At 49.7% G+C, this 72,089-nt stretch overlaps 2 protein-coding genes and 1 long non-coding RNA gene across 8 annotated transcripts in view; 1 reads left to right on the top strand and 2 right to left on the bottom strand.

Moving 5' to 3' along the window:
* Positions 1–2,384, bottom strand: part of prrc2b (proline-rich coiled-coil 2B) — a 78,165-nt gene extending 75,781 nt beyond the window's left edge. For 4 of the 5 annotated variants that reach the window (XM_080212346.1, XM_080212349.1, XM_080212348.1 and 1 more), the window contains exon 1: positions 2,200–2,384. The gene's annotated coding sequence lies outside the window, so the exon portion shown is untranslated. The remainder of the gene's footprint in view (positions 1–2,199) is intronic. The other variant, XM_080212347.1, reaches the window with a different exon arrangement.
* A 25,420-nt stretch (positions 2,385–27,804) lies between these two features.
* Positions 27,805–57,948, bottom strand: LOC145358185 (inactive phospholipid phosphatase 7-like). Its single transcript, XM_080211960.1, has 2 exons — positions 57,459–57,948; positions 27,805–28,213 (listed from the first exon to the last, which is right to left on the bottom strand). The coding sequence occupies exons 1-2, from the start codon at positions 57,880–57,882 to the stop codon at positions 27,843–27,845; spliced, it is 795 nt and encodes a 264-aa protein (XP_080068086.1). The 5' UTR covers positions 57,883–57,948; the 3' UTR covers positions 27,805–27,842.
* Positions 57,611–71,680, top strand: LOC145358186 (uncharacterized). Of its 2 annotated transcripts, none has more exons than XR_013889453.1 (3): positions 57,611–57,713; positions 69,275–69,381; positions 71,349–71,680. It is a non-coding gene; the product is annotated as an uncharacterized LOC145358186 (long non-coding RNA). The 2 variants fall into 2 exon arrangements; XR_013889454.1 differs by having other exon boundaries at positions 69,275–69,388.
* Positions 71,681–72,089: the final 409 nt, after the last annotated feature.

Genomic DNA, 72,089 nt, shown 5'->3' with positions numbered 1-72,089 from the left:
TGCCTGGCATGGGGGGGTTGTCAGTGCCCTGGGCAACAGTGCCCGGTGCCTAGGGAGGGCGGAAGGGGGGGGGGTTCAGTGTCACGAGGGGGGGGAGAGGGAGGGTCACTGTCGGGAAGGGGGGGGTCGGTCTCGGGAAGGGGGGGGTCGGTCTCGGGAAGGGGGGGGTCGGTCTCGGGAAGGGGGGGGTCGGTCTCGGGAAGGGGGGGGGTCGGTCTCGGGAAGGGGGGGTCGGTCTCGGGAAGGGGGGGTCGGTCTCGGGAAGGGGGGGTCGGTCTCGGGAAGGGGGGTCGGTCTCGGGAAGGGGGGGTCGGTCTCGGGAAGGGGGGGTCGGTCTCGGGAAGGGGGGGTCGGTCTCGGGAAGGGGGGGTCGGTCTCGGGAAGGGGGGGGTCGGTCTCGGGAAGGGGGGGGTCGGTCTCGGGAAGGGGGGGGTCGGTCTCGGGAACGGGGGGGTCGGTCTCGGGAAGGGGGGGTCGGTCTCGGGAAGGGGGGGTCGGTCTCGGGAAGGGGGGGGTCGGTCTCGGGAAGGGGGGGTCGGTCTCGGGAAGGGGGGGGTCGGTCTCGGGAAGGGGGGGGTCGGTCTCGGGAATGGGGGGGGTCGGTCTCGGGAAGGGGGGGGTCGGTCTCGGGAAGGGGGGGGTCGGTCTCGGGAAGGGGGGGGTCGGTCTCGGGAAGGGGGGGGTCGGTCTCGGGAAGGGGGGGTCGGTCTCGGGAAGGGAGGGGTCGGTGTCGGGACGGGGAGGGGTCGGCGTCGGGACCGGGGGGGGGTCGGCATCGGGACGGGGGGGGGGTCGGCGTCGGGACGGGGGGGGGGTCGGTGTCGGGACGGGGGGTGGTCGGGACGGGGGGGTCGGTGTCGGGAAGGGGGGGGTCGGTGTCGGGAAGGGGGGGGTCGGTGTCGGGAAGGGGGGGGTCGGTGTCGGGAGAAGGAAATCAAAGTCTGGGCTAGGAGGGAGAATCAGTGACAGGGGGTCAGTGTCTAGGCGGGGGGGGGTGGTTCAGCGGCTAGAGGGGGAGCAGTGCCCGGCATTCGGGGGGGGCAGTGCCCAGCGTCCGGGGGGGGGGCAGTGCCCGGCGTCCGGGGGGGGGGCAGTGCCCGGCGTCCGGGGGGGGGGCAGTGCCCGGCGTCCGGGGGGGGCAGTGCCCGGCGTCCGGGGGGGGCAGTGCCCGGCGTCCGGGGGGGCAGTGCCCGGCGTCCGGGGGGGCAGTGCCCGGCGTCCGGGGGGGCAGTGCACGGCGTCCGGGGGGGCAGTGCACGGCGTCCGGGGGGGCAGTGCCCGGCGTCCGGGGGGGGCAGTGCCCAGCGTCCGGGGGGGCAGTGCCCAGCGTCCGGGGGGGCAGTGCCCAGCGTCCGGGGGGGGGCAGTGCCCAGCGTCCGGGGGGGGGCAGTGCCCGGCGTCCGGGGGGGGGCAGTGCCCGGCGTCCGGGGGGGGGCAGTGCCCAGCGTCCGGGGGGGGGCAGTGCCCAGCGTCCGGGGGGGGCAGTGCCCAGCGTCCGGGGGGGGGCAGTGCCCAGCGTCCGGGGGGGGCAGTGCCCAGCGTCCGGGGGGGGCAGTGCCCAGCGTCCGGGGGGGGCAGTGCCCAGCGTCCGGGGGGGGCAGTGCCCAGCGTCCGGGGGGGGCAGTGCCCAGCGTCCGGGGGGGCAGTGCCCAGCGTCCGGGGGGGGCAGTGCCCAGCGTCCGGGGGGGGCAGTGCCCAGCGTCCGGGGGGGGGGCAGTGCCCAGCGTCCGGGGGGCAGTGCCCAGCGTCCGGGGGGGCAGTGCCCGGCGTCCGGGGGGGCAGTGCCCGGCGTCCGGGGGAGCAGTGCCCGGCGTCCGGGGGGGGCAGTGCCCGGCGTCCGGGGGGGGGGCAGTGCCCAGTGTCCGGGGGGGGCAGTGCCCAGTGTCCGGGGGGGGCAGTGCCCAGTGTCCGGGGGGGCAGTGCCCAGTGTCCGGGGGGGGCAGTGCCCAGTGTCCGGGGGGGGCAGTGCCCAGTGTCGGGAGTGGGGTTGCGTGGGGCAGTGTCCAGTAAGTGGGGGGGGGGGGGGGTCAGTGTCCGGAGGGACTGGCGGCCGGGCCCACCTTCGCTCTGCCGGTTTTCCCGGTCGGGTTTTCCCGAGTTTTTTCTCTCCGGGAATTGGGAGAGAAGATGGCGGCCGGATGCCGCCGGGAACAAAGCGGTCGAAAGCCCCGGGATTTGAACTAAGAAAAGACCTTTTACCTCAGAAATACCGACCTCGGCTTCTTCCCGGGGTTTAAACCGACACAATCCACACAACAGACAGGAACCGACACCGATCCGGTGGCCGATGGAAGCGGATAGAGGAGAATCCGCGGCCTAGGCGGCAGGATTGAGCTAAAAACCGACTCCGGCCTCGCAAAGGGGCCGCAAAAACTGCAGCCACAGCGCCGGCGCTTCACCTGGCGGCCGGAGGCGGAACTGCAACAACAGCGCCGGCGCTTCACCCGGCGGCCGGAGGCGGAACTACAGCCACAGCGCCAGCGCTTCATCCGGCGGCCGGAGGCGGAACTGCAGCCACAGCGCCGATATTTCACCTGGCGTCTGGGGATGTAACTGCAGCCACAGCGCCGGCGCTTCACCCGGCGGCCAGAGGCGGAACTGCAGCCACAGCGCCGATATTTCACCTGGCGTCTGGGGATGTAACTGCAGCCACAGCGCCGGCGCTTCACCCGGCGGCCAGAGGCGGAACTGCAGCCACAGCGCCGATATTTCACCTGGCGGCTGGGGATGTAACTGCAGCCACAGCGCCGGCGCTTCACCCGGCGGCCAGAGGCGGAACTGCAACCACAGCGCTGGCCTTCCACCTGGCGGCCCGAAGTAGAACTGCAGCCATAATAGCTCCGTCGCTCTACCTGGTGGCCGAAAGCCGTACTGCAGGGACACAGACTGATATCCCCATTGTTTTTATGTGCTGATCTACCCAGTGCTGACAATCCATCTTTCTGTTCCCAGTGCTGGTTGTCCCAGTGCTGATTTGGTTTATTATTGTCACATGTATTAACGTACTGTGAAAAGTATTCATTCATATACAGACAGAGAATACTGTAGATAGAGAAGGAAAGGACAGAGTGCAGAATGTGGAGTTACAGCCATAGCTAGGGTGTCATTGGCAAATGGCCTACGCCTGCTACTAATAAATATGTTTATAAGAGGGAATAGATGCTTGATGTGGAGTGAAGCCTTTCAAGTTACAGGCTAGCAACCTGTTCCAGGAAGAAAACAGACGCAAACATGTGATTAATCTGCCTCACACATCTCAAAAGTGGAAAGTTTTCTAAAGTCTAAATGGGAAATAAGTTTACTGAGGAAATGGAGCAGGTTCGATGAGCTGACTGGCTCTTAGAATTGAGAGATAGTTGCAGGCAGGGCTCAGTGCGGCTGTTTAACTGGAGGCCTGTTCTGATTTATCTTCAGAAAGCTTTGCGAAGATTTCCAGAACTCCTGCCTTACAATTTCAACACTCGGTTCCCATTACCAGTGGCATCACTTGACACACAGCAGCAGGAGATTGTGAACCTTGCTGTCAGGGGCTGTATTGGGGGGGTCTGTCAGGGGTCCTGTCAAGACTGTGTTGTTGTGAAGAGCCTGGGCCTGTCTGTTGAAGGCGGTGATCAGTCGGTTGTTGACAATGGACAGTCCAACAGGAAAATAGCTGTTATTTTCCACTTTGCCTTTGTGGCTTCCCTCAACCCCACTGGGAAACGTCTCCCCAAAGCAAATAACATCTCCTGATCTCTGCCCATTGACATCCGAGTCTCCGACTGCAACATTCCCAACACCCGGCAGGCGCAAAGACAGGGCGGGATTTTCCAGCGCTTCCAGCCAGCGGGATCTTCCCGTCCTGCTGCGAGTGGGAAAACCAGCCCTGAGTCTGAGGATTCCCGGAGCACTGCACACATCCATTTGGACTCTGTGATTCACTGCAGCGTGTCTCGGAGATGGTACACGCAGCTGCCATTGTGTGTCTGTGATGCGGGGAGCAAATATTGAAGGTGGTGGTTGGGGTGTTGATCGAGCGGGGCTGCTTTGTCCTGGATGGTGTTGAGCTTCCTGAGTGTTGTTGGAGCTGCCCCCATCCAGGCGAGCGGGGAGTATTCCTTGTAGATGGCAGACAGGATCAACACAGCAACCGATAATAAACACAATGACCAACACGAGCAGTGGCGGATTAACCATGAGGCTGAGTAGGTTTAAGCCTAGGGACCCGGAAGGGAGGGGAGCCCCAAGATCACTAACTGTTCAGGTCAGCGTTCATTTTCAGCACTGGAGGGGATCAAAATCTATTTATGCTGAACAATGAGAAACTTAACTATCTGGCACTCCCGCACATCAAACCAGGCACACTTCAATCTGTCGATTTACACGCTGTTATCCACACTTCCGTAAACCAAAAAAACACAGAAGCTTTTTAAAGTACAAATGTAAAGAAAATGAAAAATAAATGAATAAAAGGGCTATAATTGATTCGTATAACTTTATGATATTATACGTGTAGTACATTATACATAGTACAATGATATAAGTTATCTAACATCACTTTATTCTATTCAATGAAGGGTGGGGCAGGGGGGCAGGGGGCCTTGCTAAAGCTCAGCCTAGGGGTCCGGGTGGTACTTAATCCGCCACTGGACATGAGGCTCACACCAGTGTGGTGGACCATTCTCCGCCTGCCTGGATGAATGCAGCTCCAACACTCACAAAGCTCAACACCATTGGGTGGCACAGTGGGTTAGCACCACTGCCCCACAGCGCCAGGGACCTGGGTTCGATTCCCGGCTTCGGTCACTGTTTATCTGGAGTCTGCACATTCTCCCCGTGTCTCTGTGGGTTTCCTCCGAGTGCTCTGGTTTCCTCCCGCAGTACGAAAGACCCGCTGGTTTGGGTGCATTGGCCATGCTAAATTCTCCCTCTGTGTACCCGAACAGGCGCCAGAGTGTAGAGGCCGGGGGATTTTCACAGTAACTTCATTGCAGTGTTAATGTAAGCCTACTCGCGAATAAACATGCTGGCAGCTGCTCTGAGGATCCCAAACTGGAGAAACCAGCTGACTGAGAGAATGAATATAAATCGGATCCTTTCAGCATTCTTTGGGGGCCTGGAGGAGGAACAGACTTCCATTCCCCTCCTCCCCCCACCCTCTCCCAACTCCCCTCCCAACTCCCCCACCCCCTCCCAACTCCCCCACCCTCTCCCAACTCCCCCACCCCCTCCCAACTCCCCCCACCCTCTCCCAACTCCCCCTCCAACTCCCCCACCCTCTCCCAACTCCCCCCACCCTCTCCCAACTCCCCCTCCAACTCCCCCACCCTCTCCCAACTCCCCCCACCCTCTCCCAACTCCCCCTCCAACTCCCCCACCCCTCCCAACTCCTCCCACCCCTCCCAACTCCCCCCACCCCCCCCAACTCCCCCCACCCTCTCCCAACTCCCCCTCCAACTCCCCCACCCTCTCCCAACTCCCCTCCAACTCCCCACCCCCTCCTAACCCCCCACCCCCTCCCAACTCCCCCCACCCTCTCCCAACTCCCCCCACCCTCTCCCTCTCCCAACTCCCCCCCACCCTCTCCCAACTCCCCTCCAACTCCCCCACCCCCTCCCAACTCCCCCCACCCTCTCCCAACTCCCCCCACCCTCTCCCAACTCCCCCACCCCCTCCCAACTCCCCCCACCCTCTCCCAACTCCCCCCACCCTCTCCCAACTCCCCCACCCCCTCCCAACTCCCCCCACCCTCTCCCAACTCCCCCCACCCTCTCCCAACTCCCCCACCCCCTCCCAACTCCCCCCACCCTCTCCCAACTCCCCCCACCCTCTCCCAACTCCCCCACCCCCTCCAACTCCCCCCACCCCCCCCAACTCCCCCCACCCTCTCCCAACTCCCCCTCCAACTCCCCCACCCTCTCCCAACTCCCCCTCCAACTCCCCCACCCCCTCCCAACTCCCCCCACCCTCTCCCAACTCCCCCTCCAACTCCCCCACCCTCTCCCAACTCCCCCCACCCTCTCCCAACTCCCCCTCCAACTCCCCCACCCTCTCCCAACTCCCCCCACCCTCTCCCAACTCCCCCTCCAACTCCCCCACCCTCTCCCAACTCCCCCTCCAACTCCCCCACCCCCTCCTAACTCCCCCCACCCCCTCCCAACTCCCCCCACCCTCTCCCAACTCCCCCCACCCTCTCCCTCTCCCAACTCCCCCCACCCTCTCCCAACTCCCCCTCCAACTCCCCCACCCCCTCCCAACTCCCCCCACCCTCTCCCAACTCCCCCCACCCTCTCCCAACTCCCCCACCCCCTCCCAACTCCCCCCACCCTCTCCCAACTCCCCCCACCCTCTCCCAACTCCCCCACCCCCTCCCAACTCCCCCCACCCTCTCCCAACTCCCCCCACCCCCTCCCAACTCCCCCCACCCTCTCCCAACTCCCCCACCCCCTCCCAACTCCCCCCACCCTCTCCCAACTCCCCCTCCAACTCCCCCACCCTCTCCCAACTCCCCCACACCACCCCCCCACTCCCTACCCCCACACACCCACCCCACACCCCGCCACACCCCCCCACAACCCCCACCCCCACACCCCACCACACCCCCCACCCAACCCCCCACAACCCCCACCCCCACACCCCCCACACACCACCCCCCCACCCCACACCCCCCCACACCACCCCCCCCACACCACCCCCCCACCCCCACATCCTGCCACACCCCCCACCCCCCACCCCCCCCACCCACCACCCCCCACACCACCCCCCACCCCCCTCCCCACACACCCCCCCCCCACCCAAGTTACTACCCAGTAAACGGGAGGTAAATCCTCCAGCTGCTGTCCCCCTGGACAGGGAAATAAACCAGGCTGGGGTATAACCATAGCTGAACTGGGACAGTTCATCGCCATCCCCATTCCACTGACTCAGTCGCCTCTGAAATACCAGCAGCAACCGTTCCCCAGACTGCAGGGAGAGGAGTTTATTCATAAAGCCCGTTACCCCAATGATTCACTGACAAGGTGAGGTACTGAGTGCCCCAGTTTCTACAATATACTGTCGCCTGTAAAAAAAATACTCCCAGCATCTTAAATACAGAAACTCACATTCCTCATCCCAAAGCTTTTTACAGCCAATTAATTCATTATTAAAGTGCACACTACTGGATTAACAAAGAACAAAATCAGCCTGGGAAACAGGCCCTTCGGCCCAACGAGCCCACGCTGCCATCTCAACACCACCTCTCTACCCATGACCCCTATCTAATGTTTTATGGCCATCCAGATTGAGGGAATCTGATTTAGGGACAATTTATTCCTGCCAATCAGCCTAACAGCACATCTTTGGGGTGTGGGAGGAAACCAGAGCACCCGGAGAAAACCCACGCAAGCATGGGGAGAATGTGCAAACCCCCACAGACACCGACCCAAATCCATGTGTCTGCACAGCAATCAGCGATAGTCACTGAGCTGTCGTCTTGCCCAGTATCTTGTCCAGTTTAGGCACACACTAACGGCATGAAGCACTGGGCCAATCTCGAACAACCAAGAGCAGCCCCAGTACGACCCATCGCGTGTATGCCCCTCGTTGGACACGAGGTGGACTGACTTAAAACCTGTGAATGAAAAGAGAAAAAAACATTATTATCATACTATACCCATTTACATTACCAGGACGCCCCAATACTAATGACTCTTATTTAGAACAATCTCCTATATCCACCCATCTCCAGCTCAGTCATGTGCCTGTCTAAGTTACTCTTAAATGACTCTAGCATGTTTGCCTCCACCACCTTACTTGGCAGAGCATTCCATACCCCCACTACCCTCTGTGTGAAAAACCTCCCTCTAATATCTGTGTTGTACCGCTCCCCCCTCACCTTAAGTCCATGGCCCCTTGTCCTACGTGTCTCTATTATAGGAAATAGCTTACCTCTGTTTACTCTATCTGGTGGCCATTACAGAGACGTGGCTGCAAGGTGACAGGGACTGGGAGCTGAATGTACAGGGCTACCAAGTGTGTAGGAAGGATAGGCAGGAGGGAAAAGGGGGGGGCGTAGCTCTGCTGATTAAGGATAGCATCAAGGTGGTAGCAAGGGATGATATTGGAGCCAAAGAGCAGAAAGTGGAATCGTTGTGGGTGGAGATTAGGAACAGCAAAGGGAGGAAGACGCTGGTGGGTGTCGTCTATAGGCCCCCGAATAATGATCTGGAGGTGGGGCGGGCTGTTAACGCGCAAATAAGTGCGGCGTGCAGGGATGGGACAGCCATAGTTATGGGGGATTTCAATCTGCATATTGATTGGTCGACCCATGTTGGACGAGGTGGGCTCGAGGAGGAGCTCTTGGAATGCTGCCGGGATAGTTTCCTGGAACAGTGCGTGTTGGAGCCGACGAGGGAGAGAGCTATCTTGGATCAGGTGCTATGTAATGAGGCAGGTAGAATTAGGGACCTTGCGGTGAAGGATTCTCTTGGAGAGAGTGATCATTGTATGGTGGAGTTTCTGGTGCAGATGGAGGAGGAGAAAGTGGGTTCCCGGACACGCGTCCTTTGTTTGAATAGAGGGGAGTATGGTAGGATGAGAGAAGAATTGGCGAATGTGGACTGGGGGAGCGCGTTGGAGGGAGGGTCTGCTGAGGAGCAGTGGAGGATCTTTAAGGAGATCTTTCTTGGTGCTCAGCGGAAATTTATTCCGATGGTCAAAAAGGACCGTAGGAGGAGAGGTAATAAGCCGTGGATAACGAAGGAGGTGAAGGAAAGTGTTAAATTAAAAGCGGAGGAATTTAGAGTAGCTAAGAGTAGTGGGCGAGAAGAGGATTGGGAGAGGTTTAAATGTCAACAAAGATTGACAAAGAAGTTGATAAAGAAGGGTAGGAGAAACTATGAAGCTGGGCTAGCGCTTAATATAAAAAAGGATAGCAAGAGTTTTTATAAATATATAAAAAGGAAGAGGCTGGCTAGGGTGAACGTTGGTCCTTTAGAGGATGAGAAAGGGGACCTAGTGGTAGGGGATGGGGATATGGCTAAGGTATTGAATAACTTTTTTGTTTCTGTCTTCACGGAGGAGGACGTGAATAATTTGCCGGGTGTTAGAAATGGAAAGGTGGTAGGACTGGAGGGTCTTAATGACATTACTGTTACTAGAGAGGCGGTGCTCGACAGACTGGAGGGGCTGATTGTGGACAAGTCCCCAGGACCGGATGGAATGCATCCGAGGGTTCTGAAAGAAATGGCGGAGGTGATAGTGGATGCCTTGGTGGTTATTTTCCAGACGTCGCTGGATTCCGGGGAAGTGCCGGAAGATTGGAAAACGGCTAATGTTACGCCGTTGTTTAAGAAGGGTGCCAGGCAAAAGGCGGGGAATTATAGGCCGGTTAGTTTAACGTCTGTGGTAGGTAAAATGTTAGAATCCGTCATTAAGGAGGAAATTGCGAGGCATCTTGAAGGGAATTGCTTGATAGGGCAGACGCAACACGGTTTCATTAAAGGGAAGTCGTGTCTGACAAATTTACTGGAGTTCTATGAGGATGTGTCTAGGGCAGTGGATAGAGGAGAGCCGGTGGATGTGGTCTTTCTGGATTTTCAGAAGGCGTTTGACAAAGTACCTCACAAGAGGTTATTGCAGAAGGTCGAGGGACATGGAGTTGGGGGTAGGGTGTTAGCGTGGATAGAGGATTGGTTGTCAAATAGGAGGCAGAGAGTGGGGGTCAACGGGTGCTATTCGGATTGGCGGATGGTGACTAGTGGAGTGCCCCAGGGGTCAGTGCTGGGGCCTCAGCTATTTACCATTTATATAGATGATCTGGAGGAGGGAACCGAGTGTAGGGTGTCGAAATTTGCTGATGACACCAAGATTGGGGGGACGGCAAATTGTGTGGAGGGTGTGGAGAGTCTGCAGAAGGATCTAGATAGGCTGGGCGAATGGGCAAGGAAATGGCAAATGGAATTTAATGTTGGCAAGTGTGAGGTGGTCCACTTTGGTAGGAAGAATGGTAGGAAGGACTATTACTTACGTGGCAAAAAACTGCAGCAGGTGACGGTGCAGAGGGACCTCGGGGTCCTTGTGCATGAGTCGCAAAAACCCACCTTGCAAGTGCAGCAGGTGGTCAGGAAGGCGAATGGGATGCTGGCCTTCATAGCGAGGGGGATTGAATATAAAAGTAGGGAGGTCTTGCTGCAGCTGTATAGGGCATTGGTGAGGCCGCAGCTGGAGTACTGTGTGCAGTTTTGGGCGCCGCACCTGCGCAAAGATATTTTGGCCTTGGAGGGAGTGCAGAGGAGGTTTACTAGGCTGATACCGGAGTTGAGGGGGTTGAGCTATGAGGAGAGGCTGAATAAACTAGGCTTGTACTCATTAGGGTTTAGAAGAATGAGGGAGATCTCATTGAGATGTATAAGATGATGAATGGGATGGATAGGATAGAGGTGGAGAGACTCTTCCCGCTCAGAAAGGACAGTAGGACTAGGGGGCACAGCCTCAAGATAAAGGGGGGGCAGTTAGAACGGAGTTGAGGAGGAACTTCTTCACTCAAAGGGTGGTGAATCTCTGGAATTCTCTGCCCGTTGAAGTGGTGGAGGCTGCCTCGCTAAATATTTTTAAGACGCGGATTGATGGGTTTTGATAAGAGAGGGGATTAAGGGTTATGGGGAGAGGGCGGGAATGTGGAACTGAGCCACGACAGATCAGCCATGATCTTATTGAATGGCGGGGCAGGCTCGAAGGGCTGGATGGCCTACTCCTGCTCCTATTTCTTATGTTCTTATTATGTTCTATCTATACCCTTCATAATCTTATATACCTCTATTAGATCCCCCCTCAGTCACCGTCTTTCAAGGTAAAACAGCCCCAATTTCTTCAATCTTTCCTCATAACCCAGTCCTTCCATACATAAGAACATAAGAACATAAGAAATAGGAGCAGGAGTAGGCCATCTGGCCCTTCGAGCCTGCCCCGCCATTCAATAAGATCATGGCTGATCTGTCGTGTCTCAGTTCCACTTTCCCGCCCTCTCCCCATAACCCTTAATCCCTTCTCTTATCAAAAACCCATCAACCCGCTTCTTAAAAATATTTAGCGAGGCAGCCTCCACCACTTCAACGGGCAGAGAATTCCAGAGATTCACCACCCTTTGAGTGAAGAAGTTCCTCCTCAACTCCGTTCTGAACCGCCCCCCCTTTATCTTGAGGCTGTGCCCCCTAGTCCTACTGTCTTTTATGAGCGGGAAGAGTCTTTCCACCTCTATCCTATCCATCCCATTCATCATCTTATACGTCTCAATGAGATCTCCCCTCATTCTTCTAAACTCTAACGAGTACAAGCCTAGTTTATTCAGCCTCTCCTCATAGCTCAACCCCCTCAACTCCGGTATCAGCCTAGTAAACCTCCTCTGCACTCCCTCCAAGGCCAAAATATCCTTGCGCAGGTGCGGCGCCCAAAACTGCACACAGTACTCCAGCTGCGGCCTCACCAATGCCCTATACAGCTGCAGCAAGACCTCCCTACTTTTATATTCAATCCCCCTCGCTATGAAGGCCAGCATCCCATTCGCCTTCCTGACCACCTGCTGCACCTGCAGGCTGGGTTTTTGCGACTCATGCACAAGGACCCCGAGGTCCCTCTGCACCGTCGCCTGCTGCAGTTTTTCGCCACGTAAGTAATAGTCCTTCCTACCATTCTTCCTACCAAAGTGGACCACCTCACACTTGCCAACATTAAATTCCATTTGCCATTTCCTGGCCCATTCGCCCAGCCTATCTAGATCCTTCTGCAGACTCTCCACACCCTCCGCACAATTTGCCTTTCCCCCAATCTTGTGTCATCAGCAAATTTCGACACCCTACACTCGGTTCCCTCCTCCAGATCATCTATATAAATGGTAAATAGCTGAGGCCCCAGCACCGACCCCTGGGGCACCCCACTAGTCACCAACCGCCAATCCGAATAGCACCCATTGACCCCCACTCTCTGCCTCCTATTTGACAACCAATCCTCTATCCACGCTAACACCCTACCCCCAACTCCATGTCCTCTGACCTTCTGCAGTAACCTCTTGTGAGGTACCTTATCAAACGCCTTCTGAAAATCCAGAAAGACCACATCCACCGGCTCTCCTCTATCCACCGCCCTAGACACATCCTCATAGAACTCCAGTAAATTTGTCAGACACGACTTCCCTTTAATGAAACTGTGTTGCGTCTGCCCTATCAAGCAATTCCCTTCAAGATGCCTCGCAATTTCCTCCTTAATGACGGATTCTAACATTTTACCTACACAGACGTTAAACTAACCGGCCTGTAATTCCCCGCCTTTTGCCTGGCACCCTTCTTAAACAACGGCGTAACATTAGCCGTTTTCCAATCCTCCGGCACTACCCCGGAATCCAGCGACGTCTGGAAAATAACCACCAAGGCATCCACTATCACCTCCGCCATTTCTTCAGAACCCTCGGATGCCATTCCATCCGGTCCTGGGGACTTGTCCACAATCAGCCCTCCAGTCTGTTGCGCACCACCTCTCTAGTAACAGTAATGTCATTAAGACCCTCCAGTCCTACCACCTTTCCATCGCTAACACCCAATATCCTGGTAAACCTCCTCTGCACTCTCTCCAGAGTCTCAACGTCCTTCCGGTAGTAAGGCGACCAGGACTGGACGCAGTAGTCCAAATGCGGCCTAACCATAAGAACATAAGAACATAAGAAATAGGAGCAGGAGTAGGCCCATCCAGCCCTTCGAGCCTGCCCCGCCATTCAATAAGATCATGGCTGATCTGTCGTCGCTCAGTTCCACATTCCCACCCTCTCCCCGTAACCCTTAATCCCCTCTCCTATCAAAAACCCATCAACCCGCGTCTTAAAAATATTTAGCGAGGCAGCCTCCACCACCTCCAACGGGCAGAGAATTCCAGAGATTCACCACCCTTTGAGTGAAGAAGTTCCTCCTCAACTCCGTTCTAAACCGCCTCCCCTTTATCTTGAGGCTGTGCCCCCTAGTCCTACTGTCCTTTCTGAGCGGGAAGAGCCTCTCCACCTCTATCCTATCCATCCCATTCATCATCTTATACATCTCAATGAGATCTCCCCTCATTCTTCTAAACTCTAACGAGTACAAGCCTAGTTTATTCAGCCTCTCCTCATAGCTCAATCCCCTTAACTCCGGTATCAGCCTAGTAAACCTCCTCTGCACTCCCTCCAGGGCCAAAATATCCTTGCGCAGGTGCGGCGCCCAAAACTGCACACAGTACTCCAGCTGCGGCCTCACCAATGCCCTATACAGCTGCAGCAAGACCTCCCTACTTTTATATTCAATCCCCCTCGCTATGAAGGCCAGCATCCCATTTGCCTTCCTGACCACCTGCTGCACCTGCAAGCTGGGTTTAACCAACGTTCTGTACAACTGCAACATTAGACTCCAGCTCTTATTGGAGCAACACAGCAGCCAACTGATGCACAGCAAGATCCCACAACACCAATCATATCATCCATTTTAATGAGTGATTTCTATTGGCCAGAACACCTGCTCTTCTTGTATGGCCTGATGCGCAGAAGACAGTTGCCCCAACAGTGCAGCACTCCCTCAGCACTGACCCTCTGACAGTGCAGCACTCCCTCAGCACTGACCCTCTGACAGTGCAGCACTCCCTCAGCACTGACCCTCTGACAGTGCGGCACTCCCTCAGCACTGACCCTCTGACAGTGCGACACTCCCTCAGCACTGACCCTCTGACAGTGCAGCACTCCCTCAGCACTGACCCTCTGACAGTGCAGCACTCCCTCAGCACTGACCCTCTGACAGTGCGGCACTCCCCTCAGCACTGACCCTCTGACAGTGCGGCACTCCCTCAGCACTGACCCTCTGACAGTGCGGCACTCCCTCAGCACTGACCCTCTGACAGTGCGGCACTCCCTCAGCACTGACCCTCTGACAGTGCGGCACTCCCTCAGCACTGACCCTCTGACAGTGCGGCGCTCCCTCAGTACTGACCCTCTGACAGTGCGGCGTTCCCTCAGCACTGACCCTCTGACAGTGCGGCACTCCCTCAGCACTGACCCTCTGACAGTGCGGCACTCCCTCAGTACTGACCCTCTGACAGTGCGACACTCCCTCAGCACTGACCCTCTGACAGTGCGGCACTCCCTCAGCACTGACCCTCTGACAGTGCGGCACTCCCTCAGTACTGACCCTCTGACAGTGTGGCACTCCCTCAGCACTGACCCTCTGACAGTGCGGCACTCCCTCAGTACTGACCCTCTGACAGTGTGGCACTCCCTCAGCACTGACCCTCTGACAGCACGGCGCTCCCTCAGAAAGTTTCTATTTCCTTCAGCAGACACTGGGCCGTTTCTGTGCAATTTTTGCCTGTTTAATTTACACAGGCCTGAGCCCTGTGATACTGTTCAGAAGCTGATGATATTTGAATTGGGATGTGGGTGTCATGTGCCACTCCCCCTCCCCTGACACTGAGATACCCGGTCAGGGGGGGATAAGAGATTGAATGTGAGACATTCCTATTCACTGAGTTATCAGGAACTTGGAAATGTGATTGGTTACCTTGCCCACCCCCCACCCCATGGAAACATTTGGGCCTCTGCTGTTGCTCCGCTCTCACCCCATCCACTGTAAAACGTTGCCCATCACCCTGGCACCCCTCAGTCACTTACCCACTGTCAAATAATCTCTGAACCAATTGACGTTCACCTCTTTGAGGCAGGCAGTAGCTGATGCCGCAGTGTTCAATGGTTTGATTGATCTGTGTTTGAGATGTGTCTGGCAACTGATCTGTGCTCACTGCGCTTGATTGTATAGCCAGATTATTTATGGCTCAGAGCTTGGAGTTCCAGCATCTTGTGATTGCAGTGATATTTTACAACATTGTAAACCGCATGCTCAGTAACTGATGTTCTCTGAAGTGCTCCGAGGCACATCAAACATATAAAACGTACATTAGGTGAGATGTCATTGAACCTTCAGCGTTAAAATATCTCCAGGTTCCACAATGATCAGAGGGGAGGAGGGGGTCACACCTAGATTTGGGGGTTGAAGAAGGTCCTCCCAGTTTAAAAAAAATTACCTTGGCTCCCACCACCGCGAACAGTGGGAGATTTCCATTGTACAGTGGGCCCACAGTCAATCCTGGCCAAGGGTTATGGGTGAGGCAAAGATTCTCTGTTAAATTTGCGTTGCTGAGAAATACCACGGGAGATCAGCGTGCTTCTGGAGACATTAACAAGGCGGTAACCTTGCAAACAGGTGGCTCGAGCCAGGGTTGAGTGCAGTGGAAATGGATAAGGAATATGAGAGAGGAGTGAAGTCCACAGGGGACATGTAATCTCTGTTGTGTTGCTTTGTGCATGTCAGTTAAAGGGAGTAGAATTCTTCCTCCTCAGTCTCTGGGGCAGCATGGTGGCACAATGGTTAGCACTGCTGCCTCACAGTGCCAGGGACCCGGGTTCGATTCCCAGTTCAGGTCTCTGTGCGTACAGAGTGTGCGCATTCTCCTCATGTCTGCATGGGTTCCCTCTGGGTGTTCCAGTTTCCTCCCACAGTCCAAAAGACGTGCTGGTTAGGCGCATTGACCCGAACAGGCGCTGGAGTGTGGCGACTGGAGGATCTTCACAGTAACTTCATTGCAGTGTTAATGTAAGCCTACTTGTGGCACTAATTAGATGTAAAACATTTCACCCTCTCTCCACCTTTTATCATAGAATTCCTGCAGTGTAAAAGGAGACCATTCGGTCCATCGAGCCTGCATCAACAACAATCCCACCCAGGCCTTAGCCCCGTAACCCCAAGTATTTCCCCTGCTAATCTCCCTGACACTAAGGGGTAATTTAGCCTGGCCAATCCACCTAACCTGCACATCTTTGGACTGTGGGAGGAAACCCAGGTAGACACGGGGAGAACTATCTGGACAAGTAGTGATGAGAGTGGAATTGAATCCAGGTCCCTGGTGCTGTGAGGCAGTGGTGCCAACCACTGTGCCACCGTGCTGCCCACAGACATCCCTTCAAGCCACTAAAGAGGCTTAAACTCCTTAAGGGGTTTTAGACATCCCCTAAAACCCACCTCTTTTACAGAGCTTTTGTTCGCCTGCCACTAATATATCATTTCAGTATCAGATATTGTCTGAAAACATCTCCTATGAGGTGACTTTGGACATTTGTGTAACAGGAATTGAAAGGTTCTATACAAATAGACATCGCAGTTACTGACCCACCATCCATGGACAAGGTCGCTGGAGTTCAGATGAATGATTTTGGTGGGGCGGGTGGAATCTCGTAGAGGTTTATAAAATTCTAACAAGACTAGACAGGGTAGATGCAGGGAGGATGTTCCCAATGGTGGGGGTGTCCAGACTTAGAGACGTTCAGTCATAATCCCATGGATGGTAGCATCGCACCATTGGATCCTCAGCCAATTAGTTTTGCCCTACTGGTGATGATTCCAAAAGGGGGGGCCCAGAGCCAGGGGCTCACAGTCTGAGGATTCAGGGGAGACCATTTAGGACAGGGATGAGGAGACATTTCTTCACCCAGAGAGTGGTGAGCCTGCGGACTTCATTAGCACAGGAAGTAGTTGATGCCAAAACATTGAATGTATTCCAGAGACAGTTGGATATAGCGCTTGTTACGGGGAGAAAGCAGGATGAGGCTACTGATTTGGACCATCAGCCATAATCGTGACGAATGGCGGAGCAGGCTCGAAGGGCCAAATGGCCTCCTCCTGCTCCTATCTTCTGTGTTTCTTTCCCTAATTAAATGTTGAGCACAGGAATCACTGCTACACTGCGGAGGCATGAGGAGGGCATTGGTTTAGGTTGGCACTATGCTAAACATGGGCTGGTATTTAACAGGGACAGTGAATGAGTGGAATCTATCACCACAAATATCTGAACAAGCTCCCAGGTGACCTGTCACCTCATTCACTCCGTTTCCAGTCACAGGGGCGGCTCCTTGAGAAAGAAGTTCTGTTTCCAGGAAGCTGCTGGGCCAATGTTGTTAACTCATTAACTGGGTCAATGACTGGTGTTCACCTCGTGTCTTTAATGTACGAACAAAGGAACGCCACAGGAAGGATGGTCAAACTTCACAGCACGATCTGGGAAACCCATCCCCGGCTTCCCGACACTCCCGGGGGATCCTGGAGACTGCGCGGGAGATTCCTGAGGCATCACTGTCAGAGCTCAGAGCCAGCGGCCCTGAAATAAACACCAGAAACCGCTGGAAATACTGAACCGGGCCGGGTCTGTGGAGAGAGAAACAATCCCCCCCCCCACCCAATTCCTCCCCCCGTACCCCCAAATCCCCCCCCCCCGACCCGCCCCAATCTCTCCACACTGCCAACCTCCCCAGTGCACATCCCAACCTCCCCCACACACACTCCAACCCCCAATGCCCCACACCACCGGACCCCCCCCCCCCACACACACACACACCCCCATTCCCCCCCCACACACACCCCCATTCCCCCCCCCCACACACACCCCCATTCCCCCCCCACACACACCCCCATTCCCCCCCCCACACACACCCCCATTCCCCCCCCACACACACCCCCATTCCCCCCCCACACACACCCCCATTCCCCCCCACACACCCCCCATTCCCCCCCCCACACACCCCCATTCCCCCCACACACACCCCCATTCCCCCCCCCCACACACCCCCATTCCCCCCACACACACACCCCCATTCCCCCCCCCCACACACACCCCCATTCCCCCCCCCACACACACCCCCATTCCCCCCCCCCACACACCCCCATTCCCCCCCCCACACACACCCCCATTCCCCCCCCCACACACACCCCCATTCCCCCCCCCACACACACCCCCATTCCCCCCCCCACACACACCCCCATTCCCCCCCCCACACACACCCCCATTCCCCCCCCCACACACCCCCATTCCCCCCCCCCACACACCCCCATTCCCCCCACACACACCCCCATTCCCCCCCCCCACACACCCCCATTCCCCCCACACACACACCCCCATTCCCCCCCCCACACACACCCCCATTCCCCCCCCCCACACACCCCCATTCCCCCCACACACACACCCCCATTCCCCCCCCACACACACCCCCATTCCCCCCCCCACACACACCCCCATTCCCCCCCCACACACACCCCCATTCCCCCCCCACACACACCCCCATTCCCCCCCCACACACACCCCCATTCCCCCCCCACACACACCCCCATTCCCCCCCCCACACACACCCCCATTCCCCCCCCACACACACCCCCATTCCCCCCCCACACACACCCCCATTCCCCCCCCCACACACCCCCATTCCCCCCCCACACACACCCCCATTCCCCCCCCACACACACCCCCATTCCCCCCCCACACACACCCCCATTCCCCCCCCCCACACACACCCCCATTCCCCCCCCCACACACACCCCCATTCCCCCCCCACACACACCCCCATTCCCCCCCCACACACACCCCCATTCCCCCCCCACACACACCCCCATTCCCCCCCCACACACACCCCCATTCCCCCCCCCACACACACCCCCATTCCCCCCCCCACACACACCCCCCATTCTCCCCCCCAACACATCCCACCTTCCCACCCCGAAAGTGGATCGTCCCATTGGCTGTCAGTGGGATCAACCGAACCCATCCAGGTCTCTGGCCAATCCTCATCATCCACAGCACCGGGGAACCCGCCGCGAGGGAAAGGTTGGAGGTCACCATCAGCAGGACTGGAAAATCCTGCAAGCGGGAAGGTCTGGAAAATTTAGCCCAAAGTTTCCCAGCTGGAATTCTCTGATCTTGCTCACCCGCCACCCCCACAGGGAGAGTTCAGAGCTCAGCCAAAACTCCATTCGCTGCAGCAGGACTGGAGAATGCTGGCCGCAGGAATGAGCTCGGAGGACACTGGCCGCCATGGGAGGTGGGGGAGTCGGAATTAAGGCCAATATTTTGAATTGAATTAGTTCTATTTGTTAATCCAGATGCTGCACAGCTGTAACATGGCTTCCTGTCTGAGATGGAAGCCCCAGTGACATTGTCGCTGGTCAGACTTTGGGTTTAATTTCCATGGTGCAGGTCTCTCACACGCGACAAGTGACCTGATTCTGATCTTCAGAGGTTAAAGAGGACAGTTTCGAACCCAGTGGAAAGATGGTTTTACAGTTACATATTTCTAAATATGGAGATGCAGACAGACAGTCTGAAACACCCAAACCACCAAGATCTGTTACCTTGTACCTTGTTGAGATGGACTCAGAAAAGGCCAACGATGCAAAGAGGGTCAGAAATGAGATGTGGTTTAAGGTGATGAGTCATTCTGAGGCCATTAAAGCCACTCATTTCTCACCTCCCGGGTTTAACGACAGTTAAATCGAATTAACGTTAGAATATCTAATTCTGGAACACAAACCAGGGTCTCACTGCAGAGGATCTTACCATTGGGTTAAAAGTGGTGCTCAGTACTCAGGGAACTTAGAATCATAGAATCCCAACATTGCAGAAGGAGGCCATTCAGTCCATTGAGTCTGCACCGACCACAATCCCAGACAGACCCTACCTTTGTAACTCCACATATTTACCCTGTTAATTCTCCTGACATTAAGGAGCAATTTAGCACGGCCAATCCACCTAACCTGCACATCTTTGGGCACTAAGGGGCAATTTAGCACGGCCAATCCATCTAACCTGTACATCTTTGGACACTAAGGGGCAATTTAGCATGGCCAATCCATCTAACCTGTACATCTTTGGACACTAAGGGGCAATTTAGCATGGCCAATCTGCCTAACCTGCACATCTTTGGACACTAAGGGGCAATTTAGCATGGCCAATTCCCCTAACCACCCCATCTTTCGGACTGTGGGAGGAAACCAGAGCACCCAGAGGAAACCCACACAGACATGGGGAGAACATGCAAATTTCAGACAGATAGTGACCCAAGGCCGGAATGGAACCTGGGTGCCTGGCGCTGTGAGGTAGCAGTGCTGATCGCTGTGCCATCACTGGACTCTCAGGAGAGAGAGAGAGCCTGAGCTTACCCTCAATGGTTACCCGAGCCACAGTGGCATCAATGTCCTGCTTGTGATTGGCCAGTTCGTCAAAGTGTATTGACTGTGCAATGAAGTTCCAGGATAATAGAGTCACAGACGGCAGCCAATGGGAAGGAGCAGCCCAGGAACAATCATGGAACACAAGGGAGGCCATTCGGCCCATCATCCTTGTCTTTGAAAGAGCAATCCATTCGTTCCTGTCCCCCACTCTTTCCCCACTGTCCCTGCAAATAATTCCTTTCCCGGTTTATTATCCCAATTCTCACTGACAGACTAACCGAGCTTTTGTTAATGTATTCCACCAACCGGAAGCTTGATCCAAATTTAATCGTTAAAGCCACTTCCAAATTCTGCTGCTGACCAACCCCCCCAGCCCCACATCCCCACACCCCCCCGCGCCTCTGCCACCCCCGCCCCCACACCCTCTGTCCCCCCCCCACCCACCCACCCCCCCACACTCCCCTGCCGTCCACACCCCCTTGCCTCCCCCTGCACCCGCCATCCCTCTGCCCCCACCCCTCACACTGCCCCTGCTCTGTCACCCCTCCGCCCCCACTCATCCCTCTTCACCCCCCTGTATACGGAGAGAGTATTCAACCCAGTCTCTCCTCAGCTACCTCCATTCACATAGTCAGGAAGGACATCAACAAACTGCATTTAGATAGCACCTTTCGTGCAGTGTAATGCCTCAGAATGCTTCACAGCTACACGAGCAGACAAACTTTGACAGGAGCTGTCCAGGCAGGAGGTGAGGAAAGGTTTGATCACACGGTGGGTTTTAAAGAGCGTCTGATTATTATTTATTTGTGTCGCAAGTAGCCAATTGGCAGCACGATGGCACAGTGGTTAACACGGCTGCCTCACAGCATCAGGAACCCGGGTTCAATTCCAGCCTCGGGTCTGTGTGGAGTCTGCATGTTCTCCCCGTGTCTGCGTGGGTATCCTCCGGTTTCCTCCCACGCTCCAAAGACGTGCGGTTAAATTGATTGGCCATGTTAAATTTCCTTGTCACGGGGAATTATCAGGGTAAATACATGGGGTTATGGGGATAGGGCTTGGATGGGATAGTTATTGGTGCTGACTTGATAGGCCGATTCTTCTGCACCGTAGGGATTCTATGATTTCAATGATTTCTATGAAATAGGTTACATTAACACTGCAATGGAGCTAGTGTGAAAATCCCACAGTCACCACACTCTGGCGCCTGTTCGGGTTACACTGAGGGAGAATTTAGCACGGCCAGTGCTCCCTAACCAGCAGGTCTTTCAGACCGTGGGAGGAAACCGGAGCGCCCGGAGGAAACCCACACAGACACAGAGGGAACATGCAGACTCCGCACAGGCAGTGACCCAAGCCGGGAATCGAACCCGGGTCCTTGGAGCTGTGAGGCAGCAGCGCTAACCCACTGTGCTGCCATTAAAGGAGGAGCGAGAGGTGGAGAGGTTCACTGAGGGGATTCCAGAGAGCTTTGGCAACTGAATCTACAGCCACAAATGGAGAGCACACGGATCAGGAATGTTTCGAGAGGTTAGAATCTCAGAGGGTCATGGAAGGGATATAGAGATAGTGAGGGATTTGATTTGATTTATTATTGTCACATGTATTAGTATACAGTGAAAAGTATTATTTCTTGTGCACAATACAGACAAAGCATACTGTTCATAGAGAAGGAAACGAGAGAGTGCAGAATGTAGCGTTATGGTCATAGTTAGGGTGTAGAGAAAGATCAACTTAGTGTGAGGTAGGTCCATTCAAAAGTCTGATGGCAGCAGGGAAGAAGCTGTTCTTGAGTCGGTTGGTACGTGACCTCAGACTTTTGTCTCTTTTTCCCGACGGAAGAAGGTGGAAGAGAGAATGTCCAGGGTGCATGGGGTCCTTAATTATACTGGCTGCTTTGCCAAGGCAGCGGGAAGTGTAGACAGAGTCAATGGATGGGAGGCTGGTTTGCATGATGGGTTTGGCTACATTCATGAGCTTTTGTAGTTCCTTGTGGTTTTGGACAGAGCAGGAGCCCATACCAAGCTGTGATACAACCAGAAAGAATGCTTTCTATGGTGCATCTGTAAACGTTGGTGAGAGTCATAGCGGACATGTCAAATTTCCTTAGTCTTCTTAGAAAGTAGAGGCGTTGGTGGGGCTTTCTTAACTATAGTGTTGGCATGGAGGGGAACCAGGACAGGTTGTTGGTGATCTGAACATGAAGCTCTCAACAAGTTCTACTTTATCCCCATTGATGAAGAAGACAGGGGCATGTTCTCCATTACTCTTCCTGAAGGCGATGACAATCTCCTTTGTTTTGTTGACATTGAGGGAGAGATTATTGTTGTCGCACCAGTTCAGCAGATTCTCTATTTCGTCCCTGTACTCTGTCTTGTCACTGTTTGAGATCCGACCCACTACAGTGGTGTCGTCAGCAAACTTGAAAATGGAGAGGTGGAGAGGTTCACTGAGGGGAATTTGGCCACACGTTGACCCTAGGCTTTGCCTTTGTAAGACATGGTTTTGTAGATCTTCTGAATGTTGTTTAGTAAATGTGGTTTTTTTTATATGCAATGACAAAAGCTACTGGTCTAAATTAAGCAGCTCAGAAAATCAAGACGTCATTTCCAAGATTCAAGGTAGTATTTATTGGATTTAGTTGTTTATTTTTATTCATTCTCAGGGTGTGTGGACATCGCTGGCTCAGCCAGCATTTATTGCCCATCCCTAATTGTCCCTCGAGAAGGTGGTGGTGAGCTGCCTTCCTGAACCGTTTGGTGTAGGTACACCCACGATGCTGTTAGAGAGGAATTTTGACCCAATGACAGTGAAGGAACGGCCAATATATTTCCAAGTCGGGTTGGTGAGTGACTTGGAGGGGAGCCTCCAGGTGGTGGTTGTTCCCAGGTATCTGCTGCCCCTTGTGATTTGAGCTGGAGGAGGTGTATAAGGAGTATAGTAGGGGGCTGAGAACACAGTCTTGTGAGACACCAGTGTTGAGGATGATCGTGGAGGAGGTGTTGTTGCCTATCCTTACTGATTGCAGTCTGTGGGTTAGGAATGATGTGGAATTGCTGGTGTTGGACTAGGGTGGGCACAGTAAGTAATCTTACAACACCAGGTTAAAGTCCAACAGGTTTATTTGGTAGCACAAGCTTTTGGAATATAGCCTCTTCATCTGATGGGTTAGGAATTTCAGGATCCAGTCGCAGAGGGAGAAGCCCAGGCCCAGGCCACAGAGTTTGGAGATGAGTTTCGTAGGAATAATGGTGTTGAAGGCTGAGCTGTAGTCAACAATTAGGAGTCTGACATAAGTTATCTAAGTGTTCCAGGGTTGAGTGCAGGGCCAGGGGGTTAGTGAGGGGTCTCACTCCCATGGAGAGATTGGAGAACAAGGATGAGGACAGTTAAGGTGATGAGTTGTTTGACTGGGGGCGAACGCCCGTCAGTAAGTACCAGGACGTCTGGGAGAATGGCAATTTGAGCGAGTTAGGATTTGGACAGCAGAGATTAGGATCACTTGAAGCTTCTGGCAGGTGGAAGGTGCTTGAAAGTGATTGTAGGAGAGATGAACAGACCGTTAAAACTATTTACTGAGGTTTTTTCTGACCAACAACTCAGCCTCTGATTTGGTTCTATTTATTTTTTATCCACTGTTTTCTCCTGTTTGTTCCACCACAGCTGTAAATTGTAATTTAGTGCAGGGCAATTACATTCTATAATAAACTGCTTTGAAAATAGATTGTGGTTTTTTTTTGTAGGGGAATTGGCTTTACATGCAAAATTGATCTTAGGCTTTGCCTTTGTGAGACATGGTTTTGTAGATCTTCTGAATGTTGTTTAGTAAATGTGGTTTTTTTTATATGCAATGACAGAAGCTACTAGTCTAAATTAAGCAGCTCAGAAAATCAGGACGTCATTTCCAAGATTCAAGGTAGTATTTATTGGATTTAGTTGTTTATTTTTATTCATTCTCAGGGTGTGTGGACATCGCTGGCTAGGCCAGCATTTATTGCCCATCCCTAATTGTCCCTCGAGAAGTTGGTGGTGAGCTGCCTTCCTGAACCGTTTGGTGTAGGTACACCCACAATGCTGTTAGAGAGGGATTTTCAGGATTTTGGCCCAACGACAGTGAAGGAACGGCCGATATATTTCCAAGTCGGGTTGGTGAGTGACTCGGAGGGGAGCCTCCAGGTGGTGGTTGTTCCCAGGTATCTGCTGCCCCTTGTGATTTGAGCTGGAGGAGGTCACAGGTTTGGGAGTTACGGAGACATAGGGATACTCAGCATGGAAAAAGGCCCTTCAGCCCAACTCATCCATGCTGAGCAGGTTTTCTAAACTGAACTAGTCCCTTTTGCCTGTGTTTGGCCCATATCCCTCTGCACCTTTGCCATCCATGTCCAAATGTCTTTTAAATATTGTAATTGCACCCACCTCTACCACCTCCCCTGGCAGCTCATTCCAAACACGCACCACACTCTGTGTGAAAAAGCTCCCCCTCAGGTCCCTTTTAAATCCTTCCCCTCTCACCTGAAACCTAGGTCCCTCTAGTTTTGGATTCCCCTACCCTGAGTTTATTTAACTCCACAGACATTAAATCGAGGCCCCATCTCTCCCATCAGATAAAAGACCCTGTTGAGTATTTTGAAGAAAACTGGGGATATTACCCCCCCATTGCCCACGACCTTTGCTCTTTCCGGAAGGGTAGGGGGTTTTAGTTCAGTCGGGCAGCACGGTCAGTGCAGGCTGGGAGGGCCGAATGGCCTGTTCCTGTGCTGTAATTACACTTTTAACAAGCTCCTGTTTGGAGCTTGCTGTGCACAAAATGGCTGTCCTGTTTCCTACATTCTGACAGTGACCACACTTTAACAGGACCTTACTGCACGTCAAGGGCACTGGGATGTGCTGAGAATGGGAAAGGCGCTATATAAACGCAAGTCTTTCTTTAAGAGCAGGAAACGTTCCTGGTGTCCCGGGGTCAGTGTCCCTTCCTTGACCATCATCTACACCTCGCCGTCCAGTGTATTTGGCGCCGATGGACTTTGCTTCGTTTGGACATCGAGGTAGCTCCTTGCCAAGTGCTTCTGGAACATTCTGAGATGCACAACAAGGCGCATTACAAACACACAATCCCTTTACCTTCGAACCCCTCACAGGAGCTGTGGTATTGGTTAGTTGCCAACAGAAGAAGGTGGAAGTGGTTGTGTTAGGATATGAAAGGATTTATTCAATTAACGCATTAGAAACAAAAGAAAACCATGCGGATCCAAACGGTTAACACAATTCCGGAACTTTCCACAAATGTCACTCCTGTGAGAGCGATGGGCCTGTGGGATTGAAATATTCTCCCTCCTTTTACACCTCCCCAGCTCCTCCCAGCACGGGTTCCAGCTCAGGAACGGGACAGACATCCAACTTCTTCAATGCATCTCATTGCATCCGCTTTTATTTATTCCTGTGTGAAATCTAGCGTCACTGGCTGGGCCAACATTTATTGCCCGTCCCTAGTTGCCCCTAGAGAAGGTGGTGGTGAGCCGCCATCCTGAATCGCTGCAGCCCCTGAGGTGTAGGTACACCCTCAGTGCTGTTAGGGAGGGCGTTCCAGGATTTTGACCCCAGTGACTGTGAAGGAACGGCCGATATATTTCCGAATCAGGATGGGGAGTGACTCAGATGGAACTTGCAGGTTTGGTATTCCCATGTACCTGTTGCCTTGTCCATCCAGCTGGTAAGGGTCACAGATGCTGTCTAAAGAGCCTCAGAGTCTGGGACAGAATTTTTCTGTCCCATCTGCCATGGGAATCAGAGCGGGCGGGACATGGATCATGCAAATATCCATTGACTTCAGGCAAGATTTACAGGGAGCGCGGCACCGAGGGAGCGCGGCACCGGGGGAGCGCGGCACCGAGGGAGCGCGGCACCGGGGGAGCGCGGCACCGAGGGAGCGCGGCACCGAGGGAGCGCGGCACCGGGGGAGCGCGGCACCGAGGGAGCGCGGCACCGGGGGAGCGCGGCACCGAGGGAGCGCGGCACCGAGGGAGCGCGGCAACGAGGGAGCGCGGCACCGGGGGAGCGCGGCACCGAGGGAGCGCGGCACCGAGGGAGCGCGGCACCGGGGGAGCGCGGCACCGAGGGAGCGCGCGGCACTGGGGGAGCGCGGCACCGGGGGAGCGCGGCACTGGGGGAGCACGGCACTGGGGGAGCGCGGCACTGGAGGAGTGTGGCAGTGAGGGAGCGCGGCACTGGGGGAGCGCGGCACTGGGGGAGCGCGGCACTGGGGGAACGCTGCACTGGAGGAGTGTGGCACTGGGGGAGCACGGCACTGGGGGAGCGCGGCACTGGAGGAGTGTGGCAGTGAGGGAGCGCGGCACTGGGGGAGCGCGGCACTGGGGGAGCGCGGCACTGGGGGAGCGCGGCACTGGGGGAACGCTGCACTGGAGGAGTGTGGCAGTGAGGGAGCGCGGCACTGGGGGAGCGCGGCACTGGAGGAGTGTGGCAGTGAGGGAGCGCAGCACTGGGGGAGCGCGGCACTGGAGGAGTGTGGCAGTGAGGGAGCGCGGCACTGGAGGAGTGTGGCAGTGAGGGAGCGCGGCACTGGAGGAGTGTGGCAGTGAGGGAGCGCGGCACTGGAGGAGTGTGGCAGTGAGGGAGCGCGGCACTGGAGGAGTGTGGCAGTGAGGGAGCGCGGCACTGGGGGAGCGCGGCACCGGGGGAGCGCGGCACCGGGGGAGCGCGGCACCGGGGGAGCGTGGCACTGGGTGAGTGCGGCACTGGGGGAACGCTGCACTGGGGGAGCGTGGCACTGGGGCAGCGCGGCACTGGAGGAGTGTGGCAGTGAGGGAGCGCGGCACTGGAGGAGTGTGGCAGTGAGGGAGCGCGGCACTGGGGGAGCGCGGCACCGGGGGAGCGCGGCACCGGGGGAGCGTGGCACTGGGTGAGTGCGGCACTGGGGGAACGCTGCACTGGGGGAGCGTGGCACTGGGGCAGCGCGGCACTGGGGGTGCGCGGCACTGGGGGAGCGCGGCACTGGGGGAGCGCGGCACTGGGGGAGCGCGGCACTGGGGGAGCGTGGCACTGGGGGAGCGTGGCACTGGGGGAGGACTAGGTGTAGTGGGTTGGCCAATGGGTTGGCACCAGATTTCGTGGAATGGCCAATGGGCTGGCGTTAGGTGCAGTGAGTTGGCCAATGGACTGGCACCAGATGTGGTGCACTAGCCAATCGGATGGCACTAAGTGTGGTGGGCTGACCAATGGATTGCCGGATTTATCTCAGTGAGTTCCAGCTGGTGATGCTTTGAGCTGCATTGATGGACGTTTGTCTCGTTGCGAGTTACAGAGTGATAACCAACCTTGTCGATAGTGAGACATTGCAGTGAAGCAAGGGGTGGGAGTGATGAATAGAGGCAGCTGGGATCACAGTGAAATTATCAAACCCTTTCCAAATATGACAGATTGAAGCTGGTGTGATTACAGCAATGAGAATGAGCTTCCTGTTAGGATAACCTTCCCAAATCAACACTAAAAGCCTTATGCAGAGCTGAAGTTGATGAAATATTGGCAGCCGATTCAAATCCCCTCCCACTCTAACCTTCGCTTAAATAAAATACCAGCACATCTCCTGAATTTTTCAAGATCCAATTTCAGAGTAAACACAATTTTCTAAAGAATCTATGAGGCAGAGAGATCCCTCACCCTTTCAGAAAGTGGATCCTTTCACAACAGGCAGTCTGAGGTGTTCAGGTGGTTCTTACCTTCGATGGAGGCCTTCAGGAGCCACCCCCCCACCCCCCCCCCCACCCACATCCACCCCCCTGCACCTCCCCAAAACCTCAGCCTCTGTACTTGTCCTCCTCATATCGGGATCACTGAGATGAGGAACTGGCAGGTACCGGACGGTAACCATAGCAACTCCACCAGATTGAACTGCAAGTAGCCAATGAAAAATCCACAGAAGACGTCAGTCAGGTAATGGCGTCCAATCATGATGCGGGAGATGCCTATGACGCCAGCCCAGATCACCAGGAGGATCCGTAAGGGCACGGCCAGGACCAGGTGGCTGAAGAAGAATCTGGTAACCATGGCGGCTCTGCTGGCCTGGCCAGCGGGGAAAGCAAAGACATCCATGACAATGTAATCCAGGAGTCCGGGCAGCGCGTCCGAAGGCCCTTTCCTCTTCACCAGCTTCTGCACCGCGGCCACCACCAACAGGTCGAGGATCAAAGCTGCAAAGGTGAAAGGTCAGAGGGTCAACAGCCGTTTCTGCCCAAACAAGGACGTTGGAGAGACATCAGGAACGCGCGGGAAGCAACTCGACAAGGTTTCGTTTACATTCTCACACTCACAGCAACAACTTACTGTTCATATAGCACCTCAAACGCAACAAAACGCGGGCGGACACGGTGACACAGTGGTCAGCACTGCTGCCTCACAGCGCCAGGGGCCTGGGTTCGATTCCCGGCTTGGGTCATTGTCTGTGCGGAGTTTGTACATTCTCCCCGTGTCTGCGTGGGTTTCCTCTCACAGTTCAAAGATATGCAGGTTAGGTGGATTGGCTATGCTAAATTGTACACTGTCAGGGGGATTAGCAGGGTGGGGTTATAGGGATAGGGCCTGGGTGGGATTGTGATCGGTGTAGACTTGATGGGCCAAATGGCCACCTTCTGCATTGTAGAATTCTATGAAGATATCCCAAGGCTGGAACATTATAAAACAAAGTGTCAGATGGAGTCACATTGGGAGATATTCGGTCAGATGGCCCAGAAGTTTGGGCATAGAGGTAGGTTCATTTAAAGATTGTCTTAAAGGTGGAAAAAAAGGTGGAGAGATGGAGAGGTTTACAGAGGGAATTCTGGAGCTTGGGACCAGGACAACTGAATGTGAAGCGATTCTAATTGGGAATTGCACAAGAGGACAGGATTAGAGGTGGGCAGACAGCTTGGAGGGTTTTAATAAATTCTTCCCCAGGATGTGGGCATCATTGGCCAGGTCCAGCATTTGTTGCCCGTCCCTAATTGCCCCTCGAGAAGGTGGAGATGAGCCTCCTTTTTGTGAGGGAGACCCAAAGCGCTGTTAGGGAGGGATGTGGGTTGGAGGAGAGATAGGGAGGGGATGAAGCCATATGGAGGGGATTGGAAATAGACACTGCTCGACCGGGAGTGGCTGTAGGTCAGTGAGCACGGGGTTGGTACAGATTGGGGGCAGGATTTTTAGGCCGCATTTGCCCCAAGGCCAGAATTTTCCACCCGAGGTCAACAGATCTTTGTATGGTCTGTGTTCTGCCCACTACAATTCTGGGGCAATTACGCTCTTGATGAGTGAAGACACAGGGCAACAGGATTTACGATGATTTCAAGTTTGTGGAGCGTAGAATATGGGAGAGCAACCAGGAATGTTGGAGTAGTTGGATCTGGATTGGATTTTTCTTTGGATTATGGGTGGAAACTGGCACACCCAGAGGAAAACCTTGCAGACACGGGGAGAACATGCAAACTCCAGAAAGACAGTGACCCGAGCCGGGAATCGAGCCTGGACCTCTGGCGGCTGTGAGGCAGCAGTGCTGACCACTGTGCCACCATGCCGCACCTTATGACAGTCTATGGCAGGAATTTTCCCAACCCGCTCGCCACGGGAATTATAGTGGGCGGGATATGGACCTGGCGAAGGTCCATTGTCTCAGGCGGGATTCTCTGGTCTTTGGGTGAGTGTGGCTGGAAAATCCCACCCTGTGAGTCTGTCAGCCCAGGTGATGTTGAAGATGAGGAAATCAGGCTTAGTCCAGACCCAATGGAACAGGCTGTACCCAAGTTCAGACTGCACCCAAGTTCAGCTGTACTTGGGTGCAGTCTGATTCACTGCACTCGACCCAGAGTTAACCACAAACAGATGCTCAACTCTGGAGATTTCAATCAGGATCTGAAAGGCCACAACGTCAAAATAGAAGTGTCCCGGCTTTCAAAGTGCCTCTGAAAGCTGAGGTTTCTCTGAAGTATTGAAGTTCCGTCAAAATCCCCGAATCTCGCCAGCTCTACCGTGGCAGATTCTGCTGAACCCACATTTCTGATGTATTTGCGGATCCATCACTGAGGTGACCTCAGCAACTATTCCCAGATAATTATTACCCTGAGAACTCTGAAAAGAGGGAGTAAACAAGCCCAGTCATCGTTATGTGATGCTCAAACTATTTCTCTACGCCACATGTTGCAATTGTACAAGGCATTAGTGAGGCCACACCTGGAGTATTGTGTGCAGTTTTGGTGTCCTTATCTGAGGAAGGATGTCCCTGCTATAGAGGGAGCGCAGTGAAGATTTACCAGGCTGATTCCTGGCATGTCATATGCAGAGAGAGTAAGTTGGTTAGGGTTCAGGAGACTGAGAGGGAATCTCACAGAAACCAGTAAAATTCTTACAGGGTTAGACAGGGTAGATTCAGAAAGAATGTTCCCCATGTTGGAGGGAGTCCAGAACTAAGGGTTGGTTTGAGGATAAGGGGTAAATCTTTTAGAACTGAGGTGAGGGGAAATTTCTTCACCCAGAGGGTGGTGAATGTGTGGAATTCACTCCCACAGAATGTAGTTGAGGCCAAAATGTTGTCTGATTTCAAGAAGAAATTAGATATAGCTCTTGGGGCTAAACAGATAAAGGGACACGGTGGGGGGGAAAGGTGGAATCAGATATTGAATTTGATGATCAGCCATGATCAAAATGAATGTCAGAGCAGGCTTGAACGGTCAAATGGCCTACTCCTGCTTCTAGTTTCTATGTTTACTCACTCTTTGCTCTCTCATTCTCTCTTCCTCTTTCACAAATATCTACTTTTTTTCTTTTTCATTCTTTCTCTCTCCCTCTCTTACTGTCTCTCCCTCACTCTCTTTCCCCCTCTTTCTTTCTCTCCATCTGTTTTTCTCTCTCCTGGGTAAGCTTTTACAAACATCTACTTTCCAACAAGGTTTATTGGATCATAAACATTTGCTAATTTCAGCCTTTCCTAGTCTCAGGTCAGCGTGGATCAATGTAACACCTCAAACACATTGTCAACGAAGGAGAGTTTAATCGGGAGGCCCTTCTCATCTCTCCCCCTCTATATGGAGCACATCACCCAGTAAAAAAAATCACATATACAGTTGTGATGATTGAAAGAAACCTTTGCAATCTTTTCTCTCTTGTGGGACATGGGCATTGCTGCTGGCCAGCATTTATTGCCTGATTTCCCTTGAGAAGGTGGTGGTGAGCTGCCTTCTTAAACTGCAGTCCATGTGTAGGTGCTGTTAGATGGGAATTCCAGGGCTTTGACCCAGTGACAATGAGGGAATGGCGAAATATTCCCAAGTCAGGATGGTGTGTTTCTTGGAGACCAACTTTCAGGTGGTGGTTTTCCTGGGTGACTGTTGCCCTTGTCCTTCAAGGTGTAGTGTTTGGAAGGTGTTCTCTAAGGAGCCTTGACGAGGCTGTACATTTTGCAGATGGTACACACGGCTGCCACTGTTCAACAGTGGTAGAGGGAGTGACTGTTTGCAGATGTGGTGCCAATCAAGCTGGCTGCTTTGTCCTGGATGGTGTTGAGCTTCTTGCATGTTGTTGGAGCTCTCATCCAGGCAAGCGGGGAGTATTCCACTGCTCTCCTTACTTGTCTTGTAGATGGTGGGCAGACTTTGGGAGTCAGGAGGTGAGATATTCATCACAGAATTCCCAGCTTATACAAATAAGGGACCTAACACTTATATGAGGCATTCATTGCAAGATAGTGGCTTTAATCTCACTTAGTCTTTAAGAGCAGCACAGTGGTTAACACTGCTACCTCACAGCGCCAGGGACCCAGATTCCATTCCAACCTTGGATGACTGTTTGCATCGAGGCTGCACATTCTCCCCGTGTCTGCATGGGTTTCCTCCGGGTGCTCCGGTTTCTTCCCACAGTCCGAAAGACATGCAGGTTAGGTGCTAACTTGCCCCTTAGATGATTAGGTTAGGGGAATTAGAGGGGTAAGAATGAGCAGTTACGAGGATAGGGCCTGGGTTAGATGCTCTGCTGGGGAGTCGGTGCAGACTCAATGGGCCGAATGGCCTCCTTCTGCGCTATAGGAATTCTACGATGATAATCTGAAGAATAAGTCCACGCCCCGGGACCTGTTCAAACATGCACACAGAGCCAAAGTCACATTGCTGAGAGCGGCGGTATCTTGACAATGATAAATTCTAATGCTAATGTCTGTGCGATTTCCGTCTCACATTCCCTCACCAACTGACCCACTTCTTGCGCCAGTACAGAAGCGGCAGGACTGGGGGGTGGGGGGGGAATCGCTGCTCCCAGTGTGCAGAATAATTCGGCCAAGTTGACAGCTCTCATTGTTCGCATTGCTACCAATCATCAGTTCTCATCTGCGAAAGTGCTGACTCCGGAATATAGTTAATACCAATTGAATAAATAACCTCCCTGCAGCAAAACCTGCTGAAATTCCACCCCCCCCCCCAAACGTCATGTGCTCAACCTCTCTTGAGCCATTATTCAGGGAGTTTGCCCTCAGCACAGCGACGCTCTACAAAAACAGAACGTTGGAAATCTGAAATGAAAATGCTGGAAAGAGTCAGTGGGTCTGGCAGCATCTGTGGGAGAGATAAAGAGTTGACCTTTCAGGCCAATGGTCTTTCCCAGGTGGCTGGAAAGAAGAGCTCAGTTTATAGGATATTATTGGTGCTGGGTTTCCAACATCCGACAATGGAATAGAGAAAGTGCTGGATAATCTCGGCAGGTCTGGCAGCACCTATCGGTGTTGAGACGGGAAGGCTGTGAAGTGCCGAGCCGGAAGATGAGATGCTGTTCCTCCAGTTTGCGTTGAGCTTTGCTGGAACATTGCAGCAGGCCCAAGGACAGACATGTGGGGACAAGGCTAAAACGGCTAAATATGATGCTGCCAGATCTGCTGAGATTATCCAGCATTTTCCCTTTCGGTTTCAGATTCCAGCATCCGCAGTAATTTGCTTTTTTTTCAGATAATTGAATAGAACTGGACACAACGCTCCAGCTGGGGCTTGGGCAGTGACAGATGAAGGTTTTAGCAAAACATGCATGGTGTCAACAGGTCGGAATGAGTAACTCAAATCCCTCGGAGTTTAGCTTGTGGCAGAGTCTGGAGGTCTGAGGCATGTGTTTAAAAAATGTCCGGTTATCCTCACAAAGCACTCCTGCCGCAGCGCATGATCTCAGCTGTAATTCTGAGCTGTCTTTTTCCCTCTCCGACACTGCTCTATTCCGGGATTTATTTCAGAGATTCTGATGTAAAGCTGGAATCGCTTCACTGGTTATAAAGAGTCAAAAATTTAACTCCTTACGAACAGGACCTGAACCATTTTTCTTTAATTTTGGAGCTTTTCGCATGGGAAATATTGAAAATAAATTCAAACAGTGAAGTGATTATTCTTCAACAGGACACTCCCAATGTTTTTCTGAATGAGTCACATGCGATTTGAGGCAGTATTATGAATCAAGATTCAGATAATGAGTCCAATATCCACATTTTAGGACCCCAGCTTTATGTGAGAATTTCTGTTATCTTTGCTTCATTCAGATTTTTAACCTCATTCAACAACAAAGGTCACGGAAACAAAATGTATATACTAACATGTAAAAGCTCAAAAAGTGAAACATGTTACCAAAGTTATTCACCAAGCACTGATAACAAGAAAGAATGTGAGTGAGGGAGTGTGAGAGGGAGTGTGTGAGAATGAGAAGAGTGTGGGAGAGTGTGCGCTTGAGAGTGTGTGAGAGTGAGTGAGACGGAGTGAGTGAGACAAAGTGAGTGTAAGAGAGTGAGTGTAAGAGAGTGAGTGAGAGAGTGTGTGTGTGAGAGAGTGAGTGTGAGAGAGTGAGTGTAAGAGAGTGAGTGAGAGAGTGTGTGTGTGTGAGAGTGAGTGTGAGAGAGTGAGTGTGAGAGACTGAGTGAGACAGAATGAGTGAGACAGAGTGATTGAGACAGTGAGTGTAAGAGAGTGAGTGTAAGAGTGAGTGAGAGTGCGTGTGTGTGTGTGAGAGTGTGTGAGAGAGTATGTGAGATTGTGAGAGAGAGTGAGTGTGAGAGTGAGAGTGTGTGAGAGAGAGTGTGTGTGAGAGTATGTGTGAGAGTATGTGAGTATGTGAGGGAGTGTGTGAGAGAGTGTGTGAGAGTGTGTGTGAGACTATGAGAAAGTGTGTGTAAGTGTGGGAGTGTGTAGAGTGAGTGTGAGACAGTGTGTGTTTCAGTGTGTGTGTGCGCGAGAGAGTGTGTGCTTGTTGGAAAGTATGTGAGTGTGTGAGAGAGTGTATGAGAGTTGTGACAGAGTGTGTGAGAGTGTGAGATGAGAGAGAGTATGTGTGTGAACGTGTGTGCGAGAGAGTGTTTGAGAGAGAGTGTCTGAGGGTATGAGAGACAGAGAGGGAATGTGAGAGAGAGAATGTAAAAGAAAATGTGTGGCAATGTGTGTGACAGGGTTTGCGTGAGAGAGTGTGTGTGAGAGAGGGAGTATGTGTGAGGGTATGGGAGAAGGAGCGTGAGAGAGAGTGAGACTATGTGTGAGAAATTGTGTGTGAGGGTATGAAAGAGAGAAAGTGTGTGAGAGAATGTAAGAGAAAGTGTGTGGCAGAGTGTGTGAGAAGGTTTGCGTGAGTGTGTGAGAATGTGTGTGTGTGTGCGTATGTGTGTGTGTGTGTGTGCGTATGTGTGTGCGAGGGAGTGTGTGTGAGAGTGCGTGTGAGAAGGTTTGCGTGAGAGAGTGTGAGTGTGAGAGAGATTTACAAACCCCAAGCTAGCTCCTTCTCGATGTGGGAAGGTGGGAGGAAGCAGTCGGAAGCTATAGCAGTGAGTGAGTGCCGAGTTTACAGTCACTGGAAGCTTTATTGGGAAGTGGAGAACAAAGACTAGCTGCTGTCAATCAAACCATTCCCCATCATCCTCACTGAATCTATGCAGCTGAACCACACTAACTGCTCAGAGAGTCAGTAACAACTGAAACCAACCCCCTGTCACTGGGATGGAAGGGGGTTAAAAAGCTCAAACATTAATCTCATGTGAGCTGTGGTCAGAACCTCCCACCACCTGACCAAATTAAAAAGTGAGAGAATTTCTCAATGACACGGATTACTATCCAAATGAAACAATATCCAATATTCCAGCTCACTTCAACAAACCTCACACTACTGCACAATTCTCACTTTGCTGAAGACTCAAAGTTAATGGCCACAACTTTAATGACTAGTTCAGAAAATGGGAGAGGAGGCCATTCAGCCTCAGGCCTGGTCTATCACTCAGTTAGACCATGGGAGGGAGAGGAGGCCATTCAGCCCCTTGAACTTGGTCTAGCATTCAGTTAGATCAGGATTAATCTGCGTCTGAATTCCATTTACTCACCTTGTTTCTGTAACCTTTCACTCCTTTAACAAAAAAAAGTCCATCGATCCCACTTTTTAAACTTCCGATTGATCCCATCTCCTCAGCAGCTTTCTGAGAGGAGGGAATTCCGGATTTCATGGAATCATAAATCCCCAGCGTGCAGAAGAGGCATTTGGCCCATCGAGTCTGCACCACCTCTCTGACAGAGTATCTTGCCCAGACTCTCTCCCCCACCTTATCTCCATAACCCCGTAAATTCAACATGCCTACCCATGGTAGGTTAAATCCCTCAGATTCCAGGGTGAGATTGGATTGGATTGAGATTTTCAATTGGAAACAAAATTGGCTCGACGACAGAAGACAGAGAGTGGTTGTAGAGGGTTGTTTTCAAACTGGAGGCCTGTGACCAGCGGTGTGCCTCAGGAATCTTGTTATGAAGGTGGATTCAGTGTTGGCATGATGGCACAGCGGGTTAGCACTGCTGCCTCACAGCGCCAGGGTCCCAGGGTTCGATTCCCGGGCTTGGGTCACTGGCTGTGTGGAGTTTGCGCATTCTCTCCGTGTCTGCGTGGGTCTCCTCCAGTTTCCTCCCACAGTCCAAAGATGTGTGGGTTAGGGTGGATTGGCCATGCTAACTTGCCCCTTAGTGTCAGAGGGACCAGCTGGGGTAAATGCGTGAGGTTATGGGGATTGGGCCTGGGTGGGATTGTGGTTCGGTGCAGGGTCAATGGGCTGAAGGGCCTCTTTCTGCACTGTATGATTCTATGATAAGATTGGGCATGTTGGGATTGTTTTCTTTGGAGAACAGAAGGCTGAGAGATTCGATAGAGACATTTAAAATCATGAGGGATCTGTACAGTGCAGGGAGGGAGGAAGTGTCCCCAGGACTGACAGCCAGAGCGACACAGGTTTAAGGTAAAAGATGGCACGAGAAGAAACATTTTCACAAAACCAGTGGTCAGGAGATGGAATGATCCGCCTGAGAACATGGCGGAGGCAGATTCAATCGAGGCCTTCAGAAAGGGAATCAGATAATTACCTGAGGGGATAAACATCGATAGGGTGTGGCAATGTGAAATAACTCTTCCGAGGCCAGTGTCCCTTCAGTAAACCTAGACGTATTTACATAGTCAGCATTACTCAGACAGGTACTTCCTCATACAGAGTATAAATTCCGAGTGTCCATAACCCTGACACTCCACATTACATACATGGACAGGGATCCCTGATTAGATAAGCCATTACTGCCTTAATCAGGGAGCTCATACTCTAAGAGGTCCACATTTTGGGTCTCCTTTAAGTCATCACACCAGCACTGGCAACGAGAACCTCCTCCTGTTTGTAAGCATCCAATGGGCTGGATGTTTTACCACTCATTCATTGACCTGTTCCCTACAAGTTTATTTATTATTGTCACAAGTAGGCTTACATTAGCACTACAATGAAATTACTGTGAAAATCCCCTAGTTGCCACACTGTGGGGCCTGTTCGGATACACTGAGGGAGAATTTATCATGGTCAATGCACCCTAACCAGCACGTCTTTCACGCCGTGGGAGGAAATCGGAGCACCCGGAGGAAACCCACCGGGAGAATTTGCAGACTCTACACAATCAGTGACTCAAGCCAGGAGTCGAACTCGGGGTCCCTGGCATTGTGAGGACGCAGTGCTAACGACTGTGCCGCCCAAAATACAGGGGTAAGCATGGGGGCAGTGATGGGTAAAAGGTTCCCCATGATTCTAACCCCCACCCTTAGGAATATGAGGTCCTTAACAACTCAATGATTGGCACTTAAAGGCCTCAATTCACAGTGTAGCGAGTGAAGGTGAGGGAATTACACAGACAAGACAGGCCTCTGTCAAGGGGGTCATCCAGACTCAAAACATTGGCTCTATTCTCTCTCCACAGATGCTGTCAGACCTGCTGAAATTTTCCAGCATCATCTGTTTTTTGTTTCAAAACAGACCTCTGCGTTCGATCGTAAATAGCAGCCAGGAGCTGTACAAGGCTCTCAGTTTAACTGAAGGATGGAAAGTTTTAACAGAGACACACGCAAATACAACAATAAGGTCTGGAATCACTCAACACCAACCTCACATTACGAAACTCTTTGATGTTCCGAATGACAGTAATTGCAAATCTGCATTTCTGATCAGCCTACTCATTTCCCATCCATGCACTGTCTCAAAAAGACATTGCTGAACGCAGAGATTATCATAAGATCAAAGTGCCGACACCCACAGAGACAATGCGCACCTCCACACACAGGATGTATCAAGAAATGGAACATTCCAGACCACTGTCATCTTTCAAAGCTCCAGACCAACATCTCAATAAACATTTCCTTTCAAAAATCAAAGCATTTTGATATTAAAAGCACGAGTAATAATCACTCTGAGAAGCCACTGAGTAACAGTTGCCACAATTTGTAAGTACGGGGAGTTGGGGGAGGTTCTCCCAAGTTTCCTAATATAGGCAATTTTTTTATTCATTCGTGGAACATGGGTGTCACTGGCTGGCCAGCATTTATTGCCCATCCCTAGTTGCCCTGTTCAGAGGGCAGTTGAGAGTTCATCACATTGTTGTGGCTCTGGAATCACATGTAGGCCAGACCAGGTAAGGATGGCAGATTTCCTTCCCTGAAGAATATTAGTGAACCAGATGGGTTTTTCCAACAATTAACAATGGGTCATCAGTAGATTCTTAATTCCAGAGTTCTTTTATTGAATTCAAATTCCTCCACTTGCCATGGTGAGATTCGAACCCAGGTCCCCAGAACATTAGCTGAGTTTCTGGATTAATACTCTAATAATACCACTAGGCCATCCCCTCCTTAAAAATTATCTGGTCTGTACCCGAACAGGCGCTGGGAGTGTGGTGACTAGGGGATTTTCCGCAGTAACTTCATTGCAGTGTTAATGTTAGCCTACTTGTGACATTAATAAATAAACTTTAAACTTGTGTCACAGTTTAAGTTCATGGGTACAAGCCTACCCTTTAGCACATTACCAAAGCTAACACTATAGTGACGTACAGAGGAGAGAGAAAACATTCGCTCATTTGACTTTTGGCACCCTCCAAAACCTCACAACGTCCCAAAGCATTTCACAGCTAACTAAGGCAGTTCTGGGAAATCTCAGCATTTATTGCCCATCCCTTGTTCAGAGCACAGTTGAGAGTCAACCACACTGCTGTGGCTCTGGAGTCACATGTAGACCCTTAGGTCATCCAGACTCGAAACGTCAGCTCTTTCCTCTCCTTACAGATGTTGCTGGACCTGCTGAGATTTCCCAGCATTTTCTCTTTTGGTTTCAGATTCCAGCGTCTGCAGTAATTTGCTTTTAAGTGAGTCAGTTTCTGTGGTCTTCATAGCTGTGTAAAGAAATGATATTTTGTACACAGTAAGATCCCATAAACGGCAATGTGATCTTCTGTTTCTAACGATGATGGTTGGGGAATAAACACTGGGGAGAACTCCCTGGTCCATCTTTGAAATGAGGGCCACGAGTGTGTTACTGTTCTCCTGAAGAGGGAAATTGAGCTCTTGGTTCAGTGTCTCAACTGATAGACAATCTCTTGTGCCTAAGAAAACATCATTCTTCCCAATCCTATCTCCCTGGAGCCCAGTGTTCCTCAGTTCATTGCTCTGGATCTAACATTCCTCTGTGTGTTGTTACTACAGCAATCAGTGCAGGCGCAGTGTCAGATCATTCACTTGCCAAGATCAGCAGCTGTGGAAAAGTGATGTGGTCACATTACGTTACTGTTCCATTGAAACTCAACTTCCTCCTGCTGTTGTAAATGGGTGAGGGGCGAGGTGGAAATGGAGAAGTGAGAGTGAAAACCCTTATAACCCAAACGTCTAAAAAACAGGAACAAAACTCAAGGTTCATAGAATCCCATGAAGGCCCATAAGTCTGCACTGACAACAATCCCACCCAGGCCCTATCCACTCAATCCCATCTATTTACCCTACTAGTCCCCCTAACACTAAGGGGCAATTTAGCACAGCCAATTCACCTAACCCACACATCTTTGGAGTTCAGGAGCTCAGGCCAAGAAAGGACCTTGTTACAAATACAACCAATGTGTGCTCAGGGTGTAAGTCCTGGGTCCCACACCCCCTTACCTTCCCACTGCCGCAGAACATCACACTGTCCTCTTGACCTCCCTCTGGGGAGGCAATGGCCTAGTGGTTGGACTATTAATTGAGAAACTCTGTGGGCCTGGGTTTGAATCCCGCCATGGCAGATGGTGGAATCCAAACCCAACAAAAAGTAGAATCTCTACAATGCAGAAGGAGGCCATTCGGTCCATTGAGTCCACATTGACTGTCCAACAAAGCATCTTTCTCAGGCCCTATCCCCGTAAACCAACAAATTTCTCCGTAACCTATATATCACTGAACACTAAGGGACAATTTAGCATGGCCAATCCACCTAACTCGTGCATCTTTGGACCATGGGAGAAAACCGGACCACCCGAAGAAAACCCCGCAGACACAGGTAAGAAATGTGTAAACTCCGTACAGTGACTCAAGACAGGAATTGAACCTGAGTCTCTGGCACCATGAGGCAGCAGTCCTAACTACTGTGCCACAGTGCTGCCCTACAGCCTCCTCCTTTAAGATCTCCTGTGCAGCATCAGAAAAGCTTGGAGCAAGCTGCATCTCCTGTTATATTGTTCTTTGCTCCTTCCCAGGTCAAATTCACATTGACCACAATGGCTGGTGGCTTCATCAGTATACCCCTCACTTTGAGAGACACAGGCTGGCTTTAATTGGTGTGAACCCCATGTGCTGATGGTGCAGTCAGTGAACAGTGTGGTTCATGGTGGCATCCACGTCCAGTGTTCTTTTTGCCAAAAAAAAAAGGGAACTATATGGGGTGCATCATCTTGTTTCAGTTACTTGCACAACCATCTATAAGTTCCCCTCAGAACCACACACCACCCTGGTTTGGAAATATATTGGCCGTTCCTTCACTGTTGCCGGGTCAAAGTCTTGCAACTCCCTTCCTAATAGCACTCTGGATGTACCTACCCCACATGGACTGCAGCAGGTTCAAGAAGGCAGCTCACCACCACCTTCTCAAGGGGCAACCAGGGATGGGCAATAAATGTTGGTCTAGAGATGAGGACCTCTTGAGTGGATGTTCTCCTTGGTGAAGAGATGTTTAGCAGGGGATAACTGGGACAGAGGGAAGGCTGTTGCCACTGGTGGAAGGATTGAGGACCAGAGGACACTGATTTAGGGTAAATGCTGAATGAAGCAATGGCAGCTACATGAGGAGAAATGTTTTCACCCAGCAGGTGGTTAGGATGGCCTTGTGAAGGAGGAAGATTCAGTTGCAGTTTCCAAGAGAGAAATGGCCCATTATGTGAAGGGAGACAATTTTGCAGGGCTATATGGAAAGGAGAGCTAGCACAGGCATAATGGGCTGAACAGCCTCCTTCAGTGCCGTAACCATTCTACGATCTGATGAATCCACTACTTCAGTGATTCTGGTCCCAGAAGCAGCACATAGACTCTGGGACATAGACACATATACCAGGTTACCACACAGTGTCAAATTCAAAGTAAAAGTAAAGTTTATTTATTAATCACAAGTAGGCTTACATTAACAATGCAATGAAGTTACTGTGAAAATCCCCCCCCCCCAGTCGCCACATTCCAGTGCCTGTTCAGGTACACTAAGGGAGAATTTAGCACGGCCAATGCACCCCAACCAGCACGTCTTTTGGACTGTGGGAGGAAACCAGAGCACCCAGAGGAAATCCATGCAGACATGGGAGAACGTGCAAACTCCAGACAGGCAGTGACCCAAGCCGAGAATCGTCCCTGGTGCTGTGAGGTAGCCGTGCTAACCACTGTGCCACTGGGAATCGAACCCGTGTCCCTGGCATTGTGAGACAGCAGTGCTAGCCACTGTGCCACCGTGAATTGAACATGCGTCCTTGATGCTGTGAGGCAGCAGTGCTAACCACTGCACCACCGTGAATCAAACTCGGGTCCCTGGCATCGTGAGGCAGCAGTGCTAACCACTGTGCCACCGGGAAGTTACTCAAGACAACAACGGAAAAAAAAATCGGACAGCTCATCCTCCTGAGGATACCCACAGCAGACTGGCTAACTCTGGAACAAACTGATACAACTTCTAGCTTGTGGGTTTCCGAGAGAAAGTTGAGAGGGCGGTAGATGTTTGGTGTGCTAAAAGCCGTGATGAATCACAAAAACATTGTTTTCCATTTCCATTCAGCTTGTGTTTGGTTGTATCTTTCCAGCGATAAATCATTTCCTGTTCATCAAGCACTCTGCTGTTTCCGAGCCTGTGGGGAACAGCGTTGGCAAAGGCTACGAGATACTCAGAGGCATCCAGACAATTATTTATATAATGGCCTTTACATCTGTCCCTGCATCGGATCAACTGAAGAGTCAATTCTCTTAACAGATTTGCACCATTCACAAACTAACATTCTTCTTTTAAATGTGGGGCAGGATTTTATTGAAAAAGTATTGGTGCGTGTGGCTGACACTCCCTGTTATTACTGCACGGTAAGAAATCTCACATCACCAGGTTAAAGTCCTGGTTTTGTGAGACTTTAACCTGGCGTTAAGGACTTTAACCTGGTGTTGTGAGACTTCTTACTGTGTTTACCCCAGTCCAACGCCAGCATCTTCACATCATTAATGCACGGGCCTGCGAACTGTTGGCAAGAGAGAGGTGGTGGCGGGCGACTGGGAATCACCAGAGGTCTGATTCACACCCATCCCACCGACCGTCTCACTTAACCACCCCACGAGTTTCCCGAAATCACTGATTTATGTTCTGAACTTGCACCTATTCCCTTGTCATCCCTCGCGTGCTGGTTGGCCTACACTGCATGCCTGCATCCATCCCCCCCAGTTCATCCATTGATTTTAATATTCCTGTTCTTGTTTTCAATTCCTGCCACGCCCTCAACCCTCCCTAATTCCGTAATCCCCTCCAGTCCCACATTGAGATAATGGAAATCTTTTAATTCTGCAACCATGAACACCCTCTATTTTAATCTCGCCACCACTGGCAGTGGTGGCTAGGTATGATTCTGGATTTCTCTCTAAACTCGTCAATCAGGTTTTGTTAGTAAAACCATAGAAAAGTTACAGCACAGAAGGAGGCCATTCGGCCCATTTTGTCCATGTCAGCCCGAGGACACCCAGATGCCCTTTCTAACCCCCATCTTCCTGCACCCTGCCCATAGCCTTGTAGCTTACAGCACATAAAATGAAGATTCAGGTACTTTTTAAAAGAATTTAAGATCTCTGCCTCCACCACCAACTCGAGCAGCGAATTCCAGACACCCACCACCCTTTGCACAAAGAAGTTCTTCTTCATGTTCTTCCTAAACCTACTGTCACTTCACTTATTTACCCTGCTAATCCCCCTGATACTAAGGGAGAACTTAGCATGGCCAATGCACCTAACTTGCACATCTTTGGACTGTGGGAGGAAACTGGAGCACGCGGAGGAAACCCATGCAAAGATTGTGCAAACTCCACAGATAGTCACCTGAGGCTGGAATTGAACTCAGGTCCCTGGCATTGTGGAGCAGCAGTGCTAACTACTGTGCCACCTTTAATCTATGTCCCTTGGTCCTAGAATTCTCTGCCAAGGGAAATTTTTTTTATCCTACCCATCTTTATCTCTTCCCCTCATTATTTTACACACCTCCATCAAATCACCCCCTCAGCCTTCTTTGTTCCAAGGAAAATAACCCCAACCTATCCAATCTCACCTCATAGCTACACTTTTCTAGTCCTGGCAACATTCTTGTAAACCTCCTCTGCACTCTCTCAGCACACAATACTCCAGTTGTGGCCTCACCAATGTGTTATGCAATCTTTTAAAATAATTGGCACAATCCTCCAGCTCTTCACACCAATGGGATCTTCCTGTCCTGCCGATGGTGTACCCCTGCCGCAGATTTCCCGGTGATGTGGGGTGAATCAATGAGAAATTCCACCGACAGCGACGGGACCAGAAGATCCCATCACTGACCAACAGCACTCTATCTCCCAGTGCCGAGAAAAACACTGCGGGGAGGCTGGAGAATCCCGGCATTTATCTTCATACATGTCCCAGTGTCAAATTCTTGTTCATGATGATCCTGCGAAGCAGCCTGAGAGAGTTTATGATGTTTAAGGTGCTATATAAATACAAACTGTTGTTGTACATTAATGTCTGTAATACTTTTCACAGAAGGATCATTTTCCTCTCTACTTTCTCAGAAGACTAAGGAAATTTGGCATGTCTACTACGACTTTCACCAACTTTTATAGATGCACAATAGAAAGCATTCTTTCCGGTTGTATCACAGCTTGGTATGGGCTCCTGCTCTGCCCAAGATCACAAGAAACTACAAAAGCTTGTGAAAGTAGCCCAATCCATCACACAAACTGGCTTCCCATCCACTGACACTGTCTACACTCCCCGCCGCCTCGGAAAAGCAGCCTGCATCATCAAGAACGCCACGCACCCTGGACATTCTCTCCTCCACCTTCTTCCATCAGGAAAAAGATACAAAAGTCTGAGATCACGAACCAACTGACTCAAGAACGGCTGCCGTCAGACTTTTGAATGGACTTACCTTGAGTTGATCTTTCTCTGCATCCTAGCTTTGACTGTAACACTACATACTGCACTCTCTCAGAAAATAGGTGCAGGAGTAGGCCATTCAGCCCTTTGAGCCTCCTCCACCATTCAATATGATCATGGCTGATCATGCACTTTCAGTATCCCACTCCCGCTTCCCCTCCATACTCCTTGATCACTTTTAGCCACAAGGGCCACGTCCACTTCTCTCTTGAACATATATAACAAACTTGCCCCAACAGCTTTCTGTAATAGAGAATTCCACAGCTTTACAACTCTCTGAGTGAAGAAGTTCTTCCTGAATGGCTTAGTCCTTATTCTTAGACTGTGACCCCCAGTTCTGCACTTCCCCAACATCAGGAACATTCTTCCCACATCTAGCCTGGCCAGTCCCATCAGGATTTTGTACATTTCCATAAGATCTCCTCTCATTCTTTTAAATTCCAGTGAGTACAACCCAGTCAATCCAGTCTTTCTTTATATATCAGTCCTGCCATTCCAGGAATCAGTCTGGTGAACCTTTGCTGGACTCCCTCAATAGCAAGAATGTCCTTCCTCAGACTATGAGACCAAAACTGCACACAATACTCACCAAGGCCTGTATAACTGCAGCAAGACATCCTTACCCCGATACTCAAATCCTCTTGCTATGAAGGTCAGCGTGCCATTAGCTTTCCTCACCACCTGCATGCCAACCTTCAGTGACTGTTCCACCATGACATCCAGGTCACATTGCAATTCCCCTTTTCCTAAACTGCCACCATTCAGATAATAATCTTCCTTTCTGTTTTTGCCACCAAAATGGATAACCTCACATTTATTCACATTATATTGCATTTGCCAAGTATTTGCCCACTCAGCCAGCCTGTCCAAGTCACCCTGCAGCCTCTAGCATCCTCCACACACTGCCATCCAGCTTAGTGTCATCTGCAAATTTGGAGATACTGCATTCAATTCCTTTGTCCAAATCATCAATATATGTACATTGTGAATAGTTGGGGTCCAAGCACTGAACCCTGCATTATCCCACTAGTCACTTCCTGCCACTCTGAAAAGGACCCGTTTATTCCCACTCTCTGCTTCCTGTCTGCCAACCAGTTCTCTAACCACGTCAATACATTACCCCCAATATCATGAACTTTAATTTTGCTCACTAATCTCTCGTGTGGGACCTTATCAAAAGCCTTTCGAAAGTCCAGATACACAACATCCACTGGTTCACCCTTGTGATCAGCAGAGTGGACATCCTCAAAAAATTCCAGAAGATTTGTCAAGCACAATTTCCCTTTAGTGAATCCATGCTGACTTGGACTGATCCTGTCACCGCTTTCCAAATACTCAGTTATTGCATCCTTAATAATTGATTCCAGCATTTTCCCCACCACCGATGTCAGGCTAACCAGTCTATAATTCCCCGTTTTCTCTCTCCCTCCTTTTTTAAAATGTGGGGTCACATTCGCTACCCTCCAATCCACTGGAACTCTTTTAGAGTTGATAGAATGCTGGAAAATGATCACCAATGTGTACATTATTTCTAGGGCCACTTCCTTGAGTACTCTGAGATGCAGAGCATTGGGCTCTGGGGACTTATCGGGTTTTAATCCCAGCCATTTCCCCAATACAATTTTCTGACTAGTAATGATTTCCTTCAGTTCTCCTTCATTCTAAACCCTCTGTCGCTCGTATTTCTGGAAGGTTATTTGTCTCCTCTTCAGTGAAGACAGATCTAAAGTATTTGTCCAGCTGGTTTACCATCTCTTTGTTGCCCATTATGAATTCACCTGATTCTAACTGTAAGGCACCTACATTTGTCTTTTTCTCTTCACATATCTATAGAAGTTTTTGCAGTCAGTTTTTCTGTTTGCTGCAAGTCTATTCTTGTTTTTTATTTTTCCCTTCTGAATTAAACCCTTTGTCCTCCTCTGCTGGATTCTAAATTTCTCCCTGTCCTCAGGTTTGCTGCTTTTTTGGGCCAATTTATATGCCTTTTCTTTGGCTTTAACACTATCCCTGACTTACCTTGTTAGCCATGGAAGAGCCACTTTCCCCATTTCACTCTCACGCCAGACAGGGATGTACAGTTGTTGAAGTTCATCCACGAATTGCCTATTGACCCCTCAAGTATCCTTTGCCAGCTTATCCTAGCCAATGCACATCTCCTACCATCAAAATTAGCTTTCCTCAAGTTCAGGACCATAGTCTCAGGCTTAAGTGTGTCATCCATCAAACTGACAAAGGGTCATCTAGATGTGAAACATTGGCTCTATTCTCTCCCCACAGATGCTGTCAAACCTGCTGAGATTTTCCAGCATTTTCTGTTTTTGTTCAGATTCCAGCATCCGCAGTATTTTGCTTTTATATTATGGCTGAAACTTAGATGAGTACATAGAATAATAACATTTTACAAAGTACTTTAGAATATGAGTTTTCTTATTCTTACAATGCGTTATTTATTACTCTATGACACACAAACTTAAAAACATATTTGCTGGATGTTACTATGCTGCATTATTACGATTTAGTTTTCACTGGTATCTGGGCTCTCATTCAATTTCAAGGATTAAAATGGACTCACATTGGAAAATTGTTTGGAAATTGCTATTTCCTGTTTAAAGTTTATTTATTAGTGTCACAAGTAAGCTCACATTCACGCTGCAATGAAGTTACTGTGAAATCCCTTAGTCGCCACACTCCAGCGCCCGTTCGGGTACGCTAAGGGGCAATTTAGCATGGCCAATGCACCTAACCAGTACATCTTTCGGACTGTGGGAGGAAATGGAGTACCCGGAGGAAACCCACACAGACACAGGGAGAACGTGCCAACTCCACACAGACAGTGACCCAAGCTGGGAATCGAACCCGAGTCCCTGGCACTGTGAGGCAGCAGTGCTAACCACTGTGCCATCCCAACAAGTAAACAAAACACATGAACAGGAGGCAGCCATTCAGTCTGTTTAAACTCTTCTGCCATTCTGTTAGTTTATGGCTGATCTGTAACTTTCCTTATTCTTTAGTGGGGTGTGGCTGTTGCTGGTAGCGCCAGCATTTGTTGCCCATCCCTAATTGTCCCTTGAACCTAATGGTTTGTTAGGCCATTTCAGAGCGCAGTTAAGAGTTAACCACATTGCTATGGGTCTGGAGTCACATGTAGGCCAGACCGGGTAAGGACGGCAGATTTCCTTCCCTAACAGACATTAGTGAACCAGACGGGCTTTTACGACAATCGACAACGTTCACGCAGTCATCATTAGACTTTCAATTCTGGATGTTCTACTGAATTCAAATTTCACCATCTGCCATGATGAGATTCGAACCCGGGTCCCCAGAGCATTACCCTGGGTCTCTGGATTACTAGTCCAGTGACCATACCTCTACAACACCCCCCAATATCATGTTCTGAGGCTTGCTGTCTCATTTTGCTTCATAATGCTCCTGTGAAGCCTTTATCATGTTAAAAGTGCTATATAAATAAAGTTGTTGTTGTTGGTCTGGCCAATACTTAACCAATATCAGTAAAATCCCAGATTACCAGCTCATTTCTCACAGTGCAGTCTGTGGCAGCTTGCTACACAACAATTGGCTGCCACCTTAACTATAGAATCATAGAATCCCTACAGTGCAGAGTAGGCCATTCGGCCCATCGAGTCTGCACCGACTCTCTGACAGAATCTCTCACCTCAGCCATCTCCTTGCTCTATCCCTGCAATCCCACACATTTTCCATGGTTAATCCCCCTAACCTACACATCTTGAGACACTAAAGGGGCAATTTATCATGGCCAATCCATCAAATCTGTCCATCTTTGGACTGTGGGAGGAAACTGGAGCATCCAGAGGAAACTCACGTAGACACAGGGAGAACGTGCAAAATTCACAGAGTCACCTGAGGCCGGAACTGAACCCTTGTCCCTGTTGTATTACAACAATGAAAATATGCTCAATCCAGTTGTGAAACATTTTGGGATGTTGTGACAGGTGCTACATAAATGCAATTCTTCCTTTTCCTCAATGAGCACAAATATTGGTTTAATATAGCTCAGTAAATATTTTAGCCTGGTTAAAGTAAATGTGAATCTGGTTAAAGGATTTTATAATCTGGTTAAATTATAAATTAATCTGTTTAAAGTGTGTGTTTCTGGTTAAATTATACATTAATCTGGTTAAATGATATTTAATCTGGTTAAGGTGTATGTGAATCTGGTTAAACTATACATTAACCTGGTTAAAGTATATCTTAATTTGGTTATAAACTTTAGATCTGATCAGGCTGCTGTATCTCCGCTGGGTTCAGGTGTTTGACTGTATTTTCTAAGCTAACGTAGTGCCAGGCAGTCTATTAAAAGACAATCTCAATCTGTTTAGGATCGAGTTGCATCAAACTGTTTACAGCGGAGTGCAGCTGGTAACCCGCCCCACAATTCATCACATGATGTTGTGAGAGTTTAAATGAAGAGGAAGTATGTCCAGTTAAAGCCAATGGGCCAGGGCTGGAGTCAGAGTCTGCGAGAGGTCTGCTCCCCAGTTTCTAGCCCAACCAGGGAGACAGCGATGAGAAACGAAAGCGGCTTTCCAAAGAGGCACTGAGCTTAAAGCATCAGGAGTGTGGGATAAATATAGGTCATCACACAATTAATCAGTGCATGCAAAAAGCAGAAACAAATAGGGACTTAGCCACTCAGAGAACAATACAACAGAGAGAGAGAGGCTATTCAGCCCAATTCGCGTGTGCTGGCTCTTTGGAAGAGCTACACAATGGGCGGGACTTTACAGCCTCACTCGTCCCAAAACTAAAATCCCGCCTCAGGTCAATGGACTTTTCTATGGTTCACCCCTCACCCGGCACAATTCTCATGGTGGGCAGGGCGGTAAAATTCCACCCACTTTCCCCAGAGTCCAACAAGTATAATACTCTTCAAATCTTCATCCATTTCATTTCGAAAGTTCCAATCAAGTCTGCTTCCATCAGCCTTTCAAATTAGCTCATTCCAGATCACAACAACTCTCTGCGTAAAACTACTTCTCATCTTGCCTTTCTCCAGTTCTCTGGGCAGTTCCTTCACATCTCCTCCGCTTGTGGGCAGTGAGTTCCAACACTCGCTGTGTAATGAAATTATTCCTCACATCCCTTCCTCTATCCCTCACCCAAACCTTAAGCGTGTATTCCTCAAGTCCTCATACCGTCAGCCAATGGGAACAATTTTTCTTTGCCTACCTCATCCAATCCTGTCATAATCTGGTCCATCTCTATCAAATCTCCAAGTAGAACATCTCCAGCTTCTCCAAGCCTACTCTTGTAGCAGAAATCCTCTATCCCTGGAACCATTCTGGTATTCATCCTCCGCATCCTCCCAAAGACCCTCACATCCTCCTGAAAGTGTGGTGACCAGAACTGGGTGCAATACTCTAGTTGTGGCCTAGCCAGGGCTTTATAAAGGTTCATCTTAACCTCCCTGCTTTCAGCCTCAACACCTCCATTTATGAAGCATAAGCCCCCATTTGCATTGTTAATCACTCTGTCATCAAGTCCTGCCACTTTCTAAGATCTATGCACATGAACCCTACCAGTCTCTCTGTCGCTGCATACTTTAGAACTGTGTCATTAAGGGCCAGATTTTACTATTTTGATTCTAAGTGCTGAATCTGGGAGTGTTTCAGATCCGACTTTTAGACTCGTTCTCAGGCACCCCCCATACGCACTCTGCCTGAGAAAATAGCAGTGATTCTGAATCGTGCCACAGAAGCCTGTGGGTGGGGCTTATCATGCCCAAAACATTGCAGCTTCAATTGGCACCTCCAACTGTGCACGCGCAGAAAAGAAATAGAAAAATGTTCCCCTCGCTTGCAGGCCTCCCACCTGACCCCCACACACATTGCCCCACCCCCACATCCCCCCCACCCCCCACCCCCCCCCCCATTTCCCAGGCCCCCTGCCCCCCTTCCCCCCCCCCCAATCACATGCAGAATGGCAGCTGACCCCAACGATCACACACAGAGTGGCAGCTGACAACCCCCCCACCCCACCCCACCCCACCCTCCCATCGATCATAGGCAGATAAGGCAGCGGAACACCCTTCCTCTCTCATTAGAGAGCCATCTGACCAGTTTCCCTCCCCTCTCATCAGAGAACCATCTGACCCCCCCTCTCCCCTGCCCCACCACCAATCTGAATCAGAGAGCTGCCGGAAGCTCTGAAGTTACCTCCTCAGAGGCTGGAGTGCCCGAGTCGGATCTTTGTGGAACATGTCTGTTTTGCGCCGAACCTGGATGGGTGAACGCAGTGGTAAAGGGGAAGTGCCGGTAAGTTTGGGCGTCCAGCCCATTAAGTCAATTTAAATGCAAGCAAATGCATTTCAATTGCTGTCGTGCACGTTTCAGGCGCATCCTGATTGCAGCCAATTTAGGCACTTGGTAAAAGGGGGAAATGGACACAGAGATGGTCGCAGATCATGCCACTCGCCTCACCCCCGACTTTACAAAGTTTTTACGCCCGAAAACGAGTGCAACTTGATGGTAAAATCAGGCCCAAAGTCTCTGTTGCCTTTCCTATGACTTATGCTAAAAGGCATTAATTACACTTCACTGTAGGAATAATGGTAGGAAGGACTATTTCTTACGTGGCGAAAAACTGCAGCAGGCGACGGTGCAGAGGGACCTCGGGGTCCTTGTGCATGAGTCGCAAAAACCCAGCCTGCAGGTGCAGCAGGTGGTCAGGAAGGCGAATGGGATGCTGGCCTTCATAGCGAGGGGGATTGAATATAAAAGTAGGGAGGTCTTGCTGCGGCTGTATAGGGCATTGGTGAGGCCGCAGCTGGAGTACTGTGTGCAGTTTTGGGCGCCGTACTTACGCAAGGACATTTTGGCCTTGGAGGGAGTGCAGAGGAGGTTTACTAGGCTGATACCGGAGTTGAGGGGGTTGAGCTATGAGGAGAGGCTGAATAAACTAGGCTTGTACTCGTTAGAGTTTAGAAGAATGAGGGGAGATCTCATTGAGATGTATAAGATGATGAATGGGATGGATAGGATAGAGGTGGAGAGACTCTTCTCGCTCAGAAAGGACAGTAGGACTAGGGGGCACAGCCTCAAGATAAAAGGGGGGCAGTTTAGAACGGAGTTGAGGAGGAACTTCTTCACTCAAAGGGTGGTGAATCTCTGGAATTCTCTGCCCGTTGAGGTGGTGGAGGCTACCTCGCTAAATATTTTTAAGACGCAGGTTGATGGGTTTTTGATAAGCGAGGGGATTAAGGGTTATGGGGAGAGGGCGGGAATGTGGAACTGAGCCACGACAGATCAGCCATGATCTTATTGAATGGCGGGGCAGGCTCGAAGGGCTAGATGGCCTACTCCTGCTCCTATTTCTTATGTTCTTATGTATTAAACTCTACTGCTCTGCCAGCCTGGCAACATCCTGTTGTAGTCAGTTGATATCATCCTACTCTTTGCCATACTTCAGGTTTAATATCATTAGCAGATGTTGACATTCTATAAACGTATAGAAGCAGCAGTGGTCCCAGCACTGATCCTCGGGGATATCACTGTCTACCGTCGTCCAGTCTGAAAAAAACAATTAGCAAACCCCCCCATTCTTTGTCCTGACGCCAATTTTCTAATCCAGGTTGACACCAACCCTCCCTGTAAGTCTCAACGTTGTTATCCAGCCATTTCTGAGGTACTTTATCAAACATTTTCTGAAAATCCACACAGGCAGCATTTCCTTTGTCAATTTTTGTTATTTTATCAAAAAATTCTATTAGATTCATCAAATGCAATTTGGCTTCTACAAATCCTTCTTGACTCTCTCCTCCATTAACTCAGACCTTTCCAAGTGACTGTTGATTTCTTCCCAGATTATCCTTCCTTACTCACCACCAATGTTTGGACTGACTGGTCTGAAAGTTGCTCAGAATAATCTCACACCTTTCTTAAATAAGGAGGTCACATTTATCGTTCTCTGATCCTCAGGCGATTATCTAAGATGTTTTGGAATATTAAGAAAGTCGTTTCTGCCTTTTCCGTTCCCACTTCTCTTAGCAACCTGAAATGTAAGCAGTCTGAACCACGCAATGTATTCACTGTGAGAACAGAATGTATCTTCCCAGTGCGTCCTGCTGATCAGTTTTCACCCCATCCATTACCTCTGCCATCTCCTCTTCCATTGAGATTTTGTTCACATTCTCTTCCTTAGTAATTGCCAGTAAAAAGTACAGTTATTAAATTGTACAAAGTACTGTTATTAAATCTGTACAAAGTACTATTATTAAATATTCAAGCCTTGCCCTACAACTCAAAGCCTAAATCATTCTTTTAGTCTCTAATAGCCCTGTCTCTTACTGACTACTTATTTACATGTCATTAGAAGATTATTTTGGCTTCCTTCTTGCATTAACTATTTTCATATTCTCTCTTTACCAGTTCTATTTTCCGCATCACTTTCCCTCTCAACTTACCATATTGTACCTGGCCTGGTTCTCGCTGCTAGAATTTACCTGACCTGTATCATACACCCTCCCTCTACGTTTCATCAGAATCTCCACCTCCCTCATCATCCAGGAAGCCCTGTCTTTGTTTTCCTGGCTCTTTAATGTATCTAGCCGTTTAAAGGTTACCTATTGAGCAGTTACAGTTTTTCCTGTGAATCTTTGCTTCTATTTTACCCAGGCTGAATGTCCCATTGAAATTAGCTGCTTTCAACTTAGAAATTCTAGTGTTCCTCCATTACGTATCTAAACTTGATGATACAATGATCACTCTTACCCAAATGCTCCCCAATTACTTGGTCCACTTAGCCCACCTCATTCCCCAGCACCAGATCCAGAAATGCCTCCTTTCTAGTTGAACTGATCAAGGAAGTTTTCCTGAACATCTTTCAGAAATTCTTTGTCCTCCTCACCCTTTACTCTCACACAGCCCTAATGGATATTTAGGTCATTATAAATATCTCAAGATCAGCACATACTATATTCTTGCCTAGTGACATCACCTCTTGAAATTTAATGACATTACCATCGCTGAATCCCCCATGATGCACTGCAGGAGCTAACCAAGGCTCCTTAGGCAGCACTTTCCAAAGAAGGACAAGGGCAGGAGACGCCTGGGAACACCCCCACCTACAAGTTCTGCTCCTGACATGGAAATATATTGGCCGTTCCTTCACTGTCACTGGGTCAAAATCTCGGAACTTTCTTCCTACCAGCACTGTGGGTGTACCTACGCTACAGGGACTGCAGCGATTCAAGAAGGCAGCTCACCACCATCTTCTCAAAGGGCAACTAGGAATGGGTAATAAATGCTGACCTAGCAAGCAAAACCCACATCCCATGAAGGAATAGTAAAGAAATGCAAATTTCTCAGTAGATTGGCTCTTCTGTTTCTCTCTCAATACTTGAAGGTTTACAGAATATCTCCACATAATGTTATCACATCCTTGCCACCTCTCAATTCTAACCAAATGGATTTTTCTCTTTCCCTCTCTTTCTAACATTACAATGACTTTCAACACTGTCATCCATTTCTGTTTTATCCTTCCATATCCTTTCCGGACACCTTGTATCCTGGAATACGAAGTACCAGTCCTCAGCATCCTTAAGCCACCTTCCCAGTATTGCCACCACATCACCAAACTGATGCCAACTTTGGTTAGGTCGACATAGAATATTGCATTCAATTCTGCCCGCCACATTACAGGAAGGATATGGAGGCTTTGGAGTGGGTGCAGAAGAGGGTTAGCAGGATGTTGCTGGATTAGAGAATATGAGCTATAAGGAGAGGCTGCACAAACTAGGGCTGCTTTCTCTGGAGCAGCTGAGGTTGAGAGGACACTGATAGAAATCTATAAAATTATGAGAGGCATAGATAGAGTTGACAGTCGGAATCTTTGTCCCCCCAAGAGTGAAATATTTAATATTAGGAGGCATGCATTTAATGTGAGAGGTGGAACATTCAAAGGAGATGTGAGGGGTGGGTTTTCCATCCAGAGTGGTATGTGTCTTGAAAGCACTGCCAGGGGTGGTGGTACAGATTCGATAATGGCATTTAAGGGGCTTTTAGATAAGCACACAAATATGCAAGGAGTAGAGGATATGGAGCAAGGGCAGGCAGAAGGGATTAATTTACTTTGACGTCATGTTTGGCACAACACTGTGGGCTGAAAGGTCTGTTGCTGTTCCACGTTCTATGTCCTATCACATTTCCACTCAGCTACTTGTGTTTGTAGCTCACTGACCTTACTCACTACACTGTGTGTGTTTACATACATTGATGCTTAAACTGTCTTTGTATTCTTTGTTGTCCTTCTTAGTCTGCTCCTTTCTAAAGCAGTACAACTTCCTTCTCTATAACTATCCAACATTTTCACCAGAAACATATCAAATCCTGAATGGACTGGACAGGCTAGATGCTCGAAGAATGTTCCTGATGTTGGGGAAGTCCAGAACTAGGCGTCACAGTCTAAGAATAAGGGGTGAGCCAATCAGGACTGAGGTGAGGAAGAACTTCTTCACTCAGAGAGTTGTGAACCTGTGGAATTCTCTACCATAGAAAGCTGTAGGGGCCAGTTCAATAAACATGTTCAAGAGGGAGGCGGATGTGGCTCTTGTGGCTAAAGGGACCAAGGGGTATGGAGAGAAAGTGGGAGTGGAATACTTAAAGTGTATGATCTTTTCTATGTTTCTATTCCTTTATGCTCCTTATTCTTCTTTTTTACCTCTATCCTTCCATTCCCAACTCCTACCAACTTAGTTTGAACCTTCTCCTATTCTGATGGATTCCAATCCACACATTCAAGGTTGAGTTGAACAGATTTTTGATTAACGAGGGAGTCAGGGGTTAAGGGGGGGCCGGCAGGAAAGTGCAGTTAAGGCCCCAATCAGATCTGCCATGACCTGGTAGACGGTGCTCGAAGGGCCAAATGGTCTACTCCTGCTCCTACATTTTTATGCTCTTATGTTCTGTTCTGATTTAGGAATTTATCCACCAATGAGAAAACAGAACAGCACAAAAAAAGGTCCTTAAACATGTGGCCCAGAATAGTCAAAGTGGTGATCAAGCATTATCGTTACATTGGGGTGAATGAGATTGCCAACTCTGCTTGGACAGATTCCTGGAGGTTTTGTCGCATGATTTTCCCACCACCCAGTTGAGAAGATTTTTGTTTCCTCCATGCCAAATTTCTTTATAAGTTACCAACAAAACTGTTCAAAGTAAATAGAGGAAATGCAGCATTTTTTTAACATTGACAATAAATCCTGCTGTAATTTTTGGATCTTGACCAGCTGGATAAGTGTGCCGAGAAATGGCTAATGGAGTTCAATACAGGTAAGTGTGGTGTTGCGTTTGGGAAAGTCAAGTCAAGTAGGACTTCCACGGTGAATGGTAGAATCTTAGGGAGTATCATGTAACAGAAGGACCTTGGCGTTCAGGTGCACAGTTCTCTAAAGGTGGAGTCACAGGTAGAGAGGGCTGTGAAGAAGGCTTTTGGCATGCTGGCCTTCATCAGTCAGGGCATTGAGTATAGAAGTTGGGAAGTCAAGTTGCAGCTGTACAGAAAATTGGTGAGGCCATACCTGGAGTATTGTGTTCCGTTTTGGTTGCCTTGCTATAGGAAAGATGTTATCAAACTGGAAAGGGTGCAGAAGAGATTTATAAGGATGTTGCCAGGAATCATAGAATCCTGCAGTGCAGAAGGAGGCCATTACTCAAGGGACTGAGTTATAGCAGAAGATTGGACCGGCTAGGACATTTTTCTTTACAGCATAGGAGACGGAAGGGTAATCTCATAGAGGTATACAAAATCATGAGAGGCATGGATAGAGTGAATGCACTCAGGGCTGGGAATCGAGAACTAGAGGGCATAGGTTTAAGTTAAGAGGGGAAAAATTAACGGGAACCAGAGCAGCAACTTTTTTTACACAGAGGGTGGAATGAGCTGCCTGAGGAAGTGGTTGAGGCAGAGATATTGTCATTTAAAAGGCATTTGAACAGATACATGGATAGGAAAGGTATGGAGGGATATGGGCCAAATGCAGGCAAACGGGGTCAGCTTAAATGGGCATTTTGATCGGCATGGACCAGTTTGGGCCAAAGGGCCTGTCTCCGTGCTACAGATTCTATGATGTGATACCAGCGTTGGACTGGGATGGGCACAGTAAGAAGTCACACAACACCAGGTTAAAGTCTAACAGGTTTATTTGGAATCATGAGCTTTCAGAGCACTGCTCCTTTAGGAGTTGTGACTTCTTACTGTAGATTCTATGAACTCCATTCTTTTGTCTCCTCGGGCTCCACTTTCACCAGCACCCATCAATTCATCTATAATTCCTAAAGCCTCCTGGATAATCCTGGGGGTTAGCAACCCTGCAGAGCAAAGTGGGTTTTGTGGGTAGGGATGGAGGTGGGGGAGAGGGGGTCCATGTAGGGGCCACACGGACACATCAATATTACAGAAAGGCAAAAGTAAGCAATCACGGACAACACTTTTGGTATAGCCCACCCCTCCACGCCCTTCCCTTCCTCCCAGAGTGTGATCCGACCTAATGCCCTTTGCCCTTATTGCCTGACCCATGATGCCAGAGGCCAGCCACTGGCACCAACCCGAAGCCAGTGAATGTCACTCGGTTGGCCACCACCACCACCACCACACACACGTGGGCACACAGGGAAACACACACACACACACACACACACACACACACACAGACAGAGGGGAACACATATACACGCAGGCACACACGGGTCACAACATGCACACGGGGCGACAGGGACACACACAGCGCAGGACAGGGACACACACATGGGGACACATACGGGGGACAGAAACACACACACATGTGGGGACACAAACACACATGGGGACAGGGAAACACATACACACAGGGACAGTGGGGGTCAGGGACACACACATGGGGACACATACAGGGGAATAGACACACACACACACACAGGGGGACACACACACATGGGGACAGGGAAACACATACACACAGGGACAGTGGGGGTCAGGGACACATACAAGGGGATAGACACACACACACAGGGGGGACACAGAGACACACACACGGGGGGACACAGAGACACACACACACGGGGGGACACAGAGACACACACACACAAACACAGGGGGGACACAGAGACACACACACACACACAGGGGGACACAGGGACACACACAGAGAGAGACACACACACAGAGGGACACACACACACACACACACAGAGGGACACACACACACACACACACACAGAGGGACACACACACACACACACACACACAGAGGGACACACACACACACACACACACAGAGGGACACACACACACACACACACACACAGGGACACACACACACACACACACACACAGAGGGACACACACACACACACACACACAGAGGGACACACACACACACACACACACAGAGGGACACACACACACACACACACACAGAGGGACACACACACACACACACACACAGAGGGAAGGCTCACCGAAGAGCAGGTTGAGCAGGACCTCCTGACCCGCCGGGCTGCTGCTCCTGCTCAGGCAGAAGACGGTGCCGCCGATCCAGGGCAGCCCGTGACCTGTGACCCCGATCAGCTTGACAACGGGCCGCGCGCTGCTCCAGGCCGAGGAGCGGTTGGCGCAAACCCCCAGGCTCCGGGACACCGAGATGTCGATGGCCAGCAGCGAGCTGATGGCGATGCCTCCGAAGGACGGGTTCAGCTGCATGCAGTCCTCCTCGGGTAGGTGCTCCTTGCTGTCGCTGGCCGGCGGCTGCGGCCCGCTCTGCCTCCTCAGCGGGCCCCGGGCCTCAGCGGCGGGCCGGGCCGCCTGGCTCAGAGACATGAACTCGGGCCGGTTCAGCACGTTGTTCCGCTCCCGGGCCCGCGGGCGGTTCTGCAGAGCCGGCATCGCCGCGGCTTCTCCTGCAGCCTGTCAGACAGGAGCGGGGATGGTGGGGAGTTACCCTGGGGACGTGGGGGGGGTGGGGAGGGGGGGAAGCAGCTCTCTGTCGCTGGGAGCCCAGTCCCGGTCACTGCCCTCCTTGCTGGCAGGCTGCTGGATAAATTTAGCCCGGCAGGAATCCGGGTTGTGTTGACGGTGCAGCTCTCCCACAGCCTGACAGCTGCACATGCTGCAAGCGGCTGACCCCCCTCAGCCCAGCCTGTCACAATCCTGTCAGTGCCAGGGCTCATCCCCCTGCCCAGTTGTGCTGTCCACAGTGCATGGTGGGGAGTGTAGTTCCTCTGCTCCTCCAGGGACAACATAAAACACAACCTCATGTGCTGCCCAAAGTGCCCCAAACTCAATCCCTCCAAAGATTAAAAAGTTTATTTATTAGCTTCACAAGTAAGGCTTACATTAACGCTGCGATGAAGTTACTGTGAGATTCCCCTAACCTGGCACCTGTTCGGGTCAGTGCACCCTAACCCAATGCACCTAATGTCAACTACTTCAAGAAGGGAGAACGTGCCCCTGTCTACATCGGCGGCGATGAAGGAGAAAGGATCGAGAGCTTCAGGTTTTTAGGTGTCCAGATCATCAACAAGCTGTCCTGGTTTCCTCCACCCCCACACCAACACCATAGTTAAGAAAGCCCCATCAACACTTCTACTTTCTCAGAAGACTAAGGAAATTTGGCATGTCAGCTACAACTCTCACCAACTTTTACAGATGTATCATAGAAAGCATTCTTCCTCGCTAAATATTTTTAAGACGCAGGTTGATAGGTTTTTGATAGGCAAGGAGATTAAGGGTTATGGGGAGAGGGCAGGAATGTGGAACTGAGCCACGACAGATCAGCCATGATCTTATTGAATGGCGGGGCAGGCTCGAGGGGCTAGATGGCCTACTCCTATTTCTTATGTTCTTGTATCACAGCTTGGTATGGCTCCTGCTCTGCCCAAGACCGCAAGGAACTACAAAAGGTTATGAATGTAGCCCAATCCATCATGCAAACCAGCCTCCCATCCATTGACTCTGTCTACACTTCCCGCTGCCTCGGCAAAGCAGCCAGCATAATTAAGGACTCCATGCACCTCGGACATTCTCTCTTCCACCTTCTTCCTTCAGGAGAAAGATACAAAAGTCTGAGGTCACGTACCAACGCATACATGTGACAATAATAAATCAAATCAAATCAAAAAAGATTATAGATGCACCATAGGAAGCATTCTTTCTGGTTGTATTACAGCTTGACATGGCTCCTGCTCTGCCCAAGACTGCAAGGAACTACGAGAGGTCGTGAATGTAGCCCAACCATCACACAAACCAGCCTCCTATCGATTGATTCAGGGAGATGATGATGTGGTGGTAACACAATTAGACTAGTAATCCAGAGGTCCAGGCTAATGTCCCAGTACATGGGTTCAAATCCCACCAAGGCAGTTGGTGCAATTTCAATTTCATTAATAAGTCTACTCTCAGTAATGGTGACCATGTGAGTAGCATTGATTGTTGTAAAAACCCATCTGCTTCACTACAAAAGGTCATGAAGGTAGCCCAATCCATCACACAAACCAGCCTCTAATCCATTGACTCTTTACACTTCCCGCTGCCTTGACAAAACAGCTAGCATAATTAAGGACCTTACGCACTCCGGACATTCTGCCTTCCACTTTCTTCCATCGGGAAAAAGATACAAAAGTCTGAGATCACACACCAACCGACTCAAGAACAGCTTCATCCCTGCTGCTGTCGACTTTTGAATGGATTTACCTTGCATTAAGTTGATCTTTTGCTACACCTTAGCTATGACTGTAACACTATATTCTGCACTTTCTCCTTTCCTTGTCTATGAATGGTATGCTTTATGTAGCACACAAGAAACAATACTTTTCACTGTATGTTAATACATGTGACAATAATAAATCAAATCAAATCAAAAGATGCCAAATCTAGTTCAATAAGAAGTATCACAACAACAGGTTAAAATCCAAAAGATTTGTCTGGAATCACCAGCTTTCAGAGCGCTGCTCTTTCCTCAGTTGACTCACTTTAAAGTTAATTTATTTATGGTCACAAGTAAGGCTTATGTTAACACTGTAATGAAGTTACCGTGAAAATCCTCTAGTCGCCACACTCTGGCGCCTGTTCAAGTACACTGAGGGAGAATTTATCATGGCCAATGCACCTAACCAGCACATCTTTCAGACTGTGGGAGGAAACTGGAGTACCCAGACGACACCCATGCAGACACAGGGAGAACGTGCAAATTCCACACACAGTGACCAAAGCTGGGAATTGTACCTAGGTCCCTGTCACTGTAAGACATCAGTGCTAACCAGTGTGCTACCATGCCAAATCCGACATGCTGCCCAAAGTGTCCCAAACTCGATTGCTCCAAAAATGCCAAATAGCCTTGAATCTAGTTCAATAAGAGGTTAAACAGATCCAACAGGTTTGTCTGGAATCACCAGCTTTTAGACAGTTGCTTTGATTTGATTTATTATTGTCACTGTATTAGCATATAGTGAAAGATATTGTTTCTTATGTGCTATTCAGACAGAGCATACCGGTTATAGAGAAGGAAATGAGAGAGTGCAGAATGTAGTGTTACAGTCATATCTACAGTCATATCTAAGGTGCAGAGAAAGATCAAATTAATGCAAGATAGGTCCATTCAAAAGTCTGACAGCAGCAGGGAAGAAGCTGGTCTTGATTCGGGTGGTACATCACCTCAGAACTTTTGTATCTTTTTCCTGATTGAAGAGAGAATGTCCAGGGTGCGTGGGATCTTTAATTATGCTGGCTGCTTTGCTGAGGCAGCGAGAAGTGTAGACAGAGTCAATGGATGGGAGGCAGGTTTGCGTGATGCTCCTTCCTTAGCTGACTCACCTTAAAGTTTATTTATTTATTGGTCACAAGTAAGGCTTACATTAACGCTGCAATGAAGTTACTGTGAAATTCCCTGAGCCGCCACACTTTGACATCTTTTTGGGTCAATGCACCTAACCAGCATGTCTTTCAGACTGTGGGAGGAAACTGGAGCACCTGGAGGAAACCCACGCAGACATGGGGAGAACATGCAAACTCAACACACACAGTGACCCAAACTGGGAATTGAACTCAGATCCTTGGCGCTGTGAGGCAGCAGTGCTAACCACTGTGCCACCTGAGAAGGAGCAACACTGTGAAAGCTCGTGATTCCAAATAAACCTGTTGGACTTTAACCTGGTGTTCTGAGACTTCTTACTGCACCTGCCCCAGTCCAACACTTGCATCTCCACAATCTAGTTCAAAACTCGAACACGGGAGCAGAAGTAGGCAAATTCATCAGATGGCACAGTGGTTAGCACTGCTATCTCACGGTGCCAGGGACCTGGGTTCAATTAGAATCATAGAATCCCTACAGTGCAGGAGGAGGCCATTCAGCCCATTGAGTCTGTACTGACCACAATCCCACCCAGGCCCTATCCCCTTCACCCCATGTATTTACCCAGCTAATCCCCCTGACACTAAGGGGCAATTTAGCATGGCCGCTCCACTTAACTGCACATCTTTGGACTGTGGGAAGAAACTGGAGGAAACCCACACAGACATGGGGAGAGCATGCAAACTCCACATAGACAGTGACCCCAGCTGAGATTCAAACCCGGGTCCATGGCATTGTGAGGAAGCAGTGCTAACCACTCTGCCACCATGTTGCCCACCATTCCAGCATTGAGTGACTGTGTGAAGTTTGGCATATTCTCCCCGTGTCTGTGTTGGTTTCCTCCAGGTGCTCTGGTTTTCTCCCACTGTCCAAAGATATGCGGGTTAGGTTAGTTGGCCATGTTAAATTGATCCTAGTGTCAGGGGATTAGCAGGGTAAATATGTGGGGTCACGGGAATATGGCCAGGGTGGGAGTGTGGTTGATGAAAACTCAATGGGCCAAATGGCCTCCTGCACTGTAGGGATTCTATGAAATTCAGCTCTTCGTGTCTGCTCCGCCATTCAATCAATGGCTGATCTCTCCCTAGTCTCAAATATATCTATCTCCTTGAAACCATTTAATGATTCAGACTCCACCGTGCTATGGGGCAATGAGTTCCACAAACTCACCACCCTCAGTGAGAAGTAGTTTCTCCTCATCTCATTAAATCTACCTCTCAACCTATACCTGTGACCTCTTGTTCTAGATTGCCTCATAAGAGGAAACATTATCTTATCAATTCGTCTTAGTATTGGGTGGCACAGTGGTTAGCACTTGCTGCCTCACAGCACCAGGGACCCGGATTCAATTCCGGCCTTGAGTGACTGTGCAAACTCCACACAGACATTCTCTCCGTATCTACCTGGGTTTCCTCCAGGTGCTCTGGTTTCCTCCCACACTCCAAAGATGTGTGAGTTAGGTGGATTCGTCAGGCTACGGGATTAGGGCCTGGGTGGCATTGGTCTTGGTGCAGGCTCGATGGGACAAATGGCCTCCTTCTGCCCTGGAGGAATTCTAAGATTCTATTTTATATACTTTAATCAGATCCCCTCTCATCCTTCTGAATGCCAGTGAGTATAAATCCAAATTGTTTAATCTCTCCTCGTATGTCAACTCTTTCATCCCCAGAATCAATCTGGTGAACCTGCTCTGAACTGCCTCCAATGCCACCACATCCTCCCTCAAATAAGAAGACCAAAACTGGTCACAAACTCCAGATGTGGTCTCACCAACACCCTATACAATTGCAACAACCGGCAGTATATGATCCTAGGCTTTATAGCTAGAGACACAGAGTACAAAAGGAAGGAAGTTCTGATGGACTGTTACAAAATATTGATTCATTCTCGATGGAGAGAGTGAACCGGGGCACTGTTGATTAAGATGGGCCAGGAGAAAGAAGATTTTTCAGAGAATGGTTCACTTCAGTTGTGAGGATAGAATAGAGAAACTGGAGCTGTTTTCCCTTTTGATTTGGTTTGATTTATTATTGTCACATGTATTGGATTTACAGTGAAAATCATAGAAATTATACAAACCCTACAGTGCAGAAGGAGGCCGTTCAGCCCATCGACTCTGCACCGACAACAATCGCACCCAGGTCCTATCCCTGTAACCCTACGAATCCCCATTACACTAATGGTCATTTTAACATAGCCAATCTACCTAACCAGCACATCTTTGGAAAAGTGTTGTTACTTGCATGCTATACTGACAAAGCATATCATTCATAGACTTTATAGGGGAGAAAGAAAAGGAGAGAGTGCAGAATGTAGTGTTACAGTCATAGCTAGGGTGTAGAGAAAGATCAGCTTAATATATGGTAGGTCCATTCAAAAGTCTGATGGCAGCAGCAGGGAAGAAGCTGTCCTTGAGTCGGTTTGTAGCTGATCTCAGACTATTGTATCTTTTTCCCGACAGAAGAATGTGGAAGAGAGTATGTCCGGGGTGAGTGGGGTCCTTGATTATGCTGGCTGCTTTTCCAAGGCAGTGGGAAATGTAGACAGAGTCAATGAAAGGGAGGCTGGTTTGCAAGATGGACTAGGTTTCATTCACAACCCTTTGTAGATTCTTGTGGTCTTGATGAGAGAAGAGAAGGTGATTCTCTCCCTACAGAAGAGAAGGTGATTTAATAGCGATGTTCAAAATGAAGCAGTCATACAAATTAGGAACAGGAATAGGCCATTTGGCCCCTCAGGCCTGTTCTGTCATTACTAAGATCATGGCTGACCTGATTATGGCCTCAACTCCACATTCCATTTACCCTTGATAACATTTAACTCCATTGTTAGTCAAGACTCTATCTACCTCTGCCTCAGAAACCTTGCCTCCACTGTTCTCTAGGGAAGAGAGTTCCACGGATTCGTAACCCTCTGAATGAAAAGGTTTCTCCTCATTTCCATATTCAATGGGAGACTCCTTATTTTTAAAATGCTTCCCCCTAGTTCTGGTCTCTCCCACAGTGGGAAACATCCTCTCAGCATCTACCCTGTCAAGTCTTCTCAGGATCTTAGATGTTTCAATAAGGTCATCTCTCACTCTTCTAAACTCTAACAGTCACAGGGTGAACCTTTCCTCACCAGATAGAATCCCTGCAGTGTCTACACTTACAAAAGTACCTGATTATGATGGTCTGAGGAAGTTCTAGGTGATATATAAATGCAATTGTTTTTCTAATATTTTAAGTCAACACGGTGGGTGTCACACTCTCTTTCACACTCGGTAATGTTGCAATGAGGTGAACAGGTAGCAAAACCTCCCAGTCTGTGCAGACTGCCAGCCAAATAATTAAACTGCCAATCATCTTTGAACCTATTATTTAATTATCAAATAGATTGAGGGATTTCCAAACTGAGCTATAATTGAATCAAACATAGAGTGATTCACTCTGCACACAGCCATTTAAAAGCAGCCTCATATATTGTGTATTGTACCTTGCTCATTACCTGGCAGCATTTTCTTGACCTGTATTGGGAAGGGGATGCGGGCAGTGGGTGTATGGGAACATCACAGTTCCAGGTATGCCTCCAAATTTCACACCATCCTGAATTGGAAATATATTGGCTGTTGCTGCATCATTTACCTTCTCAAGATCCTGAAACTCTCTCTTGCTAACAGCATCTTAACTATACAGACTGTAAGTGGTTCAAGAAGGTGGCTCAACTGTTCCCCAGGGACAGCCAGGGATGGACAATAAATGTTTTAAGTTTCTTTATTCGTGTCACAAGTAGGCTTCCATTAATACCGCAATGAAGTTACTGTGAAAATTTCCTTGTTGCCACATTCTGGCACATATTTGGGTACACTGAGGGGCAATATAGCATGGCCAGCACATCTTTGGACTGTGGGAGGAAACCAGAGCATCCAGAGGACACAGACACAAGGAGAACGTGCAGACTCCACACAGACAGTGACCCAAGCTGGGAATTGAACCCAGGTCCCTAGCACTGTGAGGCAGCAATGCTAACCACTGTGTCACCGCGCCATCTTGTATTGCTGGTCATTCAGATCTCTTGAATGAATGAACAAATTGTTGACCTCCTTTTGATGCTGTGCATTTTCCAACTGGCCATGAACAACTGAGGTATATCTGTCCGTTTGTCTATCTCTCCTGCGGATGTAAAATGTCTATATGCACTTACCATATAACTTCAGAATCTTCATATTTATAATGGCAATTTTCTAAGTAAACTTGTCACGGGGTAATTTCACCTTCCTGCCTATGGTGGTGCTGTGCCTCAGTTTTACAGCTACCTGGCCTGCGTCTACTGTAAAGAAACTTCACTGCTCCAATTTAATCATGGCTGCAGTCTCCCAGATTGCTGCAACTTGGGTGAATCCTGAACCACTGACTTGCTGTAGCTGAGAGCACTGAAAACAACTTTCAAATTGAAGTTCTTGTAGATGGTTAATGATTGGTGCTTTTGGCCAATGGAAGTGATTGCTTTGGGTCATCATGTATTGCGAAGGTGCTAAATAAACGTAAATCTTTTATCTATACGGCATAACTCACTTGTGTGTGACTGTGTGTGTGACTGTGTATCTAAGTGAGCACATTTGAAATGGAGACTTCTATATAACTCTAATGATGAGCTATAAGGATGCTGAAGGGGTAAATCAATGCACAACCGACCATGGAGACAAAGAACAGAATGGCCTCCCGATGAGAAATCTTCACACAAAACAGAGATGGAATATTGTCTGAGCGGCGGCCAAGATCCCTGTGGAAAGGGGCCTGGCTTCCATCTCCTTTCCTCAGCAGTGTTGCTAACCATTGATGGTGTGTGGAGCGCTTTCAGTGAGTACCGACTGATCTCATTCCAACTCCTCACTCAGACTCTGAAGAATAAAGATCAATCCTGAATCTGACCCAATATACTGAGCTCAGCACCTTCCCCCACCCCTAACAAAGTCCCTTTCTGCCTTGTGGTTCCACACTCAACCCCAGAGCAGATTACTGTCTGTTTTGTGTTAGAAATACTTTGACAGATCCCAGTGCATCCAGATGAAATGAAGAAAGGGTTCTGCTCTCACACCGAGCATTTGCTACTCCATCAGTGAAGAGTAGTTTGTGAAGAATTCCGCCATTAGATTTTGTGGATGATCTTAAAGAAAGAAAGGGAGATGGAGAAGGGGAGGAGTTTTAGGAGACAGCTGAAAGTCGTGTGTCTGCCAGTGGTGGGGTTCAAAGTCAGAGGGGTTCACACAACCAGAGTTGGAGGTATTGAGAGTTTAAGGAAGGTGGGGGTGGATTGAGACAGAGGAATGGTGGCCTGTTGGTAATACCATTGGGCTAGTAATCCAGAGGCCCAGAGGTCCAGGGACATGGGTTCAAATCCCACTAAGGCAGTTGGTGCAATTTCAATTTCGTTAATCAGTCTAGTCTCAGGAATGATGGTCATGTAACTATCATTGAGTGTTATAAAAACCCATCAGCTTCACTAATGCCCTTTTAAGGAAGGAAATTTGCCATCCTTACCCAGTCTGGCTTGCACGTGACTCCAGACCCACAGTAACTGTGCTCTGAAATGGTCGCGAGATTCACTCAGCTCAAGGGCAATTAAGGATTGTCTTTCCCAGTGATACCTACATCCCAAGGAAGACTTTTTTTTAAAAAGGCCTTGGGGAGATTTGAACATTGAGGATGAGATTCTCCGGCCTCCCAGTTGTGTGTGTCCCACCAGCTGGAGGTGGCACATTGTTTGCTAGCAGTGGGATTCTCCAGTCCTGCCGCTGTTGTTGGGAATTCCCATATTCCGGTGGGAAACCCATGGACAGGAGTGTGCTGCGTGAATGATCAAAGAATTCTGGCCAAGGATTCAAATTTAAGCTTGAGGCCTTAGGAGAACCAGCAGGGGAGAGCCTGAAGTGAGACCTGAGACACAAGTGTTGAGATAGGAATTCCATCCCATACAATAAGTGTCCGATCTCAGTCAGAGCTCAGACGGCATTTCTGCTCTCTGGTAAAACTTGCTCCAGGAGACTTCTCATCTGGCCTTTGTTTGGGACACCATGGCTGGATTCCCTGACCTCGCCTGTGACTGGGATTCTTCAGTCCCGCTGCAGTGAATGAAATTTTGGCTGAGCGCCAAATTTTCAGTCCTCGCTGGCAGCAGTGGTGGAACAGGATTGGAGAATCCCGGCCCATAAATCTCAGTGCGCGGAAAGACCACCTTAGCTGGTTCCATGTACAGCAGTCAGGTCAAGCTCTTCCCAGGGCAGAATGAGGGAATTCTCATTTGTATCAGGAAACTCTCAACGTGCTTCCGATGTGACAATTCAAAATCGCCATCATCTAGAATATATGGGGCACTTGGTGTTTGGTAAGAATCACCCTGTAGATTTCCCATTTGGGAATTTTCACAGGAAAACAATAAGTTAATCGAAAGACTCGAATGTGTCATGGCTTGCTGCATTCCAAACTATGTGGTATGAAGAGTAGAAAATCAAGTGAGTGCAGTACTGGTTTCCTAACATCTATGGCCAGAATTCAAGCCCTCAAGGCCTTTCTAGCTTTCACCAGAATGTTTCTCTGCGGTTTGAGATCAGGTTCTTCTAGTCAGTACATGAGGAAAAGCAAAAGGCAACAGGAGAATCCACTGGGGAGAGGGGGAACATCTCGTGTTCTCAGTCAGTCATTCAGAATTTTCATTCTTACATTCAAATCTCTCCATACCTCCCCGCATCACAGTGACTCTGAGATGAAGGGATCGGACTATGAAGAGAGACTAAATAGACTGGGTCTGTACTTGGTGGAGTTTAGAAGGATGAGGGGGGATCTTATAGAGATGTATAAGATAATGAAGGGGATGGATAGGGGAGAGGTAGAGAGATTCTTCCCGCTTAGAAAGGATAGCAGGACTAGAGAGCACAGCCTCAAAATAAGGGGGGGACAGTTTAGATCAGAGTTGAGGAGGAACTTCACTCAAAGGGTGGTGAATCTCTGGAATTCTCTGCCCATTGAAGTGGTGGAGGCTACCTCGCTAAATATATTTATAGAACATAGAACACTACAGCACAAACAGGCCCTTCGGCCCACGAGTTGCGCCCATCACATCAACACCTACCAATCTATAGACCTATCTATAACCCCCAAGTCACAGGTAGATAGGTTTCTGATAGACAAGGGAATTAAGGGTTATGGGGAGAAAGCGGGAAAGTGGAACTGAGCCACTTAAGATCAGCCATGATCTTATTGAATGGCGGGGCAGGCTCGAAGGGCTAGATGGCCTACTCCTGCTCCTATTCCTTATGTTCTTATGTTCCTTCAGTCCAGGTCATTTGTACATTACTGATTTTGATCACTATCCTTGATCATAGAATCCCTACAGTGCAGAAGGAGGTCATTCGGCCCATTGAGCGTGCACCCACACCCAGGCTGTATCCCTGTAACCCCACATATTTACCCTAATAGTCTCCCTGACACTAAGGGGCAACTTACCATGGTCAATCCACCTAACCTGCGTATCTTTGGACCATGGGAGGAAACCAGAGTACCTGGAAGAAACCCATGCAGACACGGGGAGAATGCATATTCTACACAGATGGTGACCCAAGCCAGGAATTGAACCCGGATCCCTGACACTGTGAGGCAGCAATGCTAACCACTGTGCCATCATGCTGCCTAATTAATGGCAGTGCCTTCAGCTGCCATTTTTATTTTTAATCATTCATGGAATGAGGATATCATGGGTTGGACCAGCATTTGTTACCCATCCCTAATTATCCTCCAACACCCTGATGTTGACCTTGTCAGCCTTGCATTTCCACTGCTTTCTGCTGAAGTTTTTGGATACAGTTACATTTTGCACCTGAGCTTTGACAGTTTGTTAATGATATTTAGTTCCATTTTATTGTAACATGGAGGTACTGAGCATAACAATTCACATTCAATACCATGCACCTAGAATAAAAGGGAAGGTCCATATGGAGGGGTGGCACGATGATTAGTACTGCTGCCTCACAGCCCCAGGGGGACCCAGGTTCAAGGCTGAGGGGAGATATGATAGGGGTCTACAAAATTATGAGAGGCATTGACAGGGTGGATAGTCAGAGGCTTTTTCCCAGGGTGGAAAGATGGACTAGAAGAGGGCACAGGTTCACGATGAGAGGAGAAAAATTTAAAAGAAATGTATGAGGCAAGTGTTTTACACGGAGGGTGGTGAGTGCCTGGAACTCACTGCCGGGGGAGGTAATGGAAGCAGATACGATAGTGACTCTTAAGGGACATCTTGACAAATACATGGATAGAATGGGAAAAGAGGGATATGATCTCCGGAAGGGTAGGGGGTTTTAGTTCAGATGGACAGCATGGTTGATGCAGGCTTGGAGGGCTGAAGGGCCTGTTCCTGTGCTGTAATTTTCTTTGTTCCTTGTTCTTTATCACACAGAGAGTGGTGGGTGCCTGGAACATGCTGCCAGAGGAGATGGTGGAAGCACATTAGCAACATTCAAGGCATTGGGAATGGAAGACAAACAGTGATTGAAACCGTGGGCAGTAAGTGGTGGGTCTGAATAAGGATCAGGAATCAGTGCAGGCTTGATGGGCCGAAGAGCCTGTTCCTGTGCTGTATTGTTCTTTGTTCTTCAGTTGCCCTTGGACTGAGTGACTTGCTAGGCCAATTCAGAGGCAGTTAGGAGGGAACAACATTGCTGTGGGCCAGGGGCCACATGTAGGCTAGGTCAGGTAAGGACGGCAGATTTCCTTCCCTAAAGGCCTGGGCCCAAAGCTCTGTCATTTTCACTCCAGAGTTCACCATCTCTCTCTCTGGAACTCGTTGCCTATCAGGGGGATGAAAGTGGAGACAATCAATGATTTCAAAAGGAAGTGAGACGGGAACATGATGGATAAATCTGCACAGTGACAGGGATAGAGTGGGGCAGTGGGATGGACTGGATTGCTCTACAGGGAGCTAGCATGAACTCAATCAGTGGAATGGTTTCCCTCTGTGCCATATGTTGCTAATGGCTCTAAACACGTTATTGGTTGTGAGGGAGCATTGTGCACAAATTAGCTGCTCATTACTACAGTAGCTGCACTTCACAAAGAACCTGGATTGTAGGGAAGCCCTTTGCAATGCCCCGAGGTTGTGAAAGACACGATCATCTGCCTCTCCCACAGATAAGCTACAATCAGGCATCTAATCCATATGATTCATCACATGTCAAAGCCTTACATGCACAGAATGCAGCCTGTGTGCTTAAGTAATTAAATATGGAAAAAAAAATTCTCTGTACAATACATTTCAAAATTTATTGAAGTTTATTTATTAGTGTCACAAGTAGGCTTACATTATCACTGTAGTGAAGTTACTGTGAAAATCCCCTAGACACCACACTCCGGCGCCTGTTCGGGTCCACTGAGGGAGAATTTAGCATGGCCAATGCACCTAACATCTTTCAAAATGTGGGAGCAAACACCTGGAGGAAACCCATGCAGACACGGGGAGAACATGCAGACTCCACACAGACAGTCACCCAAGCCAGGAATTGAACCCGGGTCCCTGGCACTGTGAGTAATAATTGTAGAAGGGTCTGGTTTACTGTTACCCTTTACAGACAATATTCTTCACTCTATGAGCGTGAAAGGGTGTGACACAGAGGCCAGAAACCGCCCCTCGCAACTCAGGAATGCAAAGGGAAATGGTGACGTTACCTGTGGCCGCACATGTGTCTCCATGACAATCGGTGGCTCCAGCGGCTTGGCAACCAGCACCAACATCGAAAACAACAACTCACAATATACCAGCCATCGTGGCAAAATCTGCCTCTCACTGATTGGGCCTCTTCAGCCATCAGCAGAATTGCATCAGGTGACGCCAACTCTTCGCCAATGGAATTGAATTTCTGCTTGTCCACCATCTTACATAGACAGAAAGATGCTGACTATGTTCTCTCTCCAGCTGTGTTTGGTCTGTAGGAACATTGTTCCTGTTTGTCTTTGACACGGCTAGGATTATATTCACTGGAGTTTAGAAAAGTGAGAGGGGATCTCTTAGAAATTTGTAAAATTCTAACAGGGTTAGACAGGGTTGATTCAGAAAGAATGTTCCTGATGGTGGGGGAGTCCAGAGTTGAGGGGCCATTGAGGACTGAGGTGAGAAGAAATTTCTTCACCCAGAGAATGGTGAATGTGTGGAATTCACTATCACAGAAAGTAGTTGAGACCAAAACATTGTTTGATTTCAAGAAGAAATTAGATATAGCTCCAGGGGCTAAAGGGATCAAAGGTTATGGGAGGAAGGGGGTAATCAGGATATTGAATTTGATAATCAGCCATGATCATAATGAATGGCAGAGCAGGCTCAAAGGGCTGAATGATCTAGTGTTGCTTCTAGTATCTATGTTTCAATGTCTACATTACACTGTGCCCCACGCGATGCTCATGTCAAGTGTCACAGCCACAGCTCAGACCAGGCAAGGTGGCTGTCAACATCACGTCCGCCACGTTTTACTCTTTTACAGATTCTCACCCAGACTCTGAGGGAAGAAACAACTGCACTCTCACTTCACCCTGACACATCCCCAAATGACCATTGGCACTGGCGGGCAACACAGTGCTTGAACCTGGTAAAACACCCTGCAGCTTTTCACAGCGTCTCTATGGAAGAGGAATTGCACTTGGCAAATCTGTCTTTACTTAAGGTCAATGTTGTCAGATTGTTGTCAGACATTTGAATGGACTTATCTTGCATTAAGTTGATCTTTCCCTACACCCTATCTATGACTGTAACACTACATTTTGCACTCTCTTGTTTCCTTCTCTATGAATGGTATGCTTTGTCTCTATAGCGTGCAAGAAACAATACCTTTCACTGTATGTCAATACATGTGACAATAATAAATCAAATCAAATCAAAATCAAAATGGGGGTGTGATTGCCTAGTGGTATTCTCGCAAGACTATTAATCCAGAAACTCAGCTAATGTTCTGCAGACCCGGGCTCAAATCCCGCCATGGCAGATGAGTGGAATTTGAATTCAATAAAAAAAGTATTTGGAATTCAGAATGTACTGATGCCCATGAAACATTGTCAATTGTTGGAAAATACCATCTGGTTCACTAATGTCCTTTGGGGAGGGAAATCTGCCGTCCTTACCTGGCCTGGCCAACCTGTAATTAGATGGGGGGAACCTGTGGATTCAGTGTGTGCAGATGCCGGATAAAGTCACAATATCTGACTGGCCATTAATATCCAAACATGAG

The sequence above is a fragment of the Carcharhinus amblyrhynchos genome, chromosome 25 (assembly GCF_965287045.1).
Source record: "Carcharhinus amblyrhynchos chromosome 25, sCarAmb.v2.hapA, whole genome shotgun sequence".
Taxonomy (NCBI): Eukaryota; Metazoa; Chordata; class Chondrichthyes; order Carcharhiniformes; family Carcharhinidae; genus Carcharhinus; species Carcharhinus amblyrhynchos.
Note: the sequence above shows the minus strand (reverse complement) of the source record. Positions and strands in the feature narration are given on the sequence as shown.

Excerpts from the sequence above, each read along its gene's own strand:
- LOC145358185 (XM_080211960.1), bottom strand. The coding sequence starts at position 57,882 with ATGCCGGCTCTGCAGAACCGCCCGCGGGCCCGGGAGCGGAACAACGTG. Across the intron at positions 28,214-57,458 it reads CCTGCTCAACCTGCTCTTCG|CTTTGATCCTCGACCTGTTG; the intron begins GTGAGCCTTCCC and ends TCACCTTTGCAG.